Here is a 72,089-nt window from a genome sequence, read left to right as displayed (position 1 = left end):
TGACCGTATATATTATAGTTATTTAGAGCATCCTGCAATTTTTTGAGAATTTTCGAATAATTTACAATGTAGAAAATAAAGTTCAAATAATTTGTTGCAAGTGTAACTGCTTTTTTTATGCGCGTGGATGGTAAGTTGTTTTAACTTTATTTTCGATACTGTAAATTATTTAAATTTTTTTAAAATTTTATAAAATACTCTAAATAACTACAATGTACATGGTCGTAAGAAGAATTTGTCGTTTCAAGCCAAAAACACCAAAGGTGCACCGCAACGCTGTCTTTGGGTGGAGCCGAGCATCCTCCAAATAAATATATATATATACGCCCTAAATATCCACGGGTTATTAGCGAGCTGAGAAAGGGCATGATTATATCAGCCACGTGGAAGACACCTACCCAGAGCTGTTGTTACAAGGTCCTACCTCTTTAAGCTCGAGGTAACCAAAGGTTTATTGCGATTATTAAGGCATCGGGTCAGCAGAGTGGACACCACGGGCTGAGACTACATCAAGCTTGGGGTACGAGCTTGAGTTGGTACCTCTGACCTTTTATAAAGTCAACCACGCAATGTAATCGTGCATATATCAAACATTACGTGTCTACTCCTTTCCTGAATTCTCGGACACGCGGCATAAATGTGCGTGTTCAGGCACCCCACGACTGGGTTGGGCCATGCGGCCCATTATCCCCCTTACCTATTGATTAGACCACACTTCATTGTCAGGTTTTAGGAATTAATCATGAATGTCACAGAAGTGACATGATGGGTAAGAAGGTCACGGGATGACCTCCTTTGCCAACACCCAGGTGCCCTCTCCCTATAAATATGGAGACCTTGGGAGTTGCAAGGGGTTGACTTCTAATTTGTAAAGAAATACCCTGTAAGGAATATCAGAGATATATCAATAATATTGGCTGATGGACTAGAAGGATTTTAACCTTTGAACAACGTAAAAAAGTATTCGAGTTATAATCTTCCTTTAAGATCATTCATCTATTACGGTTCATTATTTAGCACTAATCCCTCTCCTTATTCATATAATTATCTGTTGCTGAAGAACTGCATCAACTGTTTGGTGCTTTCGTTGAGAGCTGTTAGATTGGTGCTATCGCAAATACCCAACCATGGTAGTTACTCGCTCAAGACATGGTAACGAGGCGAACCAACGTGATGAGCAGGAGGTCCATCATGCCGCCATGACCGATGATCAGAACCCTGAGGTTCAGCAGCGGCCGGGCAAGCAACAAATAGGCCAAGACGACACTGGAATTTTGGCTCCCCAGCCGCCCAATCCAAACCCAGATTTCTACACGGCGGTGGAAATGGAAAATGCACAATTGAGGAGTCAGATGGCGAAAGAAAACCAGCAGATTCATGAGGTGTTGGCCCGACTACCCCCTCTTACAACGGACGCTAACGTCAGAAAGGGGCACGGTGAGACTCATAAATCCCGCCGGGGTAATCGGTCCAGGCCCAGTCGGTCGGCCAGACCCCCAACATCAGATTCTACTCCCACGTCGCACCACCGGGAAACCACATTTGAGGAACTCCCTAGGACCGAGCAGTAGTTCAGCTGGTCGGTCCGGACCTCAACTCCCAGCTCACTTCCGCCCTCGAGCGCACCCAGGAGGGCTCGACGAAGCTCGCGAAGAAGATCCGGGGAGGACTCGCGACGACAGCCCTCCCCGGCCAGCCGTCCTGCGCCCCACTCAGACCGCCGAGCACAAGACGCGGAGGATGGTAGAGCGGAGCGGCCGCGACCTAACTTGATCCACCCTGACGGGACTAGGATCGCATCCCCAGTCAGACATCCCCCTTCACCAATAAGATACCCGTCTCCTCCTCGGCCAGTCCGAGACATTCCGGCTCACGGGAGCAGCAGGAGAAATCCTCCTTCCGTCGGACCTTCCCATCATAGTCGGGTGCCCAGAGAAGCCCCGGATCCTCATCCCCAGCAGCGGGCTCTGAGCTTCTCAAATGGAAGCTATTAGACCAGAATTCGTCGGAGTGATCTCTCCGGCGGAGACCTGTGCCAACGCTTGAGCTTGGCGCAAAGTCCCCAGGCCGCCCGAGGGGCAACCTCCGAGATCGCCTAAACTCTCAGAGAGGAGACCGAGTTGGGAACGGCAGCCGTGCTCGCCAAAGGGAAGACCTGTCTGAAGTACGTGACAGCGGGAACGCCCCATATAACCTATCTCAAGATAGGAGGGACAACAACCCGCCAAACGCGTACAATGGATCCGGAGCTGTTGAACAGTCCCGGAACAACCAAGGAAGTCAGGACAAAACCCTTGAGCGTCTGGCTCAGATGGAGGAGTTGATGAGGAAGCTCTTATCAGAAAAAGAGAAAGATGAGTATGATTCAGGGGACGAACTTGAGCTCTTCACCCCCAACATAGCAGCAACGGCGTATCCACCTGGTTTCCGTATGCCTCACTTGTCCAAATTCAACGGAGACGGGGACCCGTCAGATCATCTGGGTATGTTCAATACCTTGATGATGGCCCACAACATTGGTTCTGACCTGAGATGTTTAATATTTCCTTCCACCTTGACCAGGCCGGCCAGGCAATGGTTCAAGCAAAGTAAAAAGCAATCAATCAGCTCATGGAAAACCTTCTCTGCCGACTTTAAAAGGGCATTCCGATCTTCTCAGGCTGCCCGCGTCAAGGCCGATACCCCGGAGAACGTAAGGCAGCAGCCCGACGAACCTCTAAAGGCTTACCTGAGCAGTTTTGCGAATGTCGCTGCTCGGGCCAGAGACGCAAATGACAGTTCCAAGCTCATGGCCTTGAGGACTGGGATCCTCGTCAGAGGTGGACTCTGGGAAGAAATACAAAGAAAGGGAGTCAACACCGTAAACGAATTTCTAAATAGGGCCCAGGGATGGATCAACCTGGAGGAGGCCCGAGCATCAGCCGCGGGAACCAGCCAGGCCCCTGAGCAGCCCGCTAGAGTGGGAACGGACATTGTGGCAGTGACCCAAACCGTTACACAGAATAACTAGTTTGGTGGAGGCAAGAGGAATGGGAGCAGCGAGGGCGGCCAACATGGCCCAAAGAAGAACAAGTCCGTAGAAAAATTCAAGCCAGTCTACGCGACTTATACCGAGCTCACCCACTCTAGGGAGAACATCTTCCTAGCAAATTTTGCTCGCCTCCCCTGGAAGAAGCTAGAACCGTTGAAGCACCAGAAGGGTAAACGAGACTCCTCTAAGTTTTGTCGGTTCCACAACGACATTGGCCACAACACCGATGATTGTAGGCACCTGAAGGATGAGATCGAGACTTTCATCAGAGCCGGACCCTTGGCTCAGTATGCGCGGAATAGAGTTCCCTCCGGCCATCCAGCTCTTGAAGTCCCGATCAGTCAGCCTGGGTCTCGAATAGATCAGGACGTCCCTCCTCCCGTGATAGGAGGAGAGATCTCCATGATCTCCGGAGGTCCCCATCTGGCTGGCACGAGCAGGGATGCCCAAAAGAGATACGTCAACGAACTTAAGGCTCACAATGGAGTGGAGTTCATCCCTGAGCAGCATCTACCCAAACAACAACGATTGGAGAGGCAACCGATCATATTCACCGAGGAAGATGCCAGCCACGTCCAGTTCCCTCACAACGACCCTCCGGTCATAGCCGTTCAGCTCGCTAACTGGAGGGTTAGGAGAGTACTGGTCGATAATGGGAGCTCGGTAAACCTATTGTTCCGATCTACACTGGAAAAGATGGGTTTGTCTGTCACCAAGATGAAAGCCACCTCCATGATGCTATACGGATTCTCTGGGGAAGGATCGGCGGCAATAGGAATGATCAAGATGGTGATCACCTTGGGAGAGGGACCTCGGACAGTCTCGAAACTCCTCGAGTTTGTGGTCATTGATTGTCCCACCGCATACAATGTCATTTTGGGTCGACCTACACTGATAGCGTTTGAAGCCATTACCTCCATCCGCCACCTCGCGCTGAAATTCCCCTCTTCCTCGAGGATATGCACGGTCCGAGGTGACTAGGGAATACTACAGCATTTCTATGAAGGGAAAATTAAAACCCGGGAAGTTAACGATGACCGTCCAGGGCGGAAATGAGGAATCTCAGGAACTTGTGCCTAGTCCTGAGATTGAAAAACCTCAGAGCGCCAAAGGGGAGAATATCATCCTAAATGATGATATCAATCCCAGAATAGGCGAGGATAAATCCGAGCTCCAAGCCATCGAAGAGCTTGAGGAGGTAAATATCGATCCACAAAAGCCCTCGCGGATGGTAAAGCTCGAGAAAAATCTATGTGGCGAAAGGAAGGCGGAGCTGATTAAGTTTCTGCATGAGAACCTGGATGTGTTCGCATGGTCTCATAAAGACATGGTGGGGATCAGTCCGAGCGTCATCATGCACACCCTCCTCTTGGATAAAAGTGTGCCTGCGAAATCCCATAAACAAAGGCGCCTAGGACCAACTCGAGCTGGGGCCCTAGAAGAAGAAGTAGCCCGGTTGTTAAAGTGCGACTTTATTCGTGAGGTGAAGTTCCCGATCTGGGTCTCCAATCCTGCGTTGGTCCCGAAGCCCAATGGGAAACGACAGACCTGCATCGACTTCTCTGATCTGAACAAAGCCTGCCCCAAAGACTGCTTCCCTTTGCCAAGGATCGACCAACTGGTAGACGCCACGGCGAGGCACGAGCTCATGTCTTTTATGGATGCATATTCAGGCCATAATCAAATCACCATGAATCCAACAGACCAGGAGCACACTAGCTTCATGACCCCGACCAACATTTATTGTTACAAGGTCATGCCCTTCGGGCTGAAGAACGCCGAAGCTACATACCAGAGGTTGGTAAATAGGATGTTTGCCAACCAGATCGGGAAGAACATGGAAATGTATGTTGACGACATGCTGGTCAAGTCAAAAACTGTCGATAACCATGTTTCCAATTTAGAGGAATACTTTAAGATATTGAGAGAATACGGCATGAGGCTTAACCCAAAAAAATGAACGTTCGGGGTCGCGTCAGGGAAATTCCTGGGTTTCATTGTCAATACCAGAGGAATCGAAGCAAACCCCGATAAGATCAAGTCACTGCTCGAGATGCCCTCACCTCAGTCACGAAAGGATGTTCAAGGCCTGACAGGAAGGGTGGCAGCCCTTAATCGGTTTATTTCTAAATCTACCGACAAGTATCTGCCATTCTACAACCTGCTCCGGGGGAAGAAGAAGTTCGAGTGGACCGAGAAGTGCGAACGTGCCTTCCTCGACCTAAAGGCACATTTAGCCGAGCCGCCCGTATTATCCAAACCAACGGCAGAAGAGCCTATTTTCCTTTACCTAGCTGTCACGGAAGATGCAGCAAGCGCCGTATTAGTCCGAGAAGAAGACCAGTCTCAGAAGCCAGTCTATTACATCAGCAAGAGGCTTCTCAGAGCTAAATCCCGATATCCGTTGATGGAGAAGATGGCCTTCTGTCTTATCACGGCCTACCGGAAGCTCAGGCTGTATTTTCAGTCCCACTCAATACATGTCATAACCGATCAGCCTTTAAGTCAGGTTTTGCAAAAACCTGAAGCATTGGGACGTCTGTTGAGGTGGGCTATTGAGCTCAGCCAGTTCGAGATTTCGTACATACCGCGGACTGCAATAAAAAGCCAGGCCCTGGCTGATTTTGTGGCAGAGTGTACAGGATTTCGAGAAGATCCTGTAGAAGAGTCAGCCCAGGCCTCCTTAGCCCAGGCCTCCTTACCCCAGGCCTCATGGAAGGTCTTCGTAGATGGCTCATCTAACGAGAATGGCTCCGGGGCTGGAATCATATTGATATCCCCAGAAGGACATCGATTCCACTCGGCGTTGCGATTCGGATTCAAAGCGTCCAACAACGAGGCCGAATACAAAGCTTTACTGGCCGGGCTAAGGGTGGCCCAGGAGCTGAAGGCCAGCTCCGTCCAATGTTACAGCGATCCCAACTCGTGGTAAACCAAGTGTTAGGGGAATACCAAGCACGAGGAACCAAGATGGTTGCTTACCTGGCCAAGGTAAAAAGCGAGCTATCTATATTTGAGCGTGGCTCAATTGAGCAGATACCTCGGGAGCATAATGCCAATGCGGATGCCTTGGAAAAGCTCGCTACCTCTGGAGATACTGAGACTTTGGGGTTAGTGCCAGTAGAGTTCTTGGAGAAACCAAGCATAGGGGAAGTCGGGGCGGAGGTCGAGATAATCGACGCCAGACCGACCTGGATGACCCCGATCCTCGAATATCTCACAGCAGGATAGTTACCTGAAGAGCGAAATGACGCAAGGCGAGTACTTTACCAAACTCCAAGGTATATAGTGGTAGATGGGATATTATACCAGCGTGGACACTCTTTACCTCTCCTACGGTGTGTTCTGCCAAGCGAAGCCAAGACCATTTTGCAGGAAGTTGTAACACCCCAAGTTGCTAATAAGGTTTAAGACCTTGTTTAAGCATGCCTGGAGGGCAATACGTGAATTGACATGATATTATATGAATTTGATTGAATATGTGATTAGAATGCATGATTAGGTTGTATATTTATGCTTGTGGGCCCCGTTTGTATGTTAGGGATAAACTGGTAATTTTAGCCCGTTGAGGGCATAAATGTGATAATTGTATTATGTGATTTTTACCACGTGAGTGTGGTGTTTTTATTGTTATGCACGCGTCGAGACGGTCCTAGTGAGCTAATTAGTCTAAAAGTCACAACGGGATTTTGTACCCGGCTCGGGAGGAGCCTAGGGGTACTTTGGGAATCTTATTAGTTGAGTTGAGAATGAGTGGTTTTGGTTATTGGTGTTTGAGTAACCTGAGTAACCATTATTTACTGCCGAGGGTAACAAGTTTAGATGGAAATTGGTAAAATTGTAATTTAGGAGAAAGGACAAGAGTGCCCTTGAGGTTTAGTTAGGAAAGGATTACTATGAAGGGGTAGAATGGTCTTTTGGCAGAGGGTTTAGAAAAATTTCAGCTGGGATATAGGGGTACTCGGTTTAGACACTTAGTCATATTATGGGTTTTGTTAAAATTTGAGAGAACAAAAACTAGAAGAAGAAAAGCTAGGGCAAGAAAAAGAAGAGTAGAAGGGGCTGAAGTGGGAGTTTAGGAGGAGAATCAAGGGAACTTAGGGGTGAATTCTCCACTTGAGGTAAGGATTTTATGCAATTTTAAGGTTTGTTTCTGTTTTGGTTTAAGGAATTGAAGCATGGTTTAAGTTTTGAGCTATGGGTTTAAATTTTCTGAAGTTGAAATCAAAGGTGTGGATTTTTGGGTGTGATTGTGTTTTTGATCTTGATACTAGTGTTTATAGGTTGTTAGATGGTTCATTTGAAGTTTCAAATTGATCCTGGGGTTTAGGTATTTATTTGGGATGATTTGGATAGGTTGTAGCTCGGGAAAAACGCAAGAGAAAACCCAGAAATCTGGGTTCGCAAAGGAGCGCCGCGGCCCTGTTCTTGGGCGCCGCGACGCGAGGTTGCTTCAGGAAATGGCCTAGCCGCTGGGCGCCGCGGCCCTAGGCCATTTTGGCAGCCAAAAATTTGGGTTTTTAGGGCTTTTGCCCGGGGACACGGGGGATGGTTCCAATGTATTGTTTTAAGGAATTAGAGGTCCCGAGAGTACGAGATTGGTCCCGGGAAGTGGTTTTGGGTTTGGTTAGTATTAAAAGTGTTTTATGTGTGTTGTGACTAGGTTTTTGGAGAGACTCGTGCTAGAGGACCGTGCTTGTGACCTTGGTGCATCGGAAAGCTCGGGATACAAGTAAGAAAACTGTACACCCGAGAACAGGGCATGGGCCCATAGTGTTATTGTAGGGCATGGCCCTAGATTGTATTACGTGCTAATGTATAACCTTAAATGAGTTATTATATGTTTGAATGATTAATTCGAGATGTTCTATATGTGTGATTATAATGAAATGAATGGCTAAGGCCGAGAGCGGCGAAGGCTGAGAACGGCCGTGGGACCGGAAGTAACACTTAGCACATGGAGTGCTTATAGTCAGGGTGGGACCCAATGGATACATGAGTTATCCATACGGTAAGGACCGAGACCCCAGGCTTTGGTAAGGCCTCTGGGGCGGCATGGCCGTGTTTGTTCAGTCTGATGGTTTTCCTGTTTATCAGTGGATTATTTGTTAACTAAATTGATTATTTGTTAACTGCTTTGGTTGGGGGCATTTTGAATATGGCTGTATTAACTTGTTCTTTTGATAGTCAATCAAGTGTAAATCTATTTTTGAGTTGTAAATATTTTGTAAACCTTATTTTTGGGATCCCAGATGTTGATACTTAAAGTTTTCAATGAAACTGAGTATTTTCAAAGATTACAGCCTTAACTTCCGGTTAGTCACACTTTTGGTCTTTGAAAACCTCGTAGAGTCGGTGAGTTGCATAGTTGTGTTTTAAACTCACTTAGTAACGGCTCTAAGGTAGTAGGGCGTTACAGAAGTGCACGAGGGTTTTTGCAGAGATCACACTGGGGGGCAAAGCTTGGCCCTGAAGATATTAAGGCAAGGATATTACTGGCCCACTCTGTCAAAAGAATCGATTTCCTACGTCAAAAAATGTGACAAGTGCCAGCAATTTGCCACAGTTGCCCGCGCTCCCCCGGTCGAGCTGAAGATGATCTCCTCCCCGTGGCCATTCGCGGTCTGGGGGATTGACTTGGTTGGCGCCCTCCCTACTAGAAAGGGAGGAGTTCGTTACGCGGCGGTGGCTATCGATTACTTCACCAAGTGAGCAGAAGAAGGCCCCTGGCAACTATCACTTCAAAAAGAGTCCTCGACTTCGTGGTCAAAAGAATTATCTGCCGATTCGGGCTGCCAAAGAAGATCGTATCAGATAATGGAACGCAGTTCAATAGCGACCTCTTCACCGAATTCTGTGAAAGGCACTGAATTTTAAATAGCTTCTCCTCTGTGGCCTACCCCCAGGCCAATGGGCAGGTCGACGCCGTCAATAAGATGCTAAAAACAAGCCTTAAGAAAAGACTTGACGAAGCCAAGGGAGTCTGGCCGGAACAGCTCCCCCAGGTACTGTGGGCATACCAGTCCTCACATCGAACGCCGACGGGTCATACTCCTTTCTCCCTGGCTTTCGAGAGTGAGGCAGTCCTTCCTGTCGAATTAAAGGTAGCCTCGCATAGAGTCCAGGCATTTGACCAAGACCGCAATGACGAATTGCTCTGCGCGTCCCTCGACTTGATTGACGAAAGACGAGAAGATTCACAGCTATAGCTCACGCATTATCAGCAAAAGATCACTCGTTATTTCAACTCAAAGGTCAGAAAACGTGCCTTTAGCGTTGTCGACTTGGTCCTCAGAAGAGTCTTCCTAGCCAGTAAGGATCCCAAGGACGGAGTATTGGGACCGAACTGGGAAGGGCCCAACCAAATAACCGAGGTCATTAAAGAAGGAACCTACAAGTTAGCTCGGCTAAATGGAGAAGCAGTCCCACGAACTTGGAACGCTATCCATTTGAAGAAATATTATCAATGATATCTTTGTAAGGCTTAATCAGAAAAGCCATCTTTTGTTTATTAAGTAATGAGAATTAAATCTTTTTACATTATTGTGTATATTTGTGGATGTAAAGTCAAGTAACCACGAAAGACCCTTTCCTAATTACTTGGGGGGCATATGTCCTGGATATAACCAGGTCGTCCAAAAGCTTAGAAGTTAATTCAAATTGATTGATTGATGTTTTTCTTAAAAAGCACGAGATATCGATAAAGGATTGACGCGAACTAAGTTGTATCCTGGATATAACCGGGTCGGCCTAAAAACTTAGAAGTTAATTCAAATTGATTGATCGATGTTTTTCTTAAAAAGCAAGAGATATCGATAAAAGATTAACACGAACTAAGTTTTCAAATTAATGTCCTGGATTCAACCAGGTCCTAAAACTTAGAAGTTAATTCAAATTGATTGATTGATGTTTTTCTTAAAAAACACGAGATATCAATAAAGGATTAACACGAACTAAGTTTTCAAATTAATGTCCTGGATTCAACCAGGTCCTAAAAACTTAGAAGTTAATTCAAATTGATTGATCGATGTTTTTCTTAAAAAGCACGAGATATCGATAAAGGATTAACACGAACTAAGTTTTCAAATTAATGTCCTGGATACAACCAGGTCCTAAAACTTAGAAGTTAATTCAAATTAATTGATCGATGTTTTTCTTAAAAAACACGAGATATCGATAAAAGATTAACATGAACTAAGTTTTTAAATTAATGTCCTGGATACAACCATGACTTAAGTCTTAGAAGTTGGTTCAAGTTGATTAACATGTTTTTTCCTAGAAAAGCATAAGATGTCAATAACAACACCAACAAAAACTAAGTTATCACCAAGTGCATAGAAGATAAATAAAGTCGGGGCAAAATATGTAAATCAATTTAAATAAAGTTGGGGATACCAATTGTCTCGAGGTTAAAAAACCTCATAATATAAAGTTACAAAAAATATATATATAAATGATAAAAGGAAGGGAGAAAAAATCCTAAGCCTCGTTAGGTCGCTCTGATGAGGTCACCCCCTTGCAATCCTGCTCGGTGGCAGTAGAAGTCTCCCCGGTCTCGGAGGGCGCCTCTTGTTGAAGGCGAGCTTTGAACTTCTCCAAGAAGGACTCCCACACGTCCGGCCCCAGGAAGGAGAAGTCACCTTCCGGGTTGAAGACCCAGCAGTGGTACAGCATAGCCTCCATGGAGGAGCTAGAAGCTGCCTTCTCCGTCGCCAGAGCAGCCTTGGCCTCCTCGGCCTCGACTTTCGTGGCGTCTAGTGCGACTCGGGAAGCCTTGGCCTCCTCGAGATCGATCTTCACAGCGGCTAGGGCGACCTTGGTGGCCTCGGCCTCCTGCAGCTTAGTCCGAGATGCCTCCAGCTCGGTTTGCGCAGCGACCAAAGCGACCTGTACGACCCTCTCGTTTTCCCGGGAAGTTTCCAGGGCCGCCTTGGCGTCCCTTTCCTGTTGTTGAGCAGTCACAAGGGCAACCTGCGCAGCCTGGTGCTCACCCCTGATCTCCTCGATCCTGGCCCGGGACCGAGATATACTCCGGTGGAGGGCCAAAGCCGCCTGCAAGACCAAAAGATAATAAGGCAAGTGCCTTAGGAAAAAAATAATAATACACACAAACAGGGAGTACCAGTGGCAAAGCCAACTTACCGTGAGGGTCATCCCCAATGAAGTCTCCATCACGTTCTCGGGGCTCCTTGTCTCGATCTCCCCCAGATCCCTCGAGGTGGCATTGTAGCAATGATTCACCATGTAGGTCGCGGTTTTGTAGACCGTCCCCCTAAAGACCTCGGGGACTTTCTCCAAGGCCTGGGGGTTGACCGGGATGCGCACACCGGGGGTCGGAGCTGCGAAGGTCCCAATGGACGCCTCCGGCTCCCGAATAGAGACAGGAGGTCGCGGGGGAGGTGGAGCCATCATCTTCTCCGTTGCAGGAGGGGGTGGAGGCACCTTCTCTAGAGCAGCAAGGGCTTGGTTTTTCTCCTTTGCATGAGACTTGGAGGTAGTCCCGATGGCTTTCATCGCCATCTTCACCATGGGCCCGGAAGACCCAGAGGAAGGGTTTCCTCCAGGGAACATAGCTCGAAGATCATTGCTCCCGGGCTGCGACATCTCCTCTGTTGAAACAAAGACAGCAAAGCATTAATATACATGTAAAAATATTTGTGCAAAACAAAAAAATGGAAGCAGAGCTTATGTATGTATTGAAAGGGGTTCAACCCTCCGAGCTAGAGGAGGAATCTATGGTCACGACCTCCAGCCCCGGAGCTTCAACGGGGGAGTCTAAGATCACGACTTCACGAGCTAGAGGAGGCTCTAGGTCCGGAACTACCTCGGGACTGGACTCTTCTACATACTGCCTAAGACCCGGAGCTACTACACCCTCCAGGAGGGAGGGCCACGACCTAAGATTGGTCCCGTACTCCTTGAAAAAGGCCGACCTAAAGGCCAAGGTATTATCTACAACTATAGTACCCCTAGGGCGGCTCATGTCATAATATAGCACGAGCTGGTCGACACATTGGAGTAGGGTGATGTCGTGGTCTGAGTCATTTTGGTGGCGATGAACGGGTTGGCTAAGGTTAAACCTAGCAAGCCGTAGGTCTGCAGTGGCCTTATCTAATTCCCTAAATAAATAAGGGTTATCTTGGCCGGAGGGGCCGGCTGCTACCCCGGACTGGGCCCTCTCTGCATTGACTTCTTGGGTGACCTCCAAAGCCCGCTTACGCCGCACGAGGGGCACCTTGTCCTCATCCTCGCCCACGGCCTCCTCCTCGGGGATGGGCGCCATCTTGCGAGCAGCGGGGACTGTCCGCAGTCTCCTCAAGGCCAGAGTCTGGCCCGGAGAGATTAACTTACACGCCAGCATCGTCTCGTCAGACACGAGCTGGCGATAATCCTTTTCACTGGGGGGGAGCCCCGCCAAGGTTTCATATTGACCCCCAAGGGTCACTGATTTGGCCGTCCTCGCAAAAATAGCTGCATGATAGTTTCTAAATCAGGAACGAATAAAAAGAGGCTAATCAGCAATCAACTTATGAGTTGAAGATAGAAGGAACTTACGAGGACGGTTGAAGTAGTGGTGTTCGCAGTTGCGAAACCCATTTGACATGAAGAACTGATCTTTAAAGTCATTGGGGTGGCTGGGCAGCTCGATGACCACAACCGAATTTGGAAAACGGGTCAGGTAGTAGAAACCATCACCTCGCCCCCATTGCTCCGGGCTGGCTTTGAGGAAAAAGAAGTACAGGATGTCCGCCGGTGTGGGGACCTCCCATTCCTGCTTCAGGAATAAATACTTCAACCCTGGTAACAGACGATAGGAGTTAGGGGGAGCTGGAAAGGGGCCATCTTCACGTAATTTAAAAAATCCGCGAAGTACTGGTCCAATGGGAGGAAGGCCCCAGCCTTGCGTTAGGAGTGTGTCCTAAAAGCATGTAAAGACATTTGTTTTTTCTATGAAAAAATAAATACAATGGTTTATTATTATTGTCATATTTAGATTGTTAAATTATTGTTTGAATAATTTTGTAAATATCAGAAAAATTCCATATTCATTGTTGAGGATGTGATCTTGTATTAGTACGAGAGAATTAAGATCACATAAATGAATAAAAATAGTCAACAACAACAAATTAAAGTTATGGAATTCTTTAATTGGAGTTGTAAGTACGGTTTACTGAGTATCATATTGTTACAAATAATCTAGATTCGGATTATTGATGTGGTAAGACATCTTGGTAAATGTGCTTTATATAATATGATTATATATGACATGGACCGATATGAATTAAAGTCTTTATCCAAAAACCATTTAACAATAAAGACTTGTAATTCATATCATAACTGATGATCATTTATAGATCAACCTAAATCCTGAGTATTCATGAACTCTTGTTCATGTTTATTAAATCTTTTGATTCATTCGTTAAGGTCTCTTCAAAGAATGAGGCTAATGACTTTTGTTTTGGAGATTTAATATCATGGATGGCTGGGAACATGTATCAATAATACGGAATCTAATCTTTCCTAACGGATCGTATATTAGTTCCCTTAAGGGTTAATACTGGAACTGAATGATTTTGAGCTCAAATCTATAATTAGATTATAGATTAATTATTCACTAGTGAATTAATGGTACTTAAGGAATAAGAAGTAAATTAGAAAGGTTAAATGGTAATTCTCCCATTCTAATTTATGAACTAATTAATTAGAGGGTTGAACTATTGTAAGATAGTTAGATAGTTATATCAATGGACGACTTAAGAAAAAGATTTCTGTAAAAGTATATCTATAACATAAAGAGTGCAATTCTGAATTTATAGTGGAGTAATATTAGAATTAATAAATTAACTATTATAATTAAAGAGTTTAATTATTTAGTTTTAATTTATTGGAGCTTAATGTTATAGGTCCATGGTCCCCAAAATGGCTCAAACAATCACTTTCAAAGGCAAATACAAAAATGGGCAAAAAGGACTTATGTGATAAGTAAAATATTTTTCTTTGTATCAAACATAATTATTGTTTAATTATGTGTAATTAATTAATTAAGAATTAATTAATTATTTGATTTAACAAAAATATAATTAATTTTGAATTCATTTATTTTTGGGATTTTTGGTATTTAAATAATAATAAAAATTAGGAAAAATCACATGCCTTCACATGCATGTAGTACACGTGTGGCACAGTGCACAGGCACTGTGCTACACGCATAAGAGATGGACTGAGTCTCTTGATTCCACAATTTTAGTTATTTAAATATTAAATAAATAATGAGATATTTTAATATGATTAAAATATTATTATTTAAACAAAAATCTGATAACTGATCAGTTATTTTGAATTTGTTTAAAATAACAAATATTTTAATATATTGGATATCAGTTGTCACAGAACATAAGTTTTCAAGGATAGAAAAAGATCTAGGATTCTCTTAGAGAAAGAGAACAGTGACAAAAACAAAGGTCGTTGTTCTTCACAAAACCTAGGTCCAAACTTTATTAGATCTCATGTGTTAAGAACATGTGATAAATAGTTATTGCCTATTATTTGTATAGCGAGCCCGCACTCGTTCTTTGTGTGCCTGAGAACATTTTGGAAGATCTTGGTGTGAGATCTCAAGGATTCAGCCATACCAAAATATAGCAGCAAGGAAGGACCTGAGGTAATTTTTCTATTCTTGTCCTTGATTCAATATATATATGAGTGTGAAGAAGTAGATCTAGAAATCTTATGGGATTAATCTGACAATATGATTGTTGTTCCGCTGCGCATAATCTCTGATTTGATCAATAAAAACCAACAAATGGTACTAGAGCCATCTTCATATATATATATATATATATATGTATTGAATCTGTGTGGGTTTAATTTTATGCATTTATTTATTTTGATGAATGAATGGATGGCTTAATGTGATTGAATGCGTGGGAATGTTGAATCGTTAAATGTATGGTGTTTTTGGGGTAGGATTTGTTTATGATTAGATCATTGTGTAAGCCATTAAAGGGCATAGGATTTATGTAATTTTATTTGGTTTTCAACAGCATAAAATTGTAATTCCGATCACACAAAAGTCAGAACGGAGCCCGGAATTCAGAAATCAACCACCGCACCTCCGAGGCCAACCTCCGAGCCACTGCCCGACGTCGTACGGACGTCGTACGGACGCCGTACGGACGTGTCCGTACGGTCTGGCCCCGGCGGCCCCGTTTTGACGCCGTGTGGCCCCGCCTGACAGTCCATAATTTTTTTTTTTCTGAAATTAATCTGTTATTTTTTAAAAATTTTAAATGTTTAAATATCTTATTTTTGAAATTTGATATTTAAATAATGAGATATTTTTGTTGTCTTAACAACCTTTTTTGAATATCTTATTTAAATTTTTTTTTTTTAAATAACAGATTTTAATTTAAATTCATTTCAGTTTTAATTAAAAGTTGTTTTAATTAAAAAAAATAATAAAAATAATGATTATTTAAAAGTTTGTTTTAATTAATCAAAATAATTTGAAAATTATTTTCTTATTATTATTCTGGACCAACAATGCCACAAATCCTACCGACAGTAAAGTAAAGAAGCCCGATGGAGATCAAGGCATTTTATTTTATTTATTTTAATTTTATAAAGTGGTTGTAAAATTAGAAATACTCAAAAGCACCCGATTCAACATTTATTGTTTATTTATTTATTTAAATAATTATATTCATGTGGTTAATGTGAATGATAACATGTTCATGCATTGTATGCCATACATGAAAACCCACACAGTCATAATCATGCATCTCATTAGTAGAAACATGATTATTAGGATTGTCCTATATGTTTATATGAATTATTTTGTGAAATCAATTGCATGTAAATTACTTAGTTTTATTTTGAAAACTTGGTAAAATATCACACCAATTTTTATTAAGTCTTTATGACTTAATTTCTTTAAACCAACTTTATTTTAAAAAGTGTTTTTTTTAGTAAAGTTTAGATGAACATGATTGGTAATTTAAAATTGGACGTGGACCTAGAAACTCGCTTTCTTTCCAATTTTAATTGTGTTCATAAAGTTTAAAGAAACTATAATTAATTTGGAATTAATTAGGTTAAAAACACTTATTTCAAAATAGTGAGTGGGAGAGGGTTAATATCTCAAACATAACCCATGGTCTCCATTATTAATATAACACCGTGAGATATGAATAACGTCTCGCGACGGCTTTGTTTTCGTCCCCCTAAGGAAGGTGTCTGGACATATCAATAGCAAGGTTATATTTCTTACATAGATAGGAACTAATGATGTATTTTAGGCTTGACAGACCCTAAGACGGCATGTCCTAAGTTAAGTCATGAACTCCGAAATAATGGGTTACACTCACAAAGTTATGATTAAGCTTGAGAGTGGATAATCATAACTTGACCAAACCAAGCGGTACTTTAATGTTTAAAAGAGAAAATAAAGAGTTATTTTAAGTATTAAACAATAAAGATAAGAATGTCTTATAAATTTTCTAAAATTAATTTGACCGACCCTAAGGTGGCACTTTAATTGTTAGAAAATTTTATCGTGGAAATTAATCTTTATTTTATGTGTTTTAATTGTGCTCATGCATCACATTTAATTTCCGAAACTTTGATATTTATTTTTCTAAATATAATAATAATAATAATAATATTTATTTGTACTTATTTATTACCAGCAAAATGTCTATTGGTGAATCACACACCGATGTTTTTCTCAAATCCTTGGTTTTTGAACCTGGAAATATGCAACACTAGTTTCGAGGCATGTTGACTATTTTTTCTTATAAGAAGATGATGTCAACTGTCTGTGAAAAACCTCCAACAGAACCACCTCTGGCTACTAGCTATGAAGCAGAAGAAAAATATGCAGATTGGATGAAATCCGATCGTATGGCACATTATTGCATGCTTTCAACCATGCCTGACGAAACAAAGGAAAAATATATACACTATGACTCAGCACATGAGATGTGGCGCGCAATGACAGAGGAAGTCTATGCTGAGAGTCGTCGTTTATATCAAACGAAAAAGGTAAATAAGATTTACATATATTTTTCAACTTCGAATAATAGATTCAAATATAATGAATATCATATTCAAATTTTTGGATAGTAGATTCAAAAATATATGCCACTAATCTATTTTTCTTTTGTCTTTCCTTTTGCAGAATCAGAACCCTGAAAAGGAGGAAGAGACTGATGAGGATTTTGGTAGCAAGTAAGAAGCTGGAGAAATTGGAAAGCATTAGTTTTATTTAGTCATTTTTATTGTTAGTTGAACAATTTAAATTTCTTTATTTTGTTTTAGAAATTTTAGATTTCTTTAAACAAAGAAAACTACAGTCTAGAAATTTAGTTTATCGTTAGTAATTTTGATTATTAATGTTTGGAAACTTATTTCTATTTTTGCATAACATTTATTTCTTTTATTAATAAAATAGTTATTATTTAAATAAATTATCTATTTACTTGTTATGCAAATGCTATGGGATAAACAAAGTTTACATACTTATATTGAATGACAAATTTTTATAATTTTTGAATTATTTAAACACAACTAATCCTAGATCTATTTAACTGATTCCAATAGTGAGACATATATGTGGCACTTGAGATTGGACCATATTGGTCTAGACAGAATAAATAGGCTTGTAAAGGATAGTCCTTTAAGAGAACTATCTATTGGATCTCTCCCTATTTGTAAATCCTGTCTAGAAAAAAAAATGACCAAGAGACCTTTCTCTGCTAAAGGTTCAAGAGCCACAGGACCACTTCAGCTAATACATATGGATTTTGCAATCCACTTAATGTACAAGCAAGAGGAGGTTGTGAATATTTCGTCACTTTCATTGACGATTATTCGAGATATGGTTACCTATACTTATGCAAAGAAAATCTGAGACTTTTGGAAAGTCCAAAGAATTTCAAGCAAAGGCTAAAAAGAAATTAGGTAAATCACTAAAAAGCACTTCGATCTGATCGAGGAAGAGAGTACTTGGACTGTGAATTCAAGAACAATCAACATGAGCATGGCATTCAATTCCAACTCACTACACCTGAAACAACGCAGTAAAATGATTTTCAGAAAGTCGGAATAGAACGTTATTAGATATGGTTAGATGAATGATGAGTTTCTCATCATTACCACTGTCATTCAGGGGCTATACAAATTCAATGTGCTCTATACACATTGAATGATGTTCCACCTAAGTCTATCCAAAAGACATCCATAGAATTATGGAATGGTTGTAAACTTAGTTTACACCATTTTAGAATTTGGGGGTGGCGTGCATACGTGCTTAATAGGAAGTTGGAAACGTACTCTGAAGTATGTATGTTTGTGGGATATTCCAAAGAGACTAGAGGTGGAATTTTCTATAGTCCAAAGAAAATAAAACATTTGTATTGACAAATGCAACTTTTCTTGAATATAACTATGTTAATAACCACAAACCTCGCAATAAGGTTGTACTGGAGGAGATGGTCTCAAATAAAGTCGCAAAGTCACCAGAAATAACCAATGAAAAACGGCAAGAGGAAACTGCTAGTTCTAGTCAGAATAGTAAAGAACATCATCGTAGTGGGAGGGTTAGTAAGTAACCCACGTACTGTGAACACGAAGTTCAAATGCTTGTGTTTGACACAAACAAAGACGATCCATTGACATTTGAAAATGCAATGAATCATTCTGACAAGGAAAAATGGCAAGAAGCCATGAACCAAGAAATGGAATCGATGTATTCCAATTCTGTCTGGGTTCTTGAAAATCCACCTGAGAATATCAAATCCATTGGTTGCAAGTGGATATTCAAGAAGAAAAGAGGAGCGAATGGGAAAGTAGAGAATTTCAAAGCAAGGCCTGTAGCCAAAGGTTACACACAGAAAGAAGGGGTTGACTATGAAGAAACCTTTTCTCCTGTAAGAGGGGTTGACTATGAAGAAACTTTTTCTCCATTAGCCATGCTAAAATCCATTTGTATACTCTTGTCCATAGCTGCGTGCATGGATTAAGAGATCTGGCAAATGGATGTCAAAGCACCTTTTCTGAATGGCTACCTTGACAAAACCATTTACATGTCTCAACCAGAAGGGTTCGAATAAAAGATCAAGAGCAAAAGGTTTGCAAGCTTCTTAGGTCCATTCAAGGACACAAAAAAGCTTCTAGATCTTGGAATCTTAGATTTGATGACACAAGAAAAACATTTGGTTATTGAACAAAATGTTGACGATCCTTGTGTCTATAAACAAATCAAAGATGGTATAGTAGTATTCCTTGTTCTTTATGTTAATGATATCCTACTCATTGAGAATGATGTAGAGACATTATCAAATGTAAAGAACCGGTTAGCTGAACAATTCCAAATGTAAAATTTGGGAGTAGCCAAGTATGTTCTGGGCATTAAGATTCTTAGAGATAGACAGAACAAAACTTAGGCACTGTCTCAAGCAACTTATATTGATAAGGTGCTAAAACGCTTTAATAAGCAAAACTCCAAAAAGGGTGATATGCCAACCCATTATGGAGTATTCCTTTCCAAAGAGTAGTGTCTCAAAACACCTCAGGAAAAGGAAAACATGAGACAATATCCCTATGCCTCAGCAGTAGGCAGTCTGATGTACGCCATGTGTGTACAAGACCTAACATTTGTTATGCAGTAGGGATTGTCAGCCGTTATCAATCCAATCCTGGATTGAGTCATTGGATTGCAGTGAAGAATATTCTGAAGTATCTTAGAAATACTAGATAAACTATATGCCAATATATTGAGGTGGAGACCTGAACCCCATTGGTTACAACTGATTCTGATTTTAAATCAGATAGAGATCGTCATAAATTGACTTCTGGATCAGTGTTTATTCTTGGAGGAGGAGCATTAGTCTGGAAAAGCGTTAAGCAAACCAGCATTGCAGACTCCACCATAGAAGCCGAGTATGTAGCGGCTTGTGAAGCAGCTAAGAGGCAATTTGGCTCGAAAGTTCTACTCCGATCTGGAAGTTGTACCAGAAGTGGAGAAACCACTTGTTCTTTACTGTGACAACAGTGGAGCAGTGGCCAATTCTAAAGAACCAAGAAGCCACAAGAGGGGAAAGCATATAGAGCGCAAATACCAGTTAGTCAAAGAAATCGTACATAAAGGAGATGTATCCATTCTGAAGTCGTATCAGAACACAACCTTGCAGACCCGTTCACGAAGACGCTTCTAACAAAGCAATTCGAGGGTCATGTACATAATATGGGATTGAGAAAAATGCCTCACTTGCTTTAAGTACAAGTGGGAGATTGTTAGGAGTGTGTCCTAAAAGCATGTAAAGACATTTGTTTTTTTCTATGAATAAATAAATACAATGGTTTATTATTATTGTCATATTTAGATTGTTAAATTATTGTTTGAATAATTTTGTAAATATCATAAAAATTCCATATACATTGTTGAGGATGTGATCTTGTATTAGTACGAGAGAATTAAGATCACATGAATGAATAAAAATAGTCAACAACAACAAATTAAAGTTATGGAATTCTTTAATTGGAGTTGTAAGTACAGTTTACTGAGTATCATAATGATACAAATAATATAGATTCGGATTATTGATGTGGTAAGACATCTTGGTAAAGGTGCTTTATATAATATGATTATATATGACATGGACCGATATGAATTAAAGTCTTTATCCAAAAACCATTTAACAATAAAGACTTGTAATTCATATCATAATTGATGATCATTTATAGATCAACCTAAATCCTGAGTGTTCATGAACTCCTGTTCATGTTTATTAAATCTTTTGATTCATTCGTTAAGGTCTCCTCAAAGAATGAGGCTAATGACTTTTGTTTTGGAGATTTAATATCATGGATGGATGGGAACATGTATCAACAATACGGAATCTAATATTTCCTGACGGATCGTATATTAGTTCCCTTAAGGGTTAATTCTGGAACTGAATGATTTTGAGCTCAAATCTATAATTAGATTATAGATTAATTATTCACTAGTGAATTAATGGTACTTAAGGAATAAGAAGTAAATTAGAAAGGTTAAATGGTAATTCTCCCATTATAATTTATGAACTAATTAATTAGAGGGTTGAACTATTATAAGATGGTTATATCAATGGACGACTTAAGAAAAAGATTTCTATAAAAGTATATCTATAACATAAAGAGTGCAATTCGGAATTTATAGTGGAGTAATATCATAATTAATAAATTAACTAATATAATTAAAGAGTTTAATTATTTAGTTTTAATTTATTGGAGCTTAATGTTATAGGTCCATGGTCCCCAAAATGGCTCAAACAATCACTGTCAAAGGCAAATACAAAAATGGGCAAAAAGGACTTATGTGATAAGTAAAATATTTTTCTATGTATCAAACATAATTATTGTTTAATTATGTGTAATTAATTAATTAAGAATTAATTAATTATTTGATTTAACAAAAATATAATTAATTTTGAATTCATTTATTTTTGGGATTTTTGGTATTTAAATAATAATAAAAATTAGGAAAAATCACATGCCTTCACATGCATGTGGTACACGTGTGGCACAGTGCACAGGCACTGTGCTACACGCATAAGAGATGGACTGAGTCTCTTGATTCCACAATTTTAGTTATTTAAATATTAAATAAATAATGAGATATTTTAATATGATTAAAATATTATTATTTAAACAAAAATCTGATAACTGATCAGTTATTTTGAATTTGTTTAAAATAACAAATATTTTAATATATTGGATATTATTAAAATATTGGATATCAGTTTTCACAGAACGTAAGTTTTCAGGGATAGAAAAATATCTAGGATTCTCTCAGAAAAAGAGAACAGTGACAAAAACAAAGGTCATTGTTCTTCACAATACCTAGGTCCAAACTTTATCAGATCTCATGTGTTGAGAACATCTGATAAATAGTTATTCCCTATTATTTGTATAGCGAGCCCATACTCGTTCTTTGTGTGCCTGAGAACATTTTGGAAGATCTTGGTGTGAGATCTCAAGGATTCAGCCATACGAAAAGATAGCAGCAAGGAAGGACCTGAGGTAATTTTTCTATTCTTGTGCTCGATTTAATATATATATATATGAGTGTGAAGAAGTAGATCTAGAAATCTTATGGGATTAATCTGACAATATGATTGTTGTTCCGCTGCGCATAATCTCTGATTTGATCAATAAAAACCAACACCTTGAGATGCTCATCGCTCCAGGCGGCGTACTCCTCGTCGAGCGGCGTGCAGCTCCGTTCGCCTTCAAGGGGAGGTCGGGCGTCCAGGGCGCCCCACCCTATCTCAATGTTATGGGAAAGAAAAATTTTGTTGACTTTCCCTTGGGTGGTGACCTTCGAGACAATCCTCTCAGCCTCAAAAAAGGCATCGGGCCCCACCTCGACCTCCTTCTCCACGGTGGGGCCAACGTTGGGGATCGGGGAGTCTGTGGCCACCTCTTTCCCCTTACTGGTTTCCTGGGAGGACGAGCTGCCAGCACTCTTCTTGGGTGCGCTCTTCTTGGGTCCTATCTGGTCACCTAACGAACAAAGAAGAAATTTTAGAAAAGGCGACCTAAGCATAAGAAAGAATCTAGCGCGAAGGGTTTCCTTTACACGGGCTGAGCTAATCTCAGCCCGCGGCGAGTGAGACCACGCGGTTCTATGAACACGCGCCTGTGCTCCCAACGAGTCCCAAATTACTCAGAATCTGTGTGTCAAGAGGGTCAGAATAAAAGTTGCCTTGGAAGGAAAGTTTCAGTAGGCAACAGTAGGCAAAACTGCCTGTGAAGCGTGTCCCCTAAGCTACCCGGTTTTTGCACCCTAAAAGCTTGTTGTTCCAAACAGGCATAAAAAAAATTTACCCAGAAAATCACCCCTGAATTTGTATCCTATGAGTCATGCTCCTAAACAGTTTTTCCTACGATCGATACCCCTAGGATAAAAACCTACACATAAAATACCAGCAAAGAAAAGCAAAAGACCAACAACCTACTGCATGCGGCTAAAGAGAAAGTTTACCTAAGCAACAGTAAGGGAAAACATTTAAAACATGCAACAAACGGAGGACTTACAGAAATTTCTTGCTGTGTAAAGACTGAAAGGAGCGTCTGGGTTAAAATCCTGCTGGAATCGCTGGTAACGGAGTCACAAAAGAGCCCTCGTGTCTGAACCTCTGGAACGCTGGGAATAGTGACCGGAAGAAAGAAAGGGTTTTGAGACTGAGAAGAAAGAAGAAGATGAGAAAATTTTCAAATGAAAGGGTGGCTCAGGCGAAAGGTGGCCAGCCTTTTATATACGTAAAAGGCTAAAGGATGAGGGTCGTTCGATCGTCTTGATGTAGGATACGAGGATCACTACTTGAAAGACGAAACGACGACCGAAGATAGGCTAGGCCATTTAATGCGGTTCTCGGAAGACGGACCGTCACCAACCATGATGCTCCACGTATTCGATACCAGCGTAATGGGCGAAATGTGAAGAGTCCACAAAGAAGCCTGAAAGCCCCCACTGTGGCCCCAGGTGACGTCATATGCCACGAGCAGGGGCTTGGGGGGCAAATGTATGCCCTAAATATCCACGGGTTATTAGCGAGCTGAGAAAGGGCATGATTATATCAGCCACGTGGAAGACACCTACCCAGAGCTACTGTTACAAGGTCCTACCTCTTTAAGCTTGAGGTAACCAAAGGTTTATTGAGATTATTAAGGCATCGGGTCAGCAGAGTGGACACCACGGGCTGAGACTACATCAAGCTCGGGGTACGACCTTGAGTTGGCTCCTCTAACCTTTTATAAAGTCAACCACGCAATGTAAACGTGCATATATCAGACATCATGTGTCTACTCCTTTCCTGAATTCTCGGACACGCAACATAAACGTGCGTGTTCAGGCACCCCACGACTGGGTTGGGCCATGCGGCCCATTATCCCCCTTACCTATTGATTAGACCACACTTCATTGTCAGGTTTTAGGAATTAATCATGAATGTCACAGAATTGACATGATGGCTAAGAAGGTCACGGGATGACCTCCTTTGCCAACACCCAGGTGCCCTCTCCCTTTAAATATGGAGACCCTGGGAGTTGCAAGGGGTTGGCGTCTAATTTGTAAAGAAATACCCTGTAAGGAATATCAGAGATATATCAATAATATTGGCTGGTGCACTAGAAGGATTTTAACCTTTGAACCACCTAAAAAAGTATTCGAGTTATAATCTTCCTTTGAGGTCATTCATCTATTACGGTTCATTATTTAGCACTAATCCCTCTCCTTATTCATATAATTATCTGTTGCCGAAGAACCGCGTTAACAATATACTAGGTATAAAATACGTGCAATGCACGTTATATTTTATATTTTTTAGAAACGATGTAATATTCAAAAAATTAATTGGATAATAAATAACATGATTATTAAAATGTACAATATTATTTAAGTAGAAAGTTGTTGTCTACATGAAGAATTATTTTGAGACACATTTTCAAACAGTGATTGCTTCAATAACATATAATATATTAAACCTATAACTGGTTAAAACCAACTTCAATGAAATAATTGAGCTCGACCAATTGGGCAAGAAGGATTTCGACGAAGCCAGTTAACAATACAGTCGACATGAAACAAATGTAAACATTGTGGCATATGTGCATAGCTCGTTCTCACTTCAAATTCCTTCAAACACACAGGACAAGTCTGCCATATCTGTTCATCACCTTCTCCAACTATGAAAGTACTAAGAATCAAATCCACGATCTTCATATTATTCCAATATGGAAACCAATCCTCAATTGGCATGTATGTCTTACGGTCTCAAAGTTCTATCTATCTTATCTATCTTTAAACATTATTTTTTAAATAGTCACGAGACTCTGGTTAATAGCCAAAACATAAAAATTAGATTGTGTTCGATAATAATGATATTAGTAATTTATAAAAATTATTTTTTTAAAATATTTATAAGTAACAAACTTTAAAAAGCACAACTAACAATGTATCATATTTTTAATAATAAATTAATAAAAATATAGTTTTAATAAAAATATGATGCATCAAGCCGCACTTGTTAATAATAAATGAATATTTCAATATCATGCGTGAAATACAGATGCAATTAAAATAAGTGAACTGTTTTACCGAAAAATGAATAAAATATATTATGCTCATAATACACCACTCGAGAATTCCAAGACACCAGTGAAATAAAAAACTTGATCTAATTATGGTTCTAATAACACAGGTTATGGTTCTTCTGAAATGATGGAAAAAAAAAGAATTAGGCAATTTTGCTAAGTAAAATTAAAGATGAACCTTCAGCAAGAAAAAGTTAGAAAAATACACACATATGTTCTGTATGTATCACCCCTAAAAATAAAACGAATCCAAACCCTAATCGAATATTAACAAAATTTAGGTCTTTAGTATACAATATGGGGAATTGAAGATGAAGGGTTAAATTGAGAAATACCGAGAGCTTGGCTTTATCGTTTTGGTCCTGGGTATGAGACTGAGACTCCTTCGATACATAGGTTCTTCAACATTTGTTTATCTATTTGTAATGTGTTACTAAATGCGAAAGATTGTGTACTCCTGAAAGGATATGTACTTCTGAAAGGGTGCGAAAGGTTATTTACATTAACTTTTTTTTTAGCATATTCTGTTAAAGTCATACCAAATTCTGTTAAACCATACTAAATTATGTTAAATACAAAATACCTTTTAATAACTATTATTATATAATATATTTAAATATGTAAAAATAATTATCTATTTGGCTGTTTGGTTGGATTTTTGTAAATGCAACATTTGTTGTGTGTGTACTGTGTAGGATTAAGTGGACGATTATGAATGGGATTTTGACATGTCGTTATCAATGTGACTTAGGCACGTCAAGGAGTAGACTAAGCCCACCATAAGGAACATTTTAGTACCATTATCACCATTATCTTTCATGCCACCTAATTCTAATTATATAACTTTTTTTTAAAATATATATATTTATTGGAGACCGAGAGCAGCAATTACAGTCGCTATCCGTATTTGATAATATACGTTTTTTTTTAATTTATATTTATATCATTTACAAGATATGAATACATATTTGTAAGATATTTACTATTTTTCTCAATTTCCTCTTTCTTATTTCTGTACATCACATTTACTGTACTGTATTGTGCTATTAATTAAATAGGTAAAGGCTTCCCCTTCCCCTTCCCCTATTCATAGGTAAAAGGTCCCAACTTTAGTTGTCAAAGCACGTTATCTTTATTTATTTATTAGTAACATTCCTATAAATGTCTATTGAAACACTACGAGATCTTGACAAGTTTAATTCCTCTGATAACCGGCTCTATCAATACTCTAATACTTATAATCAAAAGCAACTTACACCAAATCAATATACTAATAAGACAACAGTTTTTCCCATGAAATCACATAATTAACAACTCTCTAATATGAAGAGAATAAACAGCACATTGTTTAGCCATTGCCAATTCGTGAATCAGCAACTATGAGAATCTATACAAATACAAAAAAACATCATCAAAAATCAAGTATGTTTGCCAGCTTTGATCTAATTGTTTGAATCGAAAACAACAACGTATATTTAATTAATCAATTGAAAAAAGAAAATTAACTAAACCAAAAACATATTTTAAAATTGAAGTGTGAAACCAACTAGATATTGGGAATTAATTCAAAAAATTTTTAAAAAAAAAAAAAAAAAACAAACAAACCTTAGATAAGAGTAGCTAGAGATATTAAAAAGAAAAGAAAAAGTGCATAACCCAACCAAAATTTCCATCTCTACTTGATCATTCTCTCTCTATGCCCTTATTTACAAATTTTCCATGTTTGTGAGTCACATAACAGAGCAAGCATTTGGGTTCTCGTCGCTGAACATTTGAGGCGCATGGGCATTTTCTCCAATGTAACCCGGCGGGTAGCCATATCCGAACCCGTATCCATGCCCGTACCCGTAACCGTACCCAAACGTGGGCTGACCCATATATTGACTCAGCCTACTAATCTCATCTATCGTTACCATTCCACCGTCAGCCTCCACCTTTTGACCCGCGTCGCCTGCTCCGCCACCGCCTCCCTTCTTTTTTCCACCGCTGCCGTTATCACCTTTACCAGACTCTTTTTCTCCGGCATCTTTCTCTTTCTTTGGGGGGACAATCTCAACGGTTCGCTTGAGCTTATCCTGCAAGGTCTCGGCCAGAGTTTGCATGTCCATTGAACCAATAACAGTCACCAGCTCCTTCTGCTTGTCTATGGACATGTCGTTATACCCTGCAATAAAAAATAACACAGATTTATTTATTAATTTTAGTTAAAAAATAAAATAAAATATTGGATTTGGATTTGTCCTTTGGGAAGAGACGACGGCGTTTCTTACCTTTGGTCCTCGTTACCGTTTTGTGAATCTTCGAAATGCAACCCTGGCAGTGTAGTCTCAGCTTGAGTACCGCCGTTGTCACCGCAGGCTTCATTATTAAATAATTAAAAAAATAGATTAAATTAGTACATGTCTAACTGTATCTATATATATATTTAATTGCATATAGAAATTAAACAAAATAGTTATTTGAAGCTTAAAATTACAAGCAACAAGCAAGCGAAGACAAAGGGCTCAGACCCAAAAACAGAAAGAAAGAAAAACTCAATTTAAAACTGGCTATCGTGCGCCGGAAAGAGCAAAAGTCAGGCCAGTAGCTGAGTCTCCGAACAGAATCTCATGGAAAAGGGGTGTAGAAAACGAGCCAAGCGCACGTTAGCGGGGACCAGTAAGAGAGAGAGAAAGAGAAAGAGCGAGAGAATAGTCACCTCTTTCTCTTTGGGTTTCTTGTGGTCCGGCTTCTTCTTGGGTTCGTCTGGTTTCTTCTTGTTGTCGTCTTTGGCCTTGTTGTCGTCCTTTTTGTTGGGCTGGGGAGAAATCAGGTCGACTTTTTTCTTAGCCTTCTCGGCAAGCAGCTCCCGGAGTTTCGACGGGTCAACTTTCCCGATCACCGTCAGCTTGTTCGTCGCAAACTCTGTTTTCGCCGCTTCGACCCCTTCATTGTAACCACCAAACTAGTCAGTAGTGGACTTTTCATCAATTTAGAGATAACGTTCAGTAAAATGAAATGTAAATGTCAAATAGAGACTGGAGACAGTTTGAATGATGGGAAAAGGAAACCAATATATCTATATATATATATTATTCTACTTTCCATTTTTATCACTGGAGAATCTGGAAGAGAATTTAGCAGATTAAAATTTGAAAACGATTTTTCATAATGAATTTTCCAGAACATTCGTATTGAAGAAAACATAACCCAAAAAAGAAAAGAAAAAAATAGACCAAAAAAAAACAGAATGGTTACCATCGAAAGCCTTAACGGTCTTGACGATTTTGGATGCGCAACCTTCGCAATGCATGTCGACCTTCAAGACCACAGTAATGGGGCTATCGTCCTTCTTCTTCTCACCTCCATCGCCGTTCTTCTTATCGCCACCGTTCTTCTTCTGCGGTAAAAAAAAACCAGTCACAACAAAGCTTTTACTAACTAGTTCTGTAGGAAGAACAAGGAGAGAGAATAGAGAAGAGACTGACCTCGCCCATGGTGTGGATTCAAGTGGTTTTCTTCTTCTTTTTTGAGTTGACCGAAATTTTCAGAGTAATAAGATTGAAATGTGAGAGGAGGAGGAAACGTGGTGAGGATGGGGAAGTATTTAAAGGAGTAGAAGAATGGAAGGGGGGTTAGTTGTAGGACAGTGGGAGTGGTGGGTTTAAGCTATTATTATGGTAGTCATTATATCATCATACCATACCATGCTACCCATCCATCATATTATGTATGGTTTGTATGTATGCACATGTGTAAATTATTATTATTATTATTTAATTTTGAAGAAGAGTTGTGAAATGGATTATAGGAGAAGAAACTTCCTCAGAATTCAGAAATTTGATGGCGAAGTGAGTTGTTATATATGCAACTTCTCTCAATAAAGTGGTTGCCTTTTTTTTCTTTTGTGCCAAACAAATTAACGGAGCTTTTGGTTTTTTTGTGGGTAGCCCTTTGGCTTGTTGTTTATATATAGGGTCACTCTCTAATTATAAGGACTTTTTTTTTTAATTTATATATTATGAAGGAGTGTTTGATGGAAATTGAAGGGAAATTTAATTGAAATGTGGTGTGATTATTCAATCACACAAAACAATAAATCTAACTAGACTGAATCAAAACCCAAAATTGAAACATAAATAGAAATATTGAAATAGAAAAAACTTAGTCTTAATGTAAATGAAAAACAATAAAAGATTATGTAGTTCAACACTATTTGAAAGTGTCTTCATCCACGCAGAAACAAGCATCAAGCATTCTTCTTTATTGTTCAATCTTCAATGTTAGAATAAGCAAGAACTTTATCAAAATTGAGTTCTTGAAACTCAAAGTCTGAACAATACAAAAACTTGACTAAACTCTATGAGAGAAAACTAAGTACTGAAAAATCTGAAACTAGAGAGAATATCTTTTAACCTCAAATGTCTAAGGCTGAGTAACTTATAGAGTATACCTAAATAACCCCATCAACCAAATTAAATGGCATTTAAACCAGTGAGCCAATAAGAACATGCCAACTATGCATGTAGTCTCAATCACTCACAATAATTTCCACCTTGATTGAACTACTTGAATGTCTGATAAATCTAGAAGGCATAATACTTGTAACAATTCCAATGAAAAATGCCTCAAAGCTTGAGGTTGCTCAACATGCTTCAATGTTCAACAAATTTTGGCAGTGCCTAAATTTTGCTTGTGTTACCACTTTAGTGATCATATCTGCAGAGTTGTCTTCTATGCTTATCTTCTTTTGTTGAACCTTTCTGCTTGCAACAATATCTCTAATAAAATGAAGTTTGATGTCAATGTGCTTTGACCTCTTATGAAACATTGGATTTTTTATGAGATGCAATGCACTTTGATTGTCACAATAAACTGAGATGTTATCTAAATTCAACCTCAATTCTTTTATGAATCCCTTGAGCCAAATGGTTTCCTTGATTGGTGTTAGAATGAATGCCCTAAAAACATGTAAAAATATTTTATTGATTTAAATAAAAGTACAATTTTATTATGTTTGAATGTTATAATTAATTTTATATAATAATATCAAGAAAAGTCATTATTCATTATGAGAATATGATCTTGTATTAGTACGAGAGAATTAGGATCATATATAATGAATAAAATAGTGAGTAACATATTAAAGTGAGGAATCTGTAATGAATGGTTACTAGCGTGGTTTACTAAGCATTCGGAATGTAGGTGATCTAAATTCAGAATACTGATATGGATAGAAATCTTAGTAAAGGTGATGCATATAATAGAGATTATATATGACAAGACCGATGTGAATTAATTATCTTTATAAACTTATTGTTAGACATAAATATTTAATTCTTATCATAATAGATGATCATTTGCGGATCAGTCTAAATCCTGAGTATTCATGAACTCATGTTTGTGTTTATTGGATCTTTTGATTCACTCGTTAATGTTTCTTAGTATAATGAGACTAATGGCTTTTGTTTTGGAGATTCAATATCATGAATGGCTGGGAACATGATTTACAATAATGGAATCTATACTTTCCTAACAGATCGAATATTGGTTCATTTAAGGGCTAATTCTAGAATTGAATAGTTATTGAGCTCAAATATATAATTTGATTATAGATTAATTATTCGCTAGTAAATTAATGGTGCTTAAGGATCAAGAGGTAATTATAAGGGTAAAACGGTAATCTTGACCAGCTCTAATTAACGAACCAATAAGTGGAGGACAGAACTACATTTATTGATTATATCAATGGACTACAAGACAAAACTCTGAAAATATAATTCTATAAATACTTAGAGTGCAATTTCATATTCATAGTAGATTAATCATGGAATTAATAAACAAGATTATTTGATTAAATAGTTTAATTAATAATATGGTTTATTGGAGCTTCGTATTATAGGTTCATGGTCCCCAAATTACATATGTTCTACACTGTCAAGGGTAAGGATGTCAAAAGAAAGATTTGTAGAGAGAATGTCTTAATTGTAAATGAATTAATTTTCTAGGACAAGAAAATAATTATGTGATAATTATGGGCAATTGATTAATTATAAATTAATTAATTATTTAACTATATAATTTTTATTTTGAAAAACTATATGTTAAAATAAATATTAATCATGTTTGCATTAATATAAAGAGAGATTAATAATTATCTTATTTAGAATAAGATATTTATTTATTTAAAAGTGATATATTAAGATAAAACTAATTTTGAATTAACAGATATTTATTTTGGGATAAATATATTTTCTTAAATATTAATTAAATAAACAAATGAGAAAATTAGGGATGTGTTGTGAGTGTGGTCAACACACTCACTCACTGTATATTCTGTGTGGCGCCATACACATGAATTTCCTATCCGTGATATTTGAATTTTGAATTTGAAATAATTTGTTTATTTAATTATTCCTTTTAAATATAATTTAAATTAAATAATTAAATAAGGTTATAATTGATCAGTTTTATTTTAAATAAAATAAAGATTAATTAAATTAGTTAATTATCCTTATAAACCTGAAAATAAGCGATACTTTTCATGAAGTGGTTTTCATTGACTGTCAGACGCTCTCTTTGAAAAGAAAGCAATAGTCTTTCTAAACCTGAAAAATTATTCAGTACATCTTCTCTCAATCAAACATTTCTAGATCTCATGCATTCAGTACATCTAGAAAGTCTTAAATCAACATTTTGAATCATATGTGCCCACACACGTCCTTGTGTGTTTAAGGATTGGTCTAGAAGATCAAGGTATGAGCTTTCAAAATTTAGATTGGAAGATCGTTGATTTATACAAAAAGATTTGTAGATTCTTGATAGGCTTCAAGAGGCAATCTCTAATCTATTTTAATAAAAAATTTCAAAACTGCATTCCTGCTGCATATTTATGATTTAAACTTTTAATACCAACAAATGCGTCGGTGGATGCCATATATTCTACTTCCATAGAGGATAAGGTTGCCACATTTTGTAGGTTGGATTTCCAACTAACACAGCTGCCTAAGGCTGTGAAAACATAACATGTTGTAGACTTCCTTGTATCAAGGTTCCCTGCATAATCTGAATATACAAACCCAGCAACTTCCTCTTGTATGTATGCCCCTTTTCCACAAATTAAACCCATATTTAGAGACCCTTTAACATACCTCAAAATCCACTTAAGAGCAACCCAATGTTCTTCACCTGGATCAGCCATAAATCTGATCACTACACTCATAGCTTGAGCAAGATCTGATCTAGTGCATACCATAACGTACATGAGGCTACCAACACACCTAGCATAAGGCACCTTACTCATATGCCTTCTTTCTTCATTAGTTATAGAAGCTTGTGACTGAGATAGCTTGAAGTGAGGATCTAGAGGTGTTAAAACATGCTTAGCATTTTCCATGCCAAATCTTTCCAAAACCTTCTTCAAGTACCTTTGTTGAGATAGCTTAATAATACCAAGTCTCTCCCTATGTATTTCAATGTCGAAAATTCGACTTGCAGCCCCCACATGCTTCATTTCAAACTCACTTTGAAGATTGCCTTTAAGTTTGTCAATTGCTTATCTATTTCTTCCAATAATCATAATATCAACATATAGCAATAGAAAAATTTGATCACTATAATATGGATATTTGACATGAGTACTTCTAGTGAACTTTGTTATCCTCGTTTCCTGCCGTGGGCCCGGGACCGCGATCCAGGCCCACTAGCTGGCCAATTAAGGTTGGGCCAGTCCGGGCCCATAGCAAGGAGTATGATGGATATCGACAGCCCAATTCTGGGTTAGGCTGGAAGGCGTCCGGGGGAGTATTGTTCGGGACGATCATCCGAGAGACAGTACAACTGGCTGGGGGTAACAGTTGGGATCGGTGCGAACGATCTCGAATCCTGGTAAATGATCCAGGCTCCTGGTGGATGATCTGGGCTCGCGGTAAATAGAGAGGGACATAGGTAAACGAACCCGGGTCAGGTCCCCAAGGTTGGCAGGGAAAAGCATCCGTGACCCGGACTCCGCCCCATGAACCGTGGGAATTGTCCCCACGTTTGACCTGCGAAAAAGGCCACCTCGGGATTGTACGCCACTGGTTCAGACTTGTGCCACCACTGCTCTGACCGATCTTGTCCCCTAAATCTGTCTCATAACTCGAGATGCCCAGACCAAAAGCTCCAATTTGTCGGATGATAGATACGGTTTGGGTTGGCCCAATGGGCTCGAGTTAGCGTTTTTCTTTTGTGTTTTGATTCTTCTGTATTGGGCTTCCGATAAAGAAGCCAACAGTATTTATACCTTTATTGGGCCCGGGTCAGCCCGGCCCACACCCAGTGCACCTGTGAACCTATAAATACATGTAACAGAGCACTGGGGAAGGGACTTTTGGGAGCATATATACAGTTACTCTGCTAAAACTTAGAGGAAACTCCATTGTTATAGATTTTCTAAGCTCTAATACAACGGTCTCGTGGACTAAGGCTCATTAACGCCCCAACCACGTAAAAATCTTGCTTACAACTTCTAAACCCTTTTCTCTTTAAGCTCTCTTATCTTTTATTATTATAGTTTCCAAGAACCTCGGTAAACATTTTGGTGCTTTCATTGAGAGCCTGAGAAAGCTAGTGTTGGTGTCAAACCTCTACCACAATGGTGAATACAAGACACACCACTTTCGACCCTACTAACCCAAAACAGGGCAATGGAGAGCCACTGCCCACCCAACCTCTTCCTCAAAGTCCACCTGAGGACACCCCTCATCAGACGTCCCACCCGGACGAGTCACAGGACCACGAAGGTGGAACATAGTACGAGGAGGACTATTACGAGGAAGAGGAGGGGAATGAGGAGGAGTACCACGACGAAGATGAGGATCCTGAGATCCCAGGAGGAGTGGACCCCAACAAAGAGGATCTGGAGGTGACTAGATTGAGGCAGCAAGTCCTGGACCAAGAAGCCAGGATTGCTGAGCAGGCGGAAGCATCTCGGAGGATGCAAGAGTCCCTCTAAGCCTTGTAGGCTTTCATAGACGCGCAGGGCCCGGCATCCAATCCCTTAGCTGGCCCGCCTACGGGAGCGCAACAGCCCGCTCCGCAAGCCAGAACCAGAGCCCCTGAAGATGTGAGGTCAACCCCTCCTCCAGGGCAGGCTCTTGAGCCAAGCCCAGGAAACCCGGACTGAGAGAAAAAGAAGGCCGAGGCAAACACCCAAGGGAAAAATCCCCTCGTCCAAAGAGCCGGGCCCCGTCCCCGGCCGCTCCCTAGGAAAGAAAAGGTGCGCCCCGTCCCAGGATAGGGCCACCCGACCAATCCGTAGGGGACGCGGTCGCCGGGTACTAGGCCCCGGTATGCCCCAGGGCAAGCTGGACGGGAAAGGTCTTTGCATCCCAGCGCTTCAGTGAACAAAAATCACCAGGAACGCCCGCACAACGAGGAACACTACGCCCTTAGTTATGGGGATGACACGTCCCTGGTGGACCTGCGCGAGGGGCTGAATGCTCGGAAAGAGCGGGCCCGTAAAGAAAAGATCTGCCCCCAAGGTGGTGACCTTAGGAACAACATCAACGACAGGAGGAACAAGAGAGTTCCCTTGGAGGGTGGCATGGCTAGGCAGCTCATGGAGCAGCTGGCCGCCTTGAAAAAAGTCATGGACCGCTTGGTCCGCAAACAGGAAGGAGCGGACACCGACTCCGATGAGGAGGAAAAAGAGCCCTGTGTGAAGCACATCCTGGACGTTGTGCTCCCCAAGGGGCTCAAGATGCCGAGTCTCACTGCCTATACTGTGAACATCGACCCTAGGGATCATCTGTCCCGGTTCAAGATGACGAAAAGTGCCTCTCTTTTTTTATCACTCTAAACGGTCCTGCCGAGGAGTGGTGGAAGAGACTCATGCCAGGATCCATCCAATCTTGGTCAGGGCTACAGTCGGCGTTTCGCAAGCAGTTTGTGGCCGCCATGAGAATGGACATGCAAATCAATGCCCTCACCAACCTTAAACAGCTCCCTGCAGAGACACTGAGGGCCTACATCCAACGTTTCACCAAAGAGGCCTCCAAGACCAAGGTGGACGATGGGCAACGCCTGGTGGCATTGCAATCCGGGATCCGGGCCAGGTCCCCCCTCTGGGATGACATGCAGGGTAGCAAGGTGGCTACCTAAGAGGAATTCATAAGGAGGGCCCAAGGCTTCATCAACTGGGAGGAGGCTCAGATCTAGGCGTTCGGGTTGCCGCCGGGGCCTCAGCCCAATGCCCAGGCCTTCTCGGGGTACTGGGTTCAGTTCCCGGCACAACCCTACGTCACTCCCCCAATTGCCCCAGGTTCGGCATCCACGCCCGGGGTTACCTACACCACGCCTAGAGTGTACGGTCCTGCCTCTTCCGGATACGCCTCGGTCCAGTCCGCCCTTTTTTCATGGTATGGAGCCGCACCAGTCGGGTACAGCGCCACCCCCGTCGGGGCCTAGCAGTCCCAGGCAGGGGGAACTGAGGCAAGTGCAACCCCCTCCCGGGGTAAGAGGTCCGGCAAGGGCCAAAATCGGTCTGAGCCGGCTAAGAAAGGCAAGAGGGGCTACGAGCCCCAGTATTCAGAATACAACAATTTGGTGGACACTAGGGAGAACATCTTCCTGGCCACAGAAAGGGCGGTTCACTACCGGAAGCCTACCCCCATGTTCAAAGGTGGGAGGAATCCAAGAGATACCAACAAATGGTGCGCTTACCATAAGGATGTGGCGCACACGAATAAAGAGTGCCAGCAGCTCAAGGATGAGATCGAGAATCTGATAAAGCTGGGGCATCTCCACCAGTGGGTCAGGATGCCCGTAGGAGTCCCGGGCCTGTTAGCAGTTCCCGGACAACCCGCGATCCCGGGTGCGCCCGAAGCATATCCGCCTCACGGAGGATATGCACATGGCCCGACGGCACAGACACCTCAGGGGGTCCCCGTTGCGCAATCACCCAGACCTGGAATGCCTTATCCATCCGGGACGGTACCCCCCGCATAGACGGACATGTGGCCACCATTTCGAGCGGGCCTCACCTGGGAGGGCCATCCAGGAATGATAAAAAACGCTACCTTATCGAGCTCGACCACGATCAGGAGGTGTGCGCTCTGGTCTAGACCCCGGCTCAGCGCCCGAAGCTGATGAACCTCCCTATCACCTTCATGGAGGACGACGCCCGTAACGTCCATTTCCCGCACCATGACCCTCTGGTCGTAGATGACCAGATCACCAATAAGCTGGTGTCCCGGGTGCTGGTGGACGACGGAAGGTCCGTCAACATCTTGTTCAAGCCCGCCTTTGCCGCGATTGGCTTGACCGAAGTCGATCTGGCATCATGCCTAACCCAGATCTACAGATTCAATGGGGATGCGATACTTCCCATGGGAAAAATCCAGTTGCCCGTAACATTGGGGAGCGAGTTGCAGCACTCGTTCAAGTTCTGCACGTTCCTAGTAGTGGATTGCCCCACTGCTTACAACGTCATTTTCGGCCGGCCCGCACTAGTTGAGTTGGGGCGATCACATCCATCTGTCATCTTTGCATGAAATTCCCTTGCAATAACGGAGGGGTGGGAACAGTCCGGGGAGATCAGAAGAGGGCCCAAAAATGTTACCACGTGTCCTCCCGACCAATCTACATGGTCCGGGAGGAACCCTTCGAGGAAGTCATCGGCCCGGTTCCTCCTTTTTCGGCTGGAAGAGTGGTGCGGGAGGAGGACGAGTTGGACCCGAGGATAGGAGATGACCGCGTCCTGGAGCCCATGGACGAGATTGAGGAGGTGTGCATTAGTGACACCGATCAAACCAGGATAGTCCAAGTCGAGAAAAACCTGCCGGCAGAGGTCCGAGCCGCCATAATCGCCCAAGTAAAGGAGAACCAGGATATTCTAGCCTGGTCTCATGCAAATATGACGAGGATCGACCGTAACATCATTTGCCATGCATTGAATATCGACCCAGGCGCGACCCCGGTTCGGCAGAAACAAAGGCCCTTGGGGACGGAGAGGGTCGAGGCCCTCAAGCTGGAAGTAGAAAAGCTGTCATCGATCAACTTCATCCGCGAAGCTGTATACCCCGTGTGGCTAGCCAATCCCGTTCTAGTACCGAAGCCAAACGGGGCATGGAGGACATGCATCAATTTCACGTATCTCAACAAGGCTTGCCCTAAGGATTGCTTCCTGCTTCCCCGGATCGATTAGATGGTGGATGCGACGTCCGGGTACAAGATCTTAAGCTTCATGGACGCTTACTACGGCTACAATCAGATTTCTATGCATGTAGAAGACCAGGAGCATACCAGTTTCCAAACCGACAAGGGGATATACTGCTACATTGTCATGCCCTTCGGGCTCAAAAACGCCGGGGCCACCTATCAGAGGCTCATTAACCGGATGTTCCGGGCCCAGGTGGGGCGAAACATGGAAGTCTACATTGATGACATGCTGGTCAAATCCAAGACCTCCGGGAAACATTCGGACGACCTGGCCGGGGCCTTCGTGGTCATTCGAAAGTATGGGATGAAGCTGAATCCAAAGAAATGCACTTTCGATGTGGCCTCCAGGAAGTTCTTGGGTTTCATAGTGAGCTTCCAGGGGATAGAAGCCAATTTGGACAAGATCAAGGCACTGATTGATATGCCCTCTCCCCGGAAGCATAAAGACGTGCAAAGTCTGACCGGCGGATAGCCACCCTAAGCCGTTTCGTCTCTAAGGCCACAGACAAGTGCATCCTGTTCTTCAATGTTCTTCGGGGAAGCCAACGTTTCGAATGGTCAGTCGAGTGCGAAGAGGCTTTTCAAAATCTGAAAGAGCACCTGGCCCGAGCACCGATATTGGCGAAACCAATGGACGAAGAGCCTCTATATCTCTATTTGGCAGTGACCGAGCACGCGATCAGTGCCACACTAGTGCGGGAGGAGGAAAAAGCCCAACTCCCGATATACTACGTGAGTAAAAGGTTGTTGGGGGTTGAGTCATGGTTCCACTGATTGAAAAGTTGACATTTTGTCTGCTGATGGCGTCCTGGAAACTCCGGCCTTACTTCCAGGCCCACACCATAAAAGTTCTGACCAACCACCCCTTGCGGCAAGTGTTGCAGAAACCCGAGTCGTCAGGGAGACTCTTAAAGTGGGCCATGGAACTAAGTCAATTCAATATAGCCTACGTTCCTAGAGTCTCAGTCAAGGGGCAAGCCCTAGCCGACTTCATTGTGGAATGTTCCGGGATCACCCTGGGGGACGATCCCATGGCCCTGCGGTGCCCGTATGGAAGGTGTTCGTGGATGGGGCCTCGAATGAGAATGGAGCAGGGGCCGGAATCATCCTAGTTTCGCCGCAAGGACACCAGTTACAAAACGCCCTGCGTTTCCATTTCAAGGCATCGAACAACGAGGCCAAGCACGAGGCCATGCTAGCCAGGTTACGTTTGGCCCGGGAGGTAGGGGCCACAAACCTGGAGATCTACAGCGATTCCCAGCTGGTTGTCAGGCAAGTCTCGGGAGAATATCAAACCAAAGGGGAGATAATGGCAGCTTATGTCACTCAGGTGAGAGAAATGCTGCAAGCGTTCAAGAGGCACTCCATCTGCCAGATCCATTGGGAGCAAAATGTATTCATAGACACACTAGCAAAATTAGCCACCGATGCCGAAGTGGAGCTGTCCGGGCTGGTCCCCGATAACCATCTCCCTATGTCAAGCATTCGAGTCTCCGTGATCAACGCCATTGACTACTCCACATCCTGGATGGGACCCCTTATCCACTATCTGACAACCGGTGGGGTACCAGGAGACAAGGCCGCAGCCAGGAAGCTTCAGTACCAGGTCCACAAATACGTCATGATGGACGGAAAACTCTACCACAGGGGGTTGTCCATGCCATACCTCAGGTGCGTGTCTGGGACCGAACTGAGCGCAATCATGCATGAAGTGCACGAAGGCTTCTGCAGAGACCACATAGCCGGACTCAGTCTATCCAAAAAGATCCTGCGCCAAGGTTATTTCTGGCCAACCATGAAGAAAGACTGTATTGACTACGTCCGCAAGTGCGAGCAGTGCCAAAGATACGCGAAGGTCCCGCGAGCCCCTCCAACAGAAATAACCCTGATGACTAGCCCCTGGCCTTTCGCGGTGTGGGGAATCGATCTAGTAGGATCGCTCCCGACCGGGAAGGGAGGGGTGAAGTACGCCATCGTGGTCGTCGACTACTATACCAAGTGGGTTGAGGCAGAGCCCATGAATACAATCACCTCGAAGAAGGCCCTAGATTTCCTCATCAACAATATTGTCTGTCGGTACAGATTGTATCCGATAACAGGAAGCATCCACTTCACAGATTTCTATGCAAGACATGGTATCGTCAAAAGTTTCTCCGCGGTCACCAGGCCCCAAGAAAACGGGCAGGCAGAGGCCGTCAACAAAATCTTGAAAGGGACGTTAAAAAAAAAAAAAAAACTCCAAGCCTATAAAAGCAAGTGGCCCGAAGAGTTGCCCCGCGTGTTGTGGGCTTACTGGACCACCGAAAGGACATCTATCGGGCACACTCCATACTCCATGGTCTACGGATGCAAAGCCGTCATCCCTGTCGAGATGACTGTCCTGTCTCACCGAAGAGACATGTACGATCCTGCCCAAAACCACGCCTTACTCTAAGAGTCCTTAGATCTCATCGAGGAGATCCGGGAGGAGTCACAAGTGCAGCTGAAGATGTACCAAGGAAAGATCGCCCGACATTTCAACTCTAAAGTAAAAAGCCGAAGGTTCGAAACCGAGAAGAGTCTTCCCCGCTACCCAAGATCTGGGAGTAGGGGTCCTGGGCCCAAATTGGGAAGGAGTGTATGAAGTCCAACACAAAGCCCTGGAACGTACCGTTTAAAGCAGCTCAATGGCACGGAAGTCCCAAGAGCCTGGAACGCGGAACATCTCTGTAAATACTATCAGTAGTCAGGAGAACATGTTCCATTTTTATATTTTCATTGTAAATAATGTACGCCTCAGGGCGATCCCTTGAATAATAAAAATGGCCTGTACAAAACGCCATAAAGAAATGTTATCAGACAATGAAAATTCTACTCAAGTGACCCCAGACAAGTATCCTTTCACTTGGGGGGTGTCCCCGGTATGAACAAATACCTGGTGGGGCGCAAGGCTCAGGCCTAGTCCCGACCCAGACTGGCAAGGTCTGGGGGCTACAAACCCCAAAGGACCGAGCCTCAGGCTGGTCCCGCCCTAGACGAATGCTGTCCGGGGGTATTATAAAAGGATCGAGCCTCAGACTGGTCCCGCCCCGGACAAACGATGTCCGGGGGTACAATAAAAGGGACCAAGCCTCAGGCTGGTCCTGCCCCAGACGAACAATGTCTAGGGGTACAAATAAAAGGACCAAGCCTCATGCTGGTCTCACCCGGACGAACGATGTCCGTATAATAAAAGGACCAAGCCTCAGGCTGGTCCCGCCCCAGACGAATGATGTCCGGGGGTATAATAAAAGGCACCAACCCTCAGGCTGGTGTCCCACCCCGGACGAACGATGTCCAGGGGTACAAATAAAAGGACCGAGCCTCAGGCTGGTCCCGCCCCGGACGAACGATGTTTAGGGGTTTAATAAAAAAGACCAAGCTCAGGCTGGTCCCGCCCCGGACGAACGATGTCCGGGGGTATAATAAAAAGGACCAAGCCTCAGGCTTGTCCCGCCCCGAAAGAATGATGTCCGGGGGTATAATAAAAAGGATCAAGCCTCAGACTGGTCCTGCCCCAGACGAACGATGTCCAGGGGTATAATAAAAAGGACCAAGCCTCAGGCTGGTCCCGCCCCGGATGAAAGATTTTTGAATTAAGGACTGGATGGGTAGATTCAGTAATGACTATCAACTCCCTAATGGCCCTGGCCGTTGGGTCCTGGATAACAGGATTAAAGTGAATTGATAAGTTAAAGTCAGGAATAGTCTAGTCCAGGCCGTTGGAACCGGGACCAAATGCTCAAATCATTCATGCACGATGGTAAAAAAGAGAGCAACAAAAAAAAATTGGATAAAACACAAAAAACTGTCTTGAACGCGTACACGTCCGCAAAAATATTACAAAATAGAAGGAGTAAAAAATGATGAAGATCCGGGTCTAGGCTTCGCCGGGCCCTGATCCCCCCAGGACGTCTCCGTCCGCCTCTTCGTCATCCAGGAGCTCTGCGTCAGCTTTCTCCTTGGCCTCAAACTCGGCTATCTTCGAGTCAGGGCTAGGATAAAGCAGGAGGTTTATGCTCTTGTCCTTGCGTCAGGCCATGTAGATGGCCTCCTCGAAGGTGACGCCCAGCAGGTCATCCGCCTGCTCTTTTCCGTGGCAGGTTCCCTCATGCGCCTCCACCTCCTTGTGAAGCAAGTTGTCCAGCTCGTGGATCCGGGCCTCTAAACCTTCGACCCTCTCCCGGTCCTAGATGGACTGGGTCGCGACCGCCTCCTGTGCGGCCTTTACCCGGAGAAGCTCTGCCACCAGAAGGGCTATCTTTTCATCAGCCTCGGATTTTTTCCGGGACATGGCCTCTTCGAGCCGAAGAGTGGCCCGATCGAACTCCACACGGTTCTCTTCAGCCTAAGCAACCGCTTTTGCCAGGGACTCCCTTGCCTGCAGTGTCTCCCTGGCCAAGGGCTCCTTGGCGGATTCTCTTTGGTTCACGGCAACACCTTAATTTTTCTTCCAAGTTGATTTTCAACCAACCTTTTCCATGTTTTGAAACTCTCAGGGTTTAATCCTTTGACTTCAATAACAACACCCAAACTTTTCTAGAGTAATCATCTACAATATTTATGAAGTAGTTGGCTCCACCTATAGTTGAAACCTTGGATGGTCCCCATAAATTCGAATGCACATAGTCAATAATACATGATGTATGTGCTTTCCTATGTTGAACTTAACTCTGCAACTCTTCCCGAAAATACATTCTTCACAAAAGCTGATGCTAATGCTGATGTGCATGTTGCATAAATTTAAGCAAATAAAATTGTGCTAGTGTACACAGTTGGCAAACAAGTAATAAAGTGATAAGTGAGTATCGTCTCCATAGGGATTGTGTAAGCAATAGATTGTGTAAAATCAACACTTAACAAATTGGAATAAAGCAAATGATAAAATTTTGATTAAATCTAAAAACTAAACAAGAAAGTAGATCAAATAAACAAATGAACGAGAGAGCAAGACAATGATGATGAGCTAGAATAATTAATTCTGCCTAAAATATAAATTAGATGCTAATGCTACAATAATGTTGTGGCAAACTGGGAAAAATTAATCTAGAATTCCAATTTAGTTCATAGGATTTCGTCGAAGTCACTATGATATCAATTCTCAAATTAAACTAACATATGTCTATGCCAATCTAACTTTAAGAATATTTATCAAGCACCGATTCCACAAAGATTATGCAAGGCATTAATATATGTCTATACTAACACAAATTAAATTCAAAGAACTTAATCTTGCACCATTCAAGTTGTATGTTCATTAACTAAAACATTTTCTAAATTATTAATTAACTAATTTACTCACAATTGATGGCCAAACAAAAGCGTAAATAAAATTAAAACCACTTGAATGAATAAAACTCAATTTCACATTAACATCATTAACAAAGTTGCAAAATCACACATTAGGGTTCATCAACAATTCTAGCTATTATCCCCATTTCCTGCCTTGGGCCCGGGAACGGTGGTCCAGGCCCACATTCTGGGCAATTGGATTTGGGCCCAGCCCAGGCCCACTTAGCAGGGGAATGACTGGGAAATGACAGCCCAAGTGTGGGTCCAGACCCGAACAGTGTCCAAGATGGATGATCCAGGACGGTAGTCCGGGAGACGTATAGCCAGTTGGGGGTTGCAGTCGAGGTGTACGCAAATCGGTCCAGGATCCTGGTAACCGGTCCGGGCTTGCGGTAAACGAAGAGGGACAGAGGTAAACGAACCCGGGTCAAGCCCTCCCGGTTGGCAGGAAAAAGCATCCGTGACCCTGAAGCCACCCCATGACGCATAGGGGTTGTCCCCACTTTTCACCTGCAGAAAAGGCCACCTTGGGATTGCACGCCGCTGTTTCAGACCTGCGCTGCCAGTACGCTGACTGACTTTGTCCCCTGAATCTGCCTCATAACTTGGAATTCCCAGACTAAAAGCCCCATTTTGTCGGGCGAAATCTAGTTCTTGGGCTGCCCCATTGGGCATTGATAATTCTTAGTCTTTTGTATTTTTATCCTTTGTATTGGGCTTCCGACAAAGAAGCCAAGGGTACTCATATCCTTGATGGGCCCGGGTCATGCCCGGCCCAAGCCCAGTGCAACTGTGAGCCTACAAATACAGGTGATAGAGCACTGGAGAAGGGATCTCTCTTCAACTTGTATACAGTTACTCTGTTGAAACATAGAGAAAAACTCCATTGTAAAAGGCTTTCCAAGCTCTAATATAACTGACTCATGGACTAAGGCTCATTAACGCCCCAACCACATAAAAATCCAGTTTTTATCTTCTAAATTCCATATCATTAATCTCGTTTATTTTTCATTAATATAGTTTCTGAAAGTCTCGGTAAACATTTTGGTGCTTTCATTGAGAGCTGAAGAAAGCTAGCCCTAACATCAAACCTCTACTACAATGGTGAATACAAGACACACCACTTTCGACCCTACTAACCCAGAGCAGGGCAATGGAGAGTCGTTGCCTTCCCAGCCTCTTCCTCAGAATCCGCCTGAGAACGCTCCTCCTCAAACATCTCACCTTGACGAGTCACAAGACTATGAGGGTGGAGTAGAGTACGAAGAGGAGAACGAGGAGGAATATTATGAAGAGGAGGAGAATGAGGGGGAATACTACGATGAAGCTGCGGATCCCGATATCCCAGGAGGATATCCTAACTAGCAGGACCTGGAGGTGACTAGGCTCAGGCAACAAGTCCTGGACCATGAGGCCAGGATTGCTGAGCAGGCAGAGGCGCATCGACGGATGCAAGAATCCCTTCAGGCCCTGCAGGCATTCATCGCCGCGTAGGGTTTGGCGACCAGTCTCCCAACTAGCCCTCTTCCGGGAGCGCAACAGCCCGCTTCGCAAGCCAGAGCCGGGGACGTGAGGCCGGCCCCTCCCCCAAAACAATTTCCTGAGCCAGTCCCAGGAAACCCGGACCGGGAGAAAAAGAAGGCTGGGGGAAAGACCCGAAAGAAAGACACCCCCGTCACGAAAGACGGGACCCATTCCCGGCCACTCCCTAGGAAAGAGAAGGTGTGCCCTGTCCTAGGACAGGGCCATCCGACTAATCCGCATGGGACGCGGCCGCGGGATGCGCGGCCCCGGCACGCCCCTAGGGCGAGACGGAAGGGAAAGGTCTATGCACCCCAGTGCCTCGGTAAACAAAAATCACCGAGAGCGCCCACGTAGCGAAGAGCGCCATGCCCTTAGTTCAGGGGACGACACGTCCCGGATAGACCTACGCGATGGACTGAACGCTCGGAAAGAGCGGGCCCGTAAGGAAAAGATCCTTCCCCGAGGTGGCGACCTTAGGAACAACATCAATGACAGGAGGAACGAAAGAATCCCCCTAGAGGATGGCACGGCTAGGCAACTCATGGAGAAGCTGGCCGCTTTGAAAAAGATCACGGATCGTTTGGTCCGCAAGCAGGAAGAAGCAGATACCGACTCCGATGAAGAGGACAAAGAGCCCTGCGCGAGGCACATCCTTGACGCTGTGCTCCCTAAGGGGTTCAAGATGCCGAGCCTCACTGCCTATACAGGAAACACCGACCCCAGGGATCATCTGTCCCGGTACAACCGGCTTATGACCGTGGCCCACATTAGTGATGACGACAAATGCCTCTGTTTTTCGATCACTCTAGGTGGTCCCGCCGAGGAGTGGTGGAAGAGACTTAAGCCGGGATCCATCCAATCCTGGTCAAGGCTGCAGTCAGCGTTTCGCAAGCAGTTCGTGGCTGCCATGAGGATGGATATGCAAATCAGCGCCCTTGCCAACATCAAACAGCTCCACGCGGAGACTCTGAGGGCCTACATCCAGTGTTTCACTGAAGAAGCCTCCAAGACTAAGGTGGACGACGGATAGCTCCTGGTGGCTTTGCAGTCCGGAATCCGGGCCCAGTCACCTCTCTGGGATGACATGCAGCGTAGAAAGGCGGCTACCTTGGAAGAATTCATCAGGAGGGCCCAAGGATTTATCAACTGGGAAGAGGCTCAGATCCAGGCTTTCGGATGGCCTCCGGCTCCATAGCCCGGTGTCCATGCATTCTCGGGGTACGGGGTGCACTACCCGACGCAATCCTATGTCACGCCCCCGGTCGCCCCGGGATCGGCCATTACGCCTGGAGTTACCTACACCCCTACGGTGTATGGCCCTGCCTCTTCAGAGTATGCCCCGGTCCAGTCCGTCCACTTTTCTGGATATGGAGCCGTGCCAGCAGGCCACAGCGTTGCCCCCGTCGGGGACCAGCAGTCGTAGGCGGGAGTAATAAAGTCAAGCGTAAACCCCTCCCGGGGGAAGAGATCTGGCAAAGGCCAAAATCGGCCTGAGCCGGCCAAGAAAGGAAAAAGGGGCAACGAGCCCCAATATTCATAATACACCAATCTAGTGGACACCAGGGAGAACATCTTCCTAGCCACAGAGAGGGCGGTTCACTACCGGAAGCCTGCCCCATGTTCAAAGGGGGGAGAAATCCGAGGGATACCAACAAACGGTGCGCCTACCATAAGGATGTGGGCCAAACTATCGAAGAATGCCAGCAGCTCAAGGATGAGATCGAGAATCTCATCAAGCTCGAGCATCTCCACCAGTGGATCAGGATGCCTGTGGGAGTCCCGGGCCTGTCAGCAGGTCTCGGGCAACCCACGGTTCCAGGTGCGCCCAGGGCATATCCGCCTCAGGGAGGATATGCGCAGGGTCCGACAGTGCAAACCCCTCAGGGGTCCCCAGTCGCGCAAGCACCCGGCCTCGGAATGCCTTATCCATCCAGGACGGCACCCCCTCGCGTGGACGGACATGTGGCCACCATCTTGGGTGGACCTCACCTGGGAGGGCCGTCCAGGAATGATCAAAAGCGCTACCCAAGCGAGCTGGACCACGATCAGGAGGTCTGCACCCTTGTCTAGGCCATGGATCAGTGCCCGAAGTTGATGAACCTCCCTATCACCTTCACAGAGGACTACGCCCGCAACGTCAATTTCCCGCACCATGACCCGCTGGTCATAGATGCGCAGATCGCCAACAAGTTGGTGACCTGCGTGCTGGTAGATGACGCGAGCTCTGTCAACATCTTGTTCAAGCCCGCCTTCACCGCGATTTGCTTGACTGAAGCAGATCTGGCATCGTGACCAACCCAGATATACGACTTCAACGGAGACGCGTTACTCCCCATGGGGAAGATCCAGTTGCCCGTAACATTGGGGAGTGAGTTGCAGCACTCATTCAAGTTCTGCACCTTCGTAGTGGTGGATTGCCCCACTGCTTACAATGTCATTTTCGGTCGGCCCTCATTAGTCGAGTTCGGGGCTATCACCTCCATCCGTCATCTTTGCCTAAAGTTCCCTTGCGACAACGGAGGGGTGGGGACTGTCCGGAGAGATCAGAAGAGCGCCCAAAAGTGCTACCATGTGTCCGCTCGACCAATATACATGGTCCAGGACGAGCCCCTTAAGGACATCGTCGACCTGGTTCCTCCCCCACCTGCTGAGAAAGTGATATGGGAAGAAGATGACCTGGAACCGAGGATAGGAGACGACCGCGTCCTGGAGCCCATGGACGAGATTGAAGAGGTGTGCATTAGCGACATCGATCCAGCCAGGGTCATCCAAGTCGAGAAAAATCTGCCGGCAGAGGTCCGGGCCGCCATAATTTCCCAAGTTAAGGAGAACCATAATATTCTGGCCTGGTCTCACTCGGATATGACGGGGATCGACCGCAACATCATCTGCCACGCATTGAGTATCGACCCGAACGCGACCCCGGTCTGCGAAAAATGCAGGCCCTTGGGAACGGAGAAGGCCGAGGCCCTCAAGCTGGAAGTAGAGAAGTTGTCTTCAATCAACTTCATACGCGAGGCTGTATACCCCGTGTGGCTAGCCAACCCCATCCTAGTGCTGAAACCGAACGGAACGTGGAGAACGTGCATCGATTTCACGGATCTCAACAAGGCTTGTCCGAAGGATTGTTTCCCGCTTCCCTGGATCGACCAAATGGTGGATGGAACATCCGGGTACGAGATCTTAAGCTTCATGGACGCTTACTCCGGCTACAATCAGATCTCCATGCATGTGGCAGATCAGGAGCACACCAGTTTCCAAACCGACAAGGGAATATACTGCTACATCGTCATGCCCTTCGGACTGAAAAACACCGGGGCAACCTATCAAAGGCTCGTCAATCGAATGTTCCGGGCCTAGCTGGGGCGAAACATGGAAGTCTATATCGACAATATGATGGTCAAGTCCAAGACATCCGGGAAGCATTCAGACGACCTGGCCGAAGCTTTCGCGGTCATTCGGAAGTACGGGATGAAGCTGAATCCCAAGAAATGTACTTTCGGCGTGGCTTCCGGGAAGTTCCTGGGCTTCATAGTGAGCTTCCGGGGAATAGAAGCCAATTCGGATAAGATCAAGGCACTAATTGATATGCCCTCTCCCCGAAAGCATAAGGACGTGCAAAGTCTGACCAGGCGGATAGCCGCTTTAAGCCGTTTCGTCTCCAAGGCCACGGACAAGTGCATCCCATTCTTCAACGTCCTTTGAGGAAGCCAACGGTTCGAATGGTCAGTCAAATGCAAAGAAGCTTTTCAAAAACAGAAAGAGCACCTGGCCCAAGCACTGATCCTGGCAAAGCCAGTGGACGGGGAGCCTCTGTACCTCTATCTGGCAGTGATCGAACACGCGATCAGCGCCGCATTGGTGCGGGAGGAGGAAACGACCCAGCTCCCGATATACTACGTGAGTAAACGATTGTTGGGTGCTGAGTCTTGATATCCACTAATCGAAAAGCTAACTTTTTGCCTGCTGATGGCGTCCCGAAAACTCCGGCCTTACTTCCAGACCCACACCATAAAAGTCTTGAAGTAGGCCATGGAACTAAGTCAGTTCAATATAGCCTACATTCCTAGGGTATCCATCAAGAGGCAAGCCCTAGCCGACTTCATCGTGGAGTGTTCTGGGATACCCCAGAAGGCGATCCCGTGGCCCCCGCGGCGGCCGTGTGGAAGGTGTTCGTGGATGGGGCCTCGAATGAGAATGGAGTTGGGGCCGGGATCATCTTAGTATCACCCCAGGGACACCAATTGAAAAATTCCCTACGTTTCCAGTTCAAGGCATCGAACAACGAAGCTGAGCACGAAGCCATGCTGGCCGGGCTGCGCCTGGCCCGGGAAGTAGGGGCCACGAACCTGGAGATCTACAGCGATTCCCAGCTGGTCATCAAGCAAGTCTTGGGGGAGTATCAAACCAAAGGAGAGAGAATGGCGGCTTATGTGACTCAGACGAGAGAGATGCTGCAGGCATTCAAAAAGCAATCCATCCGCCAGATCCCCAGAGAGCAAAATGTGTTCGCGGACACATTAGCAAAGCTGGTCACCGATGCCGAAGCAGAACTGGCCGGGCTAGTCCCCGTCAACCATCTCCCCATCCCAAGCATCCGAGCCCCCGCGGTCAACACCATTGACCACTCCACGTCTTGGATTGGACCTCTTATCCGCTATCTGACAACCGGTGAGGTGCCAGCAGACACGGCTGCGGCCAGGAAGCTTCAGTACCAGGTCCACCGATATGTCATGATGGATGGAAAACTCTATCGCCAGGGGTTGTCCATGCCTTACCTCAGGTGTGTGTCCGAGACAGAACTAAGTGCCATCATGCACGAAGGCTTTTGTGGAGATCATACAATCGGGCCTAGTCTGTCCAAGAAGATTCTGCGCCAAGGATACTTCTGGTCGACCATGAAGAAAGATTGTATGGATTACGTCCACAAGTGCGAACAGTGCCAAAGATACTCGAAGGTCTTGTGGGCCCCGCCGACAGAGATAACCTTGATGACTAGCCCCTGGCCTTTCGCGGTGTGGGGGATCGATCTGGTAGGATCGCTCCTGACCTGGAAAGGAGGAGTGAAATACGCCATCGTGGCCGTGGACTACTATACCAAGTGGGTTGAGGCGGAGCCCATGAACACGATCACTTCGAAGAATGCCCTGGATTTCGTCATCAACAATATAGTGTGTTAGTACGGCCTCCCCTACAAAATTGTATCTGATAACAGGAAGCAGTTCGACAGCGTCCACTTCACAGATTTTTGTGAAAGACATGGCATCATCAAAAGCTTCTTTGCGGTCGCCAGGCCCTAAGCAAACGGGCAGGCGGAAGCCGTCAACAAAATCTTGAAAGGGACGCTAAAGAAAAAACTTCAGGCCTGTAAGAGAAAATAGCCCGAAGAGTTGCCCTGCGTGTTGTGGGCTTACCGGACCACTGAGAGGACATCAACTGGGCATACTCCTTACTCCATGGTCTATGGATGTGAAGTCGTCATCCCCATCAAAACGACCATCCCGTCTCACCGAAGAGACACGTATGATCCCGCCCAGAACCACGCTTTACTCCAGGAATCACTAGATCTCATTGAGGAGATCCAGGAAGAGTCGCAAGTACAGCTGAAGATGTACCAAGGCAAGATCGCATGACATTTCAACTCAAAAGTAAAAAGCTAAAGGCTCGGAATCGGCGACTTAGTCCTGCGAAGAGTCTACCCTGCTACCTAAGATCTGGGAGTAGGGGTTCTGGGCCCGAATTGGGAAGGGCCATACGAGATCCAACATGAAGTGTTCCCCGACACGTACCACTTAAAGCGGCTCGATGGATCGGAAGTCCCAAGGGCCTGGAATGCGGAGCATCTCTGTAAATACTATCAGTAGTCAAGAGAATGTTTTCCAATTTTGTATTTTTATTGTAAATAATGTACGCCTCAGGGAGATCCCTTGAATAATAAAAATGGTGTGTCCAAAACGCCATAAAGAAACATTATCAATCAATGAAAATCTTACTCAAGTGACCCCAGACCAGTCTCTGCTCACTTGTGGGGGGTATCCCGGGTATGAACAAGTACAAGGCGGGGCCCAAGCCTCAGGCTAGCCCCGGCCTGGACCGATGGTCTCCAGGGGGATACAAACCCCGTGGGACCAAGCCTTAGGCTGGTCCCACCCCGGACGAACGATGTCTGGGGGTATAAATTAATAGAGGACTAGGCCTCAGGTTGATCCCACCCCGGACGAACGATGCCCGGGGGTATAAATTAAAAGAGGACCAAGCCTCAGGATGGTCCTACCCCGGACGAACGATGTCCGGGGGTATAAATTAAAAGAGGACCAGGCCTCAGGCTGGTCCTAGGGGTGAGCAACGGTCGGTTTGGGCGGTTTTTTCACAACAAAAAATCCAGAATTCGGTTTTCGGTCCGGATTGGTGCAATCCAAAAACCGACCGAACCAAACCAGTTTAAAAAAAAACCGACCGTTTTGGACTGCGGTTTGGTCGGTTAAACCGACCAAACCGAATTGAATTTTTTTTTTGAAAGTTTTAGTTAAAAAATTAAAAATTTTGGATTGTTGGAATCCATTTTTGAGCGTTTTTAAGACATAAATATATAGAACATAATTACATTTACAAATTTTAAAGTTTGAAACATAATTAAAAGTCCATAAGAGCATAACATAATCTCAAATCACAACACATCATCAAAAGTCTAATACTCCAATATCTATTAGTTCAATCCAAGACACAACCCAATTAAAATTTAAAACCAAAAGACTACAACCACAAATCTCAACACATGATTAAAGTTTAAACTTAAAGTCCAAAGTCCATAGTCCATTACAACACAAATTAAATCTAAGTCTAATCGACTACAACAACACAAATCAAGTTCAAATTTCAAAAGAATAGATAGAAAACAAAGTCCAATCCAAAATCCAGCATTCATTCATTTCATGGCCTGCATCAAGCAACCATGGCCACCTGCTCCTAAGACAAAAGAAAGAATAAAATTATAATGTATATATAACACATGCTACATGGTACTTTTGAGAGAAATAAAGCTACTAAACTACAATCTTAGAAGTCAACTAGTTACCTTGAGATTTCAATTGTTCTTATCGGTCCCACTCCCAGACCCACTGCCAAGATTCTCAGGTACATAGGTAATACACGAGCCATCACCTGACATATATTCAATTAATACAAATAAGCTATAATATATATATAATATTTCAATTAGAATAAGCTATTAAGTAAATAAATACCTGGAAAAACTTGTTCACATGCCTCTAAACCATCAATCTCATCCATGTATTGTAGAAGCACAACAGGCTCTTCAGACTCACAAGTATACCAATTTTTAGAACAAATCAAAGCCTCCACCATCCTCAGGGATAAGGAACTCCTAAATGAATCTAAGATTCTTCCCCCAGTAGAAAAAGCTGATTCAGATGCTACTGTAGACACCTGAACAGCCAATACATCTTTTGCCATGCGCGCAACTATTGGATACTTGAATCCATTATGTTTCCACCATCGTAGAATATCAAAGGTAGGATCAAGTTTCTCACGAAGATCACTCAAGTAGTATTCAAGATCATCTTCTTCAATATCATCCTGGAAAAGCAAAATGAACGTAATTCAACTCACTTTTTTTTTTTTATATATATATATAAATATATAAGAGACAAAAGCCTTTTATTGAATGAAAAAAAAAAAATTACAGGAGAGGATAAGGAATCCTCATCAAGAAAAAAAAAAGAGAAATACCATCAACCTTTACCCTTTAAGCTGCGGTGCTTAATCGTATAATTACTGTCATGTTTCTTAGTAGTTTAATATATTAAGATTATTGCTTATTTTATTTAGGATTTTGATTAATTTAACACTTTTATTTGAATTAGGTTTCTAAATCACTTAGTTGTTATTAAATAAATTTTCCAGAGATATTTCAGATTTCTTAGTTCTCTAAACTCCTAGAACAATTTTAAACTTCTTCCTCTTTTGCTGCATCAGGATTATAATCATAGCAACTAGACATAGCATCATTAGAGTTACAGTTTGCTAGATGCCAACCATAATGAGTTATCAAAGATGTTTTGTCACATTACTCACATCCATTTATTCAGAAGAAGACTGAAGGGTGAAAGTAGGGGTGCATAGAAATGAATTGGGAATAAGCATTAACCTTTTGCTGGTACTTAGGATCTCCAGTTCTTTGAGAAAGAGCAATGAATTCCAGCTGCTCCGTGCCAGAATCTGCCAAGATACTTTCACCCTAAGAGCAAACAATAATTAAATCTTTAGTTAGTTAAACTCTTAAAGTCTCTGACAGCAATGGAAACATATCTGTACAAAGATATGCTAGCTACAAAGACCTCTGCAAAATGATATTGTGATCAAGAAGAAAAACAAAAATTCCAGGCTGAGGAGATCAAAATCTTTCCAAAAAAAAAGATAATCCATTTTTTTTAGCTAAAGCAGTATATTTAACAACTTCAAGATCATGCTCATATATATATATATGTGTGTGTCAATCTGTTTTAACGAAGATATAATGATATATATATATATAATAATACAATGGCATACCTCCGTGAAGCGGTTGCCAGAGTGGGAAGGGAAGGCACTGTGTCCGTGAAGCAGTCACCGGAGTGGGCTGGGCAGTGCTGCCGCCGCCGAGTCGCGTTTGCTCAGTTCGTTCCACTTCGTTCCGTTCGCGAAACAGAGAGGAAGAGCAGAGGAGGAGATGATGAGAGATTGAGATGAGGAAGAGGCTCGGTTGGGCTGGGCTGTTCCGTTCCGTTCGTTTGGGTAGTCGCCGGAGGGAGGAGACAAAGAGGAAGGAACACAGTAGGGGCTGAGAGAGTAAATGCGATAGAGAAGAGATAGAGAGACCGATGCCCTAGTACAAAAACATATCAGATTTTATTTATTTTTTAATTAATAATTATATAATATTATATTATTATATATAATAGTGCTCGGTCAGTTTCGGTTCCGTTCGGTCGGTCCGGACAATATTTCCAAACCGACCGAACAGTGGCGGTTTGCGCTGTTGGCGGTTTTTTTGGTGTTCGGTTTTTTCGGTGTTCGGTTTTTTCGGTTTCGGTTTTTTCGATGTTCGGATGGTCGGTTTATCTGATTTTTTTCGGTTTTTCTGATTTTATGCTCAGCCCTAGCTGGTCCCACCCCGGACAAACGATGTTCGGAGGTATAAATTAAAAGCACCCCAAGCCTCAGGTTGGTCCCACCCTGGACGAACGATGTCCGGGAGTATAAATTAAAAGAGGACCAGGCCTCAGGCTGGTCCCACCCCGGAAAAACGATGTCTAGGGGTATAAATTAAAAGAGGACTAGGCCTCAGGCTGGTCCCACCCCGGACGAACGATGTCCGGGGGTATAAATTAAAAGAGGACCAGGCCTCAGGCTGGTCCCACCCCGGACAAACGATGTTCGGGGGTATAAATTAAAAGAGGACCAAGCCTCAGGCTGGTCCCACCCCGGACGAACGTTGTCCAGGGGTATAAATTAAAAGAGGACGAGGCCTTAGGCTGGTCCTACCCCGGATAAACAATGTTCGGGGGTATAAATTGAAAGAGGACCAAGCCTAAGGCTGGTCCCACCCTGGACGAACGTTGTCCGGGGGTATAAATTAAAAGAGGACCAGGCCTCAGGCTGGTCCCACCCCGGACGAACGAGGTCCGGGAGAGAAGAGCATCCGGTATGCCCCAGGGCAAAGCCGTGGCCCGCGACTGGTAGAGTGAGGGAACTAGGTTTCACAGTAAACTATTTGAACCTCATTGTCCCAGGCCATTAGGTTTTCGAAGTTAAGTCAGTGGGTCTAGTCTAGGCCGTTGGAACTGGGACCAAACCCTCAGAATCGATTAGGCACGGTGATAAAAGGAAATTTCTATTTAAGGAATAACAAAATTAAGATAAACTGGAAAAAGCAATACAAATTGTCTTGGACGCGTACGCGTCCGAAAAAGTTACAAAATTATAAAAAAGAAAGAAAAAAGAGGCAAGGCGAAGATCCGGGCCTAGGCTTCATCCTCCAGAAGCTTCGCGTCTTCCTTCTCCTTGGCCTCGAATTCAGCCCTCTTCGATTTCGGGTCAGGAAAGATCAGGAGGTTCATGCTCTTGTCCTCACGCTAAGCCATGTAGATGGCCTCCTCAAAAGTGATGTGCAATAAGTCGTCCGCCTGCTCCGTTCCGCGGCGGGCCTCCTCATGCGCCGTCATCTCCTCACGAAGAGAGCTGTCAAGCTCGCGGACCCAGGCCTCCAAGTTTTGGATCTTCTCCCCATCCCAGACAGACTGAGCCTCAGCCGCCTCCAGAAGGGCTGCCCTCTCGTTGGCCTCGGCTTCTTTCCGGGACAAGGCCTCTTCAAGCCCGGCCTTGACTTGGTCAAACTCTGCGCGGTCCGTGTCTGCCTGAGCAACCGCTTTGCTCAAAGTCTCCCGAGCCTGGGTCGTCTCCCTAGCCAGGACCTCCTTAGCGGCCTCCCTCTGGTTCACGGACGCCTCCAGCTCCAGCTGTAGCGTCTCCATCTTCATGGCTGCCTCGGCCACCAAGTCAGCATTCCGATGGGACAGCAAAGCATCCTGGAACAAAGCAAAGTTAAGAGGAATCCTTATAAACAAATAAAAAGAAGGAAGAAAAAGACAAAGTAAACTTACTACGGCGGCCAAATGGTGGAGAGCCTGGGAGATGAACAACATGTCCGGGTTGGCGATGGTGTTGTACCGCTTGAGCTGGAGGTTAGACATGGTGTTCCCCACCTAGTCCAGCAGGTCCGCTGTGAATGGGGCCGTGTCCTGCCCCAGCTTAGGGCAAAAGCCCGTCTCAGCAGCTGGCCGATCCACGATCGGCTTGGGGACGCTAAAAGTCGTCGAGCACTGATCGAACTCACCCTGACGATGAATAGTCAGGGCCTTGTACGTCTCGTCTCTCCAGTCCTGGCCACTCTCCCATGTCCGGGAAATTAGCCGGGACTGCTCGTCCTGCACGACGGCTTCCTCCTCCTTAGGTAGTGCCGGGTGTATGGGGAGGGCCGGTAAGGCGGGAATATCCTTCGTTGTGAGGTGAATTTTCCCCGTGCGACTCACTGGCCGAGCCAGCCCGCCTCGTCTGGGGCCTCTTCTTCCTGGTATCAGCCTCCGCAGCGCCTTGATCTAAGGCCCTCTTCCCGGAACTCCGGCTTACCGAGGGTTCTGGCTCCAAATCGATCGCCGGAGGTTGGGCAAGGCCGGGGACGGCAGCCGGGTCAACGGCCATGACATGGACCGCGGCAAGTGCACCCTCGTCGGGTCGAGTTTCCACCTCGGGCGTCTCCTTGTTGAGGGATAGGTCCGAACATGGCGCCTCTGGAGTCTTCTTGGCAGCCTTCTTGGCCGCAACCTTGGCCACCCTCGCGGCCTGGGCCTCGAGGAGCTGCTTCATTTCGTCCACGGGGGTATACATGTCGGAGTCTCCTGCAACAAACTCAAATAAAAAAGAGTTAGTACAATTAAATAGGAAAATCAAAATCAAAATTAAGAGTGACCCGGGATGAACCCTCATCTAAGCCCCGGGCATGACTCAAGTCATTTAACGCAATAGAATAGACTCGATCCCCCATGTCTTCCAGGTTCAAGAAATTCCCATACTGAAGGAACCCGGACGAGAACATGAGAACTTCTGAGCCTACGGGGACGAGAGACGAAGGTCTCATCTCCGCGTCAGCCCCGAACGTGGGGCCTCGAAGTGCTAGCCTATTCCTAGCTAAGTCCCCAACTTGGGGAGCATAAGTTAAGAGCAAGGGTGAGTTACCTCGCCCTGATACGCTAGCCCCGGGGGTACCCGTGTTCGGGAAGGCCTCCTCGAAGAGGGCTTCCAGCTCCTCTGAAGCGGCCGCCTCCGTCTGGGCCAAGTCCCTCTTCCACTTGGCCATGTCCGCTCGCGCCGCAGTCTCCACCTCCACGATATGCTCCAGGGCCAGCTGCTCTGTGACGCCCCACATCACTATGGCTGCTTTCTGGAATGACGACTTGCCCTACAAACCAAGACAAGTCTTTCCAGCGTGCTTTGTCCTCACTCGCACACTTCCTGAGAAAACTTTCCAGGAGGTCACCCATCCCTAGATTACTCCAGGCCAAGCACGCTTAACCATGGAGTTCTCAAGTGATGGGCTACCGAAAAGAAGATGCATCTTCCTGATATAGGTAGTACCCATCAATCCATTTAAGCCCTCTTCAACTGTGTAGTCCCATACCTACACAGTCTTAGAATCATTACACTTGACCTTCCCCAGGCGGTGTGGGATTGCACAGCTTACCCAGTCTTTCCCCTTACGGATCACGGAATTCTGACTGTCACATGCTCCCTGATGGCGGCAATCTTCTCACACTGGATTCCCCGAAGGCTCAGGACGACGATAGTCTGGTGGGCCGCGAGCATCCCGACCAGTCGAAGGTTGTCCGTGTTGACGTAGCCCCCTACGTCCAGGTCTTCCGCGCTCAGCCTGGAGTAAAACCTCCTCCGTTCCAAGATGAACTGGGTGAGAGGATTCTGGGCAAAAGGTCCTGCCACCTGAAGTAACACGATGAGAAAAAGAAAAAGGAAAAAAGAAAAAAAAGGGGAGGAAAAGAGAAACCGTCCAACTAAGGGTCGGGGAAGCACTTACCCACTCGCTGGAAGTCCAGCAGCAGCGTGGGGTTCTGCTCCACGAGGAATCCGGACGTCATGAACTAGTAATGATGAACATCCGAGGGATGCTTCCAGGAGCTTGTGGGAGCGGGGTAGTTACCTCGCGGCTTCAGCCTGTAGAAGCCGTCCAAGGTCTTGTCCTTGGCATTGACCTGCGGTTCCATCTTGTAGACATACAAGTTTTTCGCAGGGGTCAGCTCCGCGATCTCCTTCGCAGTGCAGAAGACACGTCATCTCGCAAGCAGTCGGTAGGCTTGAGGCAGGAGCTAGAAGGGTGCGATTCCCACGTATGTCAGGAACCGCACAAAGTAGTCGTGGAGCGGGAGTATGGCTCCCGCACTGATGTGACCAGCGCTCCAGGCCCCGAACCCTTCTACAGAAGTATGCGCTTGTTCCTCTATCCTGGCTAGGTGGTTGTGGAAGAGTCCGGGAGTGAACTCTATGCCCAGGCGCTTCTCCAGGATGTACATCATCCGGTAGTTCCGGAAGAGATTTGGCACCGTGTCCATCTCCCATCTGTTGCCTTTGGGGGTCCGGGACCCGGAGAGGGTGACGGGGGCCCTGTTGACTTCCTCCTCCGAATGAAGGGTGACGCCCGTTGTCATGGCTGATGATCTAGGAACAAAGAAAAGAAACCAAGCAGTCAATACCAAAACCCAAGAAAGTCAGTAAAGGTACGGGTGGCCTCCTACGGACTGCTTGGAGTCCCCTCCGGATCAGGTCCGGGTTCACCAGAGAACCACGAGACCCATATCGAGAATGAGGAATGGGCTACTAAATAGGCTCCGTCTGCCCAGGAAGCATCTGGACCCAGAGCAACCCAGACCAAGTGGCCTTCCTAGCACTACTCCTAAGCATAAGCAAGTTCTAGCAGCCTAAGCTTATGAACAAAAAGACAGCCTACGTTCATGTATTTACCAGGAAGGACAAAAAGACTTACTGTGAGTAGTTGGCCGTTAAAGATGGTGGTTGTCTGACGGTAAGGACGGCAGAATCTCGTTCTTAAACTGGTGAAGGCGGTTCAACAACTCGTCGATAGGGCAGGCCCAGGACGTGCGCTTAGGCGGAGGTGCAAACACTGGGACTGTTGGAAACAGGCGACGGCGCAAAGTAAGCAGGCGGTGAAAGATGTAGTCGGCTATATCGGACATAAACAACTCCTCAATTCTTGAAATGGATTGAGAGTGTAAAATTTTCAAATGAATGTCTGAGGAGTATTTATAGAGACTCAAATCCTGGTCTATGATCCAGCGGATAGAAATTCCCCCATCGAATGGTCCAAAATCGTGCAGGGGCATTAATGAGCACTCGAGAGCTGGATCCTCACCTTTTCAATCCAACGTCCCAGGAGAGGTGAATTTCAAAGGTCGCCCCATCCTACGGTCCACCTCTGTGCAGAAGCATTAATGAAGGACCCCCATGCAGATGGGACGCTTTGGAATCCATGCTGACGCACTAGCCTAGGCCTAACGACCCTTGAGATGGTTAGGTGACCTTTCGAGGTCAAGTGCCCTCATTGCAGCAGTCGCTTGGCGACACGTGTATCCCTCACCACGGAGCGGGACATCAGTAAACGGACCCGGACATTGGTAAATGGTCCGGGCCCTGTGTGCGCCCAACGTCGTTGTCTTTTGCCACGAGCCCACGATTCTAAGCAGGAACTTGGAAGGCAACCTTGGAGTATCTGGGAGCAAAGCAAGCCTCCACCTCCCAGACCCAGGCGAAGGCTTGGGGGGTAAATGTTATCCCCATTTCCTGCCTTGGGCCCGAGAACGTTGGTCCAGGCCCACATTCTGGGCAATTGGATTTGGGCCCGGCCCAGGCCCACTTAGCAGGGGAATGACCGGGAAACGAAAACCCAAGTGTGGGTCCAGACCCGGACAGTGTCCAGGATGGATGATCCAGGACGGTAGTCTGGTAGACGTATAGCCAATTGGGGGTTACAGTCGAGGGGTACGCAAATCGGTCCCGGATCTTGGTTACGAGTCCGGGCCTGCGGTAAACGAAGAAGGACAGAGGTAAACGAACCCGGGTCAAGTCCTCCTGGTTGGCAGGAAAAAGCATCCGTGACCCTGAAGCCGCCCCATGACGCGTGGGGGTTGTCCCCACTTTTCACCTGCGGAAAAGGCCACCTCGGGATTGCACGTCGCTGATTCAGACCTGCGCTTCCAGTACGCTGACTGACTTTGTCCCCTGAATCTGCCTCGTAACTCGGAATGCCCAGACTAAAAGCCCCATTTTTTCGGGCGAAATCTAGTTCTTGGGCTGCCCATTGGGCATTGATAATTCTTAGTCTTTTGTATTTTTATCCTTTGTATTGGGCTTCCGACAAAGAAGCCAAGGGTACTCATATCCTTGATGGGCCCGGGTCATGCCCGGCCCAAGCCCAGTGCTCTTGTGAGCCTACAAATACAGGTGAAAGAGCACTGGAGAAGGGATCTCTCTTCAACTTGTATACAGTTACTCTGTTGAAACATAGAGAAAAACTCCATTGTAAAAGGCTTTCCAAGCTCTAATATAACTGACTCGTGGACTAAGGCTCATTAACGCCCCAACCACGTAAAAATCCAGTTTTTATCTTCTAAATTCCATATCATTAATCTCGCTTATTTTTCATTAATATAGTTTCCGAAAATCTCGGTAAATATTAGCTATAAAAAGTTTACCTCATAATTAAAATATCCAAAATAAAAATAATAAATGCAAACATTGGAAAGAAAATATAAGAAAAGAAAAGAAGTTAAATACTAAGAAAGGGATGAGAAAATCAAGCCCCAATAGGTGTCCCCAAGTGGTTCTCTTCTTGTCCTTCTCCTTGAATCTTCTCCTTTTTCTTTCTTTTTCCTTTTCTTCTTCTTCATTCTCTTGTTTCTCTCAATGGTGGCTGTTGTATTTGTATCTCCAAAAAGGGCAAAGGTTAATGTTGCTGATATATGTTTTTAGGGTTTCCATTTTCTTCATTTTCCTTAAGCCCACGTGGGCCTTTTTCCTCCCATTCCTTGTCTTTTTGCTAAACATGCACCAACACAATTAAAGACGCAAATCTCTTCATTTAATCTTTAGCCTAAGTCAAGTTAATTAAAAAAGGTTAATTTATACTGCTTATCTTGCTGCCAGGACACAATGCTTCAACGTTGCTGCGACATCCTGACAATTCCTGTACAAAAAATTATCATTTAAAATCACATTAGCTCATTTACACTTCACTCAACTTCATCAAATTTATCATTTTCTTACTGATTTTACCTCATAAAACAAAAACTAACTCCTAAACCCTAATAAAAGAAAATTACTCAATTTTAAAGACAAAGATACAAATCACTCATCTTTTTAATCAAATTATAAGCTAAAAGTATTAAAGATAACTCTATATTCTAGGGCTATCGGTGTCCAAGTCTCAAATGCCACAACCTAGTCAGATCTACATTTTTCTGAGATGCAACAGAAACTACACCAGTAACAAATTTACCATTAAGGAAATACAACCCATTCTTGAATTCACCATGCATAACCACCAATGAACATCTTAATACTTTCAGTGATTTACCTTTAATCTTAACACTGCATCCAATTGAAGCAAGAACCCCAATAGATAGTAGCTTCCTTCTAAGTCCAGGGACATATCTCACATTTTGAATTGTCATCTCTACACCATCATGCATCTTGATCACAACTGAACCTGTAATGTCCCAAATTCCCTAATGTGGCTTAGTTCCTTGATTAGGGGGCCAGGAGGGCCATAATTGATTTAATATGAGATTATGTGAGTTATATTATTATATGATGATAATTTCATGCATGTGGGCCCACTTCTTATTAGACGGGAATTTTCGTAATTTTGACCCGTTAAGGGCATAATTGTATATTTCTGTGCATGTGTGTGATATATGGGTGAGACCACGTTATTATGTGAATATGTGTTGAGATATTCGGCATGAGATGATCCTAGGATGCAAGTTAGCAGTTTGGTCATAATGAGGTTAATTACTGGGCTCGGGGTGAGCCTAGGCGTAAATTGATGTTTTGTACATTACCGGGAATGAGCGGGTAATGAGATATAATTTAATAATTATTTGAAGATATTGGAAGTAACGGGAATTGGAGGACGTTAATTATGATTAACAGGATAGGTGGGGAATGACCATTATTCCCTTGGGTGGCATTGAGGAATTAAAATGGCCCTAGGGGCAATTTGGTCTTTTAGAGCATGGGATATGTTTAACCAAGAGTAGGCAGTAGAAGGTTTAAGGAAAAAATAGAGTTCCCTTCTTATCTCTCTCGATCATCTCTCTCTCTCTCTATTGGTTTGGAGTTTTGAAGCAAAGCTAGAGGATTGATTTGAGGATTTAAGGCTTGAAGTTTTAGACTAGTGATCAGCATCTGAAAAGGGGTTCAATTCATGTTTGAGGTAAGGTTTTCAGCTGTAGATTTATGAGTTTTTACTCTGCTTTGAGGGTATTTGAAATCTTGAGATTTTGATCTTAGAAGTGGATATTTGTTGATGTTTTAAATATTTCTAGGCTTAGGTTTTGTTGTTTGAATGGTGGTAATGTTGTGGTAATGTTTGGTTGTGATTTTGGGATTATCTAGTGGAAGATTGGCTAAGTTAGAATTGAGAAAAATGCAGGGGAGCTGGGTTCACGAGGTCAAGTGGCGACCGAGTTCATGCAAGTCGCGACTTGAATGTATCCCAGAGCCTCCCCTAGGTTCTGTCTAGCAAGCGCGCCGCGACCCTCAGGGTCGAGTCACGGCCCGCCCCTGACACCCCAGACATGGGACTCTCTATTTTGGTAGCACGCCACGGCCCTTGGGGGCAGGTCGTGGCCCACCTGTCTTCCTTGTGCCAGGTTGGGTTTTAATGAGTTTTAGGCGTGGGTTTTCGATTCTCAAGTCTCGGGATCGAATCTACTAATCATTTTAGTAGGATTCGAGTTCCTGGGAGCTGGGTTTTAGTCCATGAACCTTTTATTACTCAGTTTATTGATGAGATTTCATATTTGGTTATGATTAGGTGACCGCTAAGGGGCCTAAGGACAGATTGTTCTCGAGGGTCGTTCTTTATTTATTTTACGCTCGAACTTGAGGTAAGAAAATTGCACCCAATATGTGACATACATGATTATTGATGAGGCATGTTGAGTGCTCTATATATGGACATTGGTTGCATGGTGAATGCATGGCAGGGTTGCTTATTTGCGAATGGCATTGACTTATTAGTCAGAAACGAGAATGGTGTTTAGTATTGGCCGGGAAGTTCTGATTTATCAGTCATGATCGGAAATAGTACTGAGCGATGGTCGTATGGAATTGACTTATGAGTCAAGAGCGACATTAGCGTTCTAACCATAGGGCGAAATGATTAGATCTAATCAACATGAGCATTAAATTCTTGACCAACTGATTTGTCAAAAAAACTAAAGCGCTTGGCTAGTCTAAGACTAGTTACTCAGAGCCAGGGCCAAAATGGCTCAAGTGATTGAAACGTCACATGGCTTAGGGCGCAAGTCCCCAGAGAGACTTATTAGTCATCTATTCAAGGCGCAGATCCCAAGAGAGACTTATTAGTCATCTATTCACGGTGCAGGACCCTAGAAAAGACTTATTAGTCACCATCTGATTAGGGCTGCAAGCCCTAGAACGATTTATTAATATTTGTATACATCCAGTAATAAGTTTTCTTGCTGAGCCTCGGCTCACAGGTGCTATGTGGTGCAGGTAAAGGGAAAGAAAAGCTCACCCAGCTTTGAGTGGAGAGCTTAGGTGGCGACGTGTACATATGCGACCGCTTGACCACCACGGCCAATGTGTTTCTCAGGGAAACTAGGGTTTAACCCTATTTTTCCCACTTAGGTCGGCAGATTGTAACTTTTGAACTGTAATGACCATTTTGGAATGTAAAACACTTTGCAAACACTTTTATGGGATCCCATGTATAGTTTAATGTTTTAAGTAAAATATATTCATTTTTGTCCGAGATTTTCACCCTGGCCCATTAATAATACTTAGATGCATGTTTATGCAATACAACAATTTTGACTATATGTTACAGTAAACGAATTACATAAATAAAGAAGCGTTTTAATGGGAAAATGAAAAAAAAAACACGGAGAATTAATTATTTTTTAACAAGTCCTATATGTTTAGGCACCAAATGAAAAAGAAACAAGGCGCCATATGAAACTTTGGTCTAATCCGAGAAGAAAAGAAAAAAAGTGAACAACCACATAAATTTCTCTAATCCCTCATCTGCTCTCATTGAATCCCTAAACCCTAAACTACCCAAACCAGCTCCCTAAATCAGTGTCGCCTCCTCTTCCTCTCTCTCTCACTTAGTTTCCTCAGCCCTCTCTCTCTCATGCGAGTCACTGAAACACACCATGACCGTGCCATCTTCCTCGTAATTCTTTCTCTCTGATATCTCGTCCACTGGACGCAAGAACCTAGGCAAGAACACTCGGACCTCTGTTTTTCTGTGAGGTATTTTGTTTTTCTTATCATTTAGATTTCAATTAATATCATATAATCAATGTATATATATATTCAATTTATTTGAGTCGAATTTCATTTCAATAGACACCAATTTCTCAGCCTAGAGAGAGAGAGAGTGTGCGAGAGAGGGAGTCGCACACAGAGTTGGCAGGTCAGATTGTTAAAGCGAGGAGGGAAAAGCTGGAGGCATGCATGACGTGCCCTCTTTGTAATAAGCTCTTGAGCGAAGCTACTACCTTCTCTCTCTACCTCCACACGTGTATGTTCCTTCTCTCGACTCTTTCTCTCTTCAATTCTTATTTTCTCTCAACTTTTTCGATGATTTTCGTGATCTGGGTTTGCTTTGTTTTTGCCTTTTGTGTGTCTAGGAACTTCATGTTTTTGTGATTTTTTTGATATGGTTTTTCAGCTATTATGGAATTCGTTTCCAATTTCTCGTCGAATCATTGTGTTATTGATTTGCATTGCACGACCTGTTTGTCAATTTCAATTCCGTACGTGTAATTTTTCTTCTTTGCATTTTGAGTTGCTCGTTTTCTGTTTTGGTGTGTGATTGCTGTAATATGGAAATGTTAACGAGGCGAATGAGTCTTAATTGTTGTTCATGTACTTATTAGTGATAGTATTTTCGAATCCGAATTATTCATTAGTGTTTTTATTGTTTTCTGTTCTGTATATCTGATCTATTTAGTCTTTATTGATCTTGCTCCTCTTAGTATAGCATATTTATTTATATGATAGATGTTTTTGATCTAAATGTGTTATACTATCATGTTACTTGACGTTATGGTGAATATCTGGCCATTTACTGAAGCTTTTTTAGTTGTTGCGTTATGAGCTTAGGCCCTCCCACCAAGCAATTTAGTGCAGTTTTGTAATGAAGTTTTTATTAAAAGAAATCTAGTTATAGACATATCTTCATTTTTCTTTCTCGCATTTTTTAATATCTAATGTCCATAGTAAACGAAGCTAAATCCGTAGTATCGATTAGGCTTGCAACAAGTATGATTTCCTTCCTACAGTATTGGTAATTAAGTCATCTATATTAGGCAAGCGAATATTGAAGGCACAAAATGACCTATGTGGGTCGTCTAAGAAAAAAATTAAACTTTTGATACATTGACTCATTAGATTTTACTTCTGGTGTGTCTTAATAACAGCTTAGTAATGAATATATATGTTTTTTTATCTCTCTTTGTGTTGTTGTTATCACTTCCTTCTCTCGCGCCTTTACTCTCTAGTCTCTCTAGCTCTTCCTTCCCTCACCACCGTTGACGTCATCAGGCCATTGATGGCTGAAGGATGATCCCTTGAAGCACACCACGATACCCTCCCTTTTTCTTTCTCTCTGCCTCAGCCCTCAGGTGACAAGCAAGAACAAGGGCCCAGATGTGGTTCTCTCTTTTTCTCTATCTTCCTCTCCATGCGTGTCTCATTCTCAGGTGGAGTTTTATTTTTAGTTATATATATATATATATAACTAATTAACCTATGTATACATATGTTCATTTGACTAATTAACCTTAGTTTTTGAAAATAAATTTCAATGTTAAGGTCTACCGATTGAATGATGATGGAAAATGGGATGATCAAGGTTGGGCATGTCACTCTTGACAATTTGGAGGTTTGTTCTTTTCCTTTATCCATTCTTATGCACATTTAGTGTTAAATAATTTTACAAACCCTTTCAAATAGAGTTTTTTGGTGGTTGCTATATATTATTTGTATTATGATTGAATGTGAATATCATTTAGTCATTATTACACAACGAAGAGAAGAGCTTGGTTTATTTGTTTGTGATGGCATTACTTTTGCATTATATTAGTGCAGATGGCATTTTTTGAAAGCAAGAAGGTATTTTTTGAAAACTTCTTTGGTGCATTTTGCTACTGGTTTAATGGTATATAATATGTATTTTGCTATTGGCTTTGGAGTATTTTGTTACTAGTTTGTGTTGTTTTTTTGCTGCCTACATATTGTAGAATTGAACATTCACAGAATAAGTAAAAATAAATGCTAACATATACGTAATAATAAGTTTCTTCTTTCATTTGTAAGGATACTCGTACAACTAGAAAGAACAGTAGATGAAAAGCAGTGGAAAGGCATAACTGAGTTGTAACATTGTGTCAAATGTAGGATTTGTAGGAAATTTCTGGGGTAATCAAACTATACCTGCATAAGCCTTCTTTCTTCCAGCCACTGCTTAACTAGCATAACTTTATCATTTTCATCCTTCCACGCATTGGCCACCGCAGTTGCTATGCGATTTGCTGAAACTTTTGCTCTTACAAGTTCTCACTCTAGAGTCCTCTTTTCCTCCTGAAAATATTACTCAAATGAGGTTAGCATACCATAATTGTCAAAAAGATAACAAGTAAATTTATCTAGACTCACATTCAATTCTTCTATCTGTCATTTATAATCATGAATAGCATTGGCCGCAACTCCTCCAGCTAGAATAACCTCCTCAAGTTCTTGAATGGTTTGGCTAAGCTTTTCTACCTCCTGAACCTTTTGGCAGTTTGTTTTCTCAAGGATTCTATTTTCTTCTTACACATGTTACACATGTCAGTTACCTTGACAATTCAGCCTCACCATATGTATATACCGAACCAACGAAATAGAATATGGTGTGATGTTATAAATACCTAGTAGATCTCAATTTGTCTCCTCAACTCAAAGTTCTAGTTTTGAACCTATTCAACTATCAAAGCTCTTTCTAAAGCACTTCGCAAAATCCTTTCTGCTTCAAGCAGAGCTGATTCTTTTGACTTGGTGTGGCATTCCAAAGCCTTCTTATCTTCCTGGAGGGCTGCAATATGATGATATTAACAAGAAAACAATTGAAAAAAAGTAAGTGCTTGAATCTGGCCATGACCTATCAAAAATCCAACTTCTCATGTAAGGGAATTTTCTCTTTAAAGTAGTACCTCACTCTTGTACATTTTGATTTAAGCCTCAAGAGGAGCAATAACAGAAGCCAAAGGAAGATAGTCATCATCCTTTTGATTTGTATGCACCCTTCTAAGAGCTGCTTCAGCAGCAAACTGTGCGACCAACGCGTCTTTTTTGTCATTTGTTAGTCTCTTGATTTCAAGATTCTGGGTCATGTTTGTACATTACAAACGCCTCCATTAGATCTTATTTGAAGTACACTCATAATGTTTGAAAATATCTCATGAAAGACCATAACTCACCTTGTGCTCGAGAAGATTTTCAATGACAGAGACTTTTTCATCCATTTTTTGAACCTCGTTCTTGAGCTGGAAAGGAAATAACAACACAAAAAAACTAACTTCAGACACAATTTAAGTGTTAGAATACTGGATTTATTGTATGTGAAACTCAAGTGAATATATTAGGCTGGCAGAAATTTCTTCGGTACCTCTTCTACTGCCTTATCTTTAAGAGTTTCAATTGCTCTCAGTGACTTGATTTCACCGTGAGAAACCCCCAACTCCCTTTCCTTTTCCGCAAAATGATGGAAAAGAATAATATTACTATAAATGCCTCTCGGTTTACTTACAGGATTGTATGAACTCATTATTAACTTGTTAAAACAGTAAAATACAAATATACTGATAATACACAGTGATATACATTCACTGTATTCTCTTAATGGCAGCAAGTTGTTTGACAAGTTTGATTTTATATGCACCGTATTCTCTTTTCTTATTTATAGCTTTGGTAAGTTATAGTTTATATGATAATTATGGGATTGGCTTTGCATTCACTTGTTATATTATTTATTTATTTTAGTTTTCATCTTGCAGTTGTTCCCAAGCTTTGTTTGAATCTTCATTTTGTTTTCTATTATGCTTATTTATATTTTGATATTTCTTTGCTGGTTGATTTTCTAGCATTTAAGGAACTTGTTACTGCTTGGGTTGTCATCTTGGCTTGCCTTGTCCATGGGGTTGAGCATTTATTGGGTATCTCATTTGGTTTCTGTTTATTTATTTTTTATTTTTCATATGTCTAACAAGTTTTTTCCACTATTGATATATGTACAAGTGTGCAAATTTGTAGGTTGAGTATGAGCGATCTGATAAAGAAGCAGTTATGTCAAAGATAAAATACACTCTATAAAATTCACTAAACTAACATACATACAATTTAAATTTACAATGCAGCTAAAGCCAGCACAAGAAAGATGAGCAATCAATGAAATGATATTTCAGTATATGATTGCAATTGAGTATGCTGACTTGAGAAACTAAAACTATCTTCAGTTGGAATTTGATTATACTTATGTTGTCAATCTTCTTTATTCTCTTTCTATAATGGAGGCGTAGCTATTGTTGATCTGTTTATTAATTCTTCTATTAACTTTCATTCAATTTTTGGTCTCTTATTTATAGGTCAGGAAATCAATCAGAGAGACTGCCTTAATTCTCTCTAATGATGATGTTGAGGAGTCATCACTATTCGTTCTGTAGTTTTAAATAGATTATATGGCAAAGCATTGCACTTTTATTCCTTAATGAAAAACCATATGTATCTTGTTTTGAGTGTTTATTTTATATTTGTGATCCTAAACTCTGTATTTATAGTTATTTTAATAGATTGGATATGGTTTAGGTGATAGCTTTCAAGGTTGGGTGCCAACCTAATCGGGATGCTTTTCTATTGGCTTGATGCTAGCTCCTTTGTTCTTATTTTTACTAAGAATATATATCTAGATGGATTTCCAACAGAATATAATATACAAATTTATAGTTTGATTTTTTTTTCTTAACACATTTTCTTACATTATCTCAATTAATTTGTCTATTGATGTTGATAGTTTATTAATTGGTATGTAATTTTGCTTTCATTTTAGTGGCTTCATTGGACTTTAAATTGGAAGGAAACTTTATTTCCAACAGTTTGCAAGAGGTATCTTCTCTTACTATTTTTTTGTTATAATATTATGGAAATGTTAGAAGAGTTTGAATATCTTAGATATTCATCCATAGTGAAGTAGGTCCTGAGATTATCATTGTGTGTTGCGGTGATAATGGAAGGTTGAGAACTTGTGTGTCTTAGTGAAGTAGGATTTGAGAAATTTGTGTAAGAAAACTTGTGTGTTGTTTGAATATTTTCAATTGATAATGGTAGATGGTTGGTTAATAATATGGGAGGAATGTTTTCTAATTTTATGTAGAATTATCTATTATTATCTTATAATTAACTTGTGTTTGGTTGATTGGTTTGGTTATTGGTAGATTAATTAGATTGTTAAAAGCATACACTTGTATGTTTATTTGTTTTGATTTTTCTTTTAATTTTTCGTACACATAAGAAAAATTATGAATGTAATTCTACTTTCATTTTAGTGGCTCAATTAAATTTCAAATTGGAAGGAAACTTTATTTGAAATTATTTGGTGCTTGAGTAATTAATTTTCATTTATATTGATGGACTAATTTGATGATTCTTACTGTATACTAGTCACGTTAACTTTATATGAAAACTATCATGTAACTAAGATTTTGAAATTCCTAGTTTTATTTTTTCATTTCTCAAATTGATTGCCTTGTTGTAAATTCCTAGAATCAGCATCATCTTCTTCTTAGATCTCATTCAAAATTGGAAGGGTATTCTGTAACTCTTGTTTTTAGTTTTTTGTTTGAACTTTTTTTTCCATGTATAAGGCTTGTCTATTCTTTTTATAGTTTAGTTAGCATGAGAGTTAAAAAATGAGAATATTTATATATGTAATTTTCTGCTGTTGTTATTTGTTTTTTACACATCCTTGTATTTTTTATAAATTAATACAAGATATTTTGTTTTAAAAAAAATAATATTTATCACTTTTCTTAAAAAGTTAAACTTTGATGACTTGTATATACAAAAAAAAAATATTCTTGTAAATGGTTGAAAATATATCTAGACAATTTAATTATGCATAAAAAAGTCTCTGTCCATGTTCCTTGGTTGTCTTTACAAATATAAATTCTAATTAAGACATTGCAAATTATATAAAGGCATGTGTTATGTCTGTGGAGGCCTTTAGGAGTTATGTCTACTATAGAAGATGTTATAGGTAGTATAATTGCATGGCCAGCTAATAAAATCATAATTAGGTAATTAACATTTTTTATGTACTCTTTTAGTTTACTATTAACCTTAAGTTTAAGCATTAATTATTTAAATTCTTATGCAGCTAAGAAAATTAACCCACGACAAAGACAAGTGCACAATGGATGATGAATTGAAGGATGGAGCAACTTTCATGGTTTACTTTTTGTGTATCTTGCTATGATGTTTTTTTTTTTCATTTTTGAAGTAAAAGATGTTCAAGATTATAGAACATTATTATGTATGCTTTCAAACTCAAGTTAGAACTAAGATCTCATGAAGTAGCCACAGTCATGGTTTGAATTAGTTCTTGTTTAACGTAATACTTATGGTTTATCAATCTATTTAATATTACATTTTGTAATTAATTTTGATATTTTTTTTTATCCAAATACGAAAACCTTTTCATTTAAAAAAAAAACTTATAATTATCCTTACACAACACAATTAACAAACCTATTATCTAGACTAAAATAACAAAATTTTATTACTGGACCTTTAATATGGCATTTATGGCTGTTTTGGAGACATATTATAAGTGCAACAAAATATTATGATTTATATAATATAACAAACTAAAAACGCTATCAAAATAATCAATTATAATAGTTGAAAAGTGTTATGCAAAAAGTTTAAGATTAAACTTCAAATTTATAACCAATTACTCTAACTAAATGTTATTATTTTAATTTGATAGCAACAAAAAATGTGTTATTGAATACTTTAAGATAACATCGAACATAACATTAAAAAACTATTATAGACAAGATGAGACTTTTAATAACAGAGGCTATGTTAGCGTTTTGAGAAGTGTTATGAATACTTCCGGTTAGTAGTTTTTAAGTGTTATGAATACTGTTTTTTCTTGTAGCGATGGCCTAATGACTTGTTTAGCGAGTTAAACACTATTTAAAGTACACAGTGTGACGGTCTTGGCAAACCAGGGTATTACAGAACCTATTCCAATGACTTTGCATGCTTATTGTTTCCAAGTAGCACAATACAACCATCAATTTCATCAAAGGAACAAAGTAAATGTTTGTTTGGTGTCATATAGAATGAGCATCCCAAATCCAAAATCCAATCCTCACATGTATTCTTGCTTGATACGACTAATGCATCAACATGTTCATCACGATTACAGACAACATCAGCCTCTCCTTTCTCTTTGTTCTTGTCTCGATTCAACTTAGCTTTAAAAGCATAACAATCATCTTTGTAATGACCTTCCTATTTACAATAATAACATTGTTTCCCTGGTCTGGAATTGGTTCTTGATTGATTACCATGGCTGTTGTGACCCTTGTGACTATTTCCCTTATAATTGTTGCCATTTCCTTTGTAATTCTCATTTCTTGATTCGCTCTTTTCACTACTACAAAAACATCCTTTTAGGACACTTTTTTAGGACACTCACATATATGCGAGTCCTAAAAAAAACTTATGGACTTTTTAGGACTCGCGTTGCGAGTCCTAAAATCTCTGTGTGTCCTAAAAAAGTTTGATTTTGGGTTTTAAAAAACACCTCCTGGACTTTTTAGGACTCGCGTTGCGAGTCCTTAAAGAATATCTTTTAGGACTCGCGTCACACGAGTCCTAAAATCTCTGGGTGTCCTAAAAAAGTTTGATTTTGGGTTTTAAAAAAACACCTCCTAGACTTTTTAGGACTCGCATTGCAAGTCCTTAAAGAATCCTTTTAGGACACTCATTGTGAGTCCTAAAAACTTATGTGTCTCCTAAAAATTTGAATTTTAAAAAATCACAAATTCCCTCCAATCTCCTGGACTTTTTAGGACTCACGTTGAGAGTCCTTAAAGAATTTCTTTTAGGACTCGTTGTGAGTCCTAAAAACTAATGCGTGTCCTAAAAAAAATTAAAGTTTTATAAAAATCTAAATTAAAAAAAAAAACAAACCCACACTTATCAGCCCCCTCTTCTTTCTCTCTCCTCTCTCTCCTTCCCTCTCTCTCGCCTGCAAGTTTGCCGAACCCGACCGCCGCCTTCCCCGCCGCCACCTGCAACATGCGCCGGCCAGGGAGCTTCGAAGGCCACCGAAGCTTCGACCCCCGCGAGCTCGAGCCCTCACGCGCCACCTAAGACGGACAACAGAGAAGATCGGTTTTGGGTTTTCCCAAAGTTTCCGTCGAGATTCCAACAACCTTGGGGCGTTGTGAGTTGAGCCACCATCACCATCGTACTCAACACTTTCATGCGAGCAAAACCCAACCAAGGATCGGGTTAGAAGTCGCCGGATTTCATTTTTGGTGTTAGTCGGAATCTATGGAGTCCAAAACTTTTTACCTCCAATCTGGCCACCACATTCCGTTCCACAAAGAACCACCACCACCACGACGTTCCCCGAGCCTTAGGCTTCGAAAGCCAATCATTGTTTTCTCGAACCACCATCGCCGATGGTGGCGCCGCCGCTATTGCCAGAGCCCCAGCGGGAGCTTTGGTCACCAATTCATTTTTTAAAAATTAATAATAAAACTTTTTAGGACTCGCACTCGTAATGCGAGTTGTAAAAACATTCTTGCGAGTCTTAAAAAACCCCAGTTTTTAAGGGCTCTCAAATAGAGGACTCGCGCCCCGCGAGTCCTAAACACTTTTTTAGGACTCGCAATGCTAGTCCTAAACACTTTTTTAGGACTTGCAATGCTAGTCCTAAAAACCCTTTTTTGTA

The 72,089-nt window shown here is 42.7% G+C and overlaps 1 protein-coding gene, 1 long non-coding RNA gene and 1 pseudogene across 2 annotated transcripts; all 3 read right to left on the bottom strand.

The window, feature by feature from the left end:
- Positions 1–26,669: 26,669 nt before the first annotated feature.
- Positions 26,670–28,793, bottom strand: LOC133788660 (heavy metal-associated isoprenylated plant protein 3). The gene is made up of 5 exons (XM_062226211.1): positions 28,636–28,793; positions 28,406–28,547; positions 27,867–28,093; positions 27,439–27,526; positions 26,670–27,332 (listed from the first exon to the last, which is right to left on the bottom strand). Exons 1-5 carry the CDS (start codon positions 28,642–28,644, stop codon positions 26,899–26,901), a joined length of 900 nt encoding a protein of 299 aa, XP_062082195.1. The 5' UTR covers positions 28,645–28,793; the 3' UTR covers positions 26,670–26,898.
- Positions 28,794–50,859: 22,066 nt separating this feature from the next.
- On the bottom strand, positions 50,860–51,668 carry LOC133789930 (uncharacterized). The gene is made up of 3 exons (XR_009873794.1): positions 51,427–51,668; positions 51,258–51,343; positions 50,860–51,148 (listed from the first exon to the last, which is right to left on the bottom strand). It is a non-coding gene; the product is annotated as an uncharacterized LOC133789930 (long non-coding RNA).
- Positions 51,669–65,387: 13,719 nt separating this feature from the next.
- Positions 65,388–66,887, bottom strand: LOC133792227 (microtubule-associated protein 70-5-like; annotated as a pseudogene).
- Between the last annotated feature and the right edge of the window lie 5,202 nt (positions 66,888–72,089).

This window comes from Humulus lupulus, chromosome 7, assembly GCF_963169125.1.
Source record: "Humulus lupulus chromosome 7, drHumLupu1.1, whole genome shotgun sequence".
NCBI lineage: Eukaryota > Viridiplantae > Streptophyta > Magnoliopsida > Rosales > Cannabaceae > Humulus > Humulus lupulus.
Note: the sequence above shows the minus strand (reverse complement) of the source record. Positions and strands in the feature narration are given on the sequence as shown.

Coding starts and splice junctions, on each gene's coding strand:
- LOC133788660 (XM_062226211.1), bottom strand. Junction 27,527..27,866: donor AGAAACCCAAAGAGAAAGAG/GTGACTATTCTC, acceptor TTAATAATGAAG/CCTGCGGTGACAACGGCGGT. Junction 27,333..27,438: donor AACGGTAACGAGGACCAAAG/GTAAGAAACGCC, acceptor TTTTTATTGCAG/GGTATAACGACATGTCCATA.